The sequence below is a fragment of the Cibotium barometz genome, chromosome 56 (assembly GCF_041138505.1).
Source record: "Cibotium barometz isolate CiBa-2024 chromosome 56, ASM4113850v1, whole genome shotgun sequence".
Taxonomy (NCBI): domain Eukaryota; kingdom Viridiplantae; phylum Streptophyta; class Polypodiopsida; order Cyatheales; family Cibotiaceae; genus Cibotium; species Cibotium barometz.
In genome coordinates, this window is record NC_141101.1 from 21,229,202 (window position 1) to 21,301,290 (window position 72,089).

Sequence of the window (72,089 nt, forward strand, 5' to 3'; positions counted from 1 at the left end):
CCTTGTGCACCCTTACACTTTCCATGTGTCTACTTTCTGACCATTGACTCCCTTTTACATTCATCCATTCACATCCTCTACTAAACTTAGCCTTCATCCATTCTAATTCCATGCCATCCTAAGCTCCATCTTCCTTGCTTCCACATACATGTGCCCTATACATGACATGACGGGCACCATATTGTAAGACCCCCCCTTGGTACCCAAATGGGTCTCATCCCAAGAAGGTAATGTGACATAAATAGACATGACATTTGCCTCCCATTAAATGACATTTCCCCCCTCTTAATGGATACACACACATACATCACTTAGCCTACATCATCGATTGGCTAGAGGTTATTACATCAACATGATATGACTTTATGGACATGAACATAGACATCATCACATCCACATACATATGCGCACATCTTCACCAAGGTTTGCCCAATCCCCAGGTTGACATCGACATAAGATATGACATAAAACATCATCACACCTAGAAAAGGTGCTCTTTTGGAGCGTCCTCACGAGTTGCTTCCACCATTAAGTTACTTTTTTGCTTCTCCTTTTACCAACAATTCTTCTCAAGGTGGCCTACCTTGCCACATGCATCACATACAAGCTTGGGCTTGTTTCGATGACGACATTGGGCCATTACATGCTCATCCTTCCAAAATGATTACATTTGATGTTTTATTTGTTAAAGAATGCAGTCTCCTTGCTGCTTGTTGAGCTTTATTGTGGACCTTTTAGTTTCTTATCTTCTTCAAACGAAGAGGATTCAACACTTTCAAGAGTAAGATTTGGAAGATTAGCAAGAGTTGTTACCACTGAGGAAAACTCTCGAGGCATGCTCTTGATTAAGATTACAATTGCAGCTTTCTCATCCATGGGTACCTTGATACCTGCAAGCTGCATCATAATGCTCTTCATCTCTCCTACATGCTCAACAAATGAGTCTTTGAACTCCATATCAAGCTCGTAGAACTGTATTTTCAGATTTATTTCTAATGCTTCTTTGGCATGCTCCTTGTTTTGTTGATATGATGAATGATGTTATCCCCAAGACTTGACCCAATGATGGCCATGGCTTTTCTATCCTTTTTTATCCATGCCTTGACTTCATCATCACTCCCTTCATCAAGCTCATCTCCATTTACTACCCCCCCAGTTCCTTTTGCATGAGTAGATACATGACCTTTTTTTGCCATGCATGAAATCCTTCACCACTAAAATTGTTCACTAAGGTTTGAGTGGCCATGGCTCAATGAGGAAATTCTTACCGAGATTTTAATTGAATCTCAGCAGTGTCTAATCCTCTTACACTTTGGCAATGTGTGTGCATAGTGCATTAACTTGTAGTACATGGGAAATGAAATACTTGCACTAAATTGAGCTCATAACCAATTAAAGGAGTGCTTGTGGATGTTTAACATTTGGAATGTGCAAATTCTATATACTAGGCACATGAGTGCACTAGTAATGATGCTTGTAATATGCTTGAAGTATAAGTAGTTACTTGAGTGTTTAAAAAGATGTAACTGAAATAATGGGTAATGGTATGATTATGCACTTTAAAACACATTCAAGGAGCTCCCTTAAAGATCTAGATTAGGGATTAATGACAAGATTGAGTTTGTTAAATCTAAAATCCAATATACCTTGAAGAGGCTCCTTGTTGGATTGCGTACCCAGCCCTGGTTCAATGGCAATTGCACACAATAGGAGCATCCATTTGGGACAAACTATTGGGAGCTTGTGGGAGACTTAGGGGCGTAGGTTTTTAGTTGGTGAATTATCCCAGAGAGGCCTCAGACGATGCACGCTAGTCGGAATAGCAGAGAAACATGCAATTCTACAGAGGTGGTCGTTTTCAAGATCGATGGCGTATTCTGTTCCTAGAAATAATGGGTAATGGTATGATTATGCACTTTAAAACACATTCAAGGAGCTCCCTTAAAGATCTAGATTAGGGATTAATGACAAGATTGAGTTTGTTAAATCTAAAATCCAATATACCTTGAAGAGGCTCCTTGCTGGATTGTGTACCCAGCCCTGGTTCAATGGCAATGGCACACAATAGGAGTATCCATTTGGGACAAACTATTGGGAGCTTGTGGGAGACTTAGGGGCATAGGTTTTCAGTTGGTGAATTAGCCCAAAGAGGCCTCAGGCGATGCACGCTAGTCGGAATAGCAGAGAAACATGCAATAGCAGAGAAACATGAATTAGCCCAGAGAGGCCTCAGGCGATGCACGCTAGTCGGAATAGCAGAGAAACATTCTATAGAGGTGGTCATTTTCAAGATCGATGGAGTATTCTGTTCCTAGAAATAATGGGTAATGGTATGATTATACACTTTAAAACACATTCAAGGAGCTCCCTTAAAGATCTAGATTAGGGATTAATGACAAGATTGAGTTTGTTAAATCTAAAATCCAATATACCTTGAAGAGGCTCCTTGCTGGATTGTGTACCTAGCCCTGGTCAATGGCAATGACACACAATAAGAGCATCCATTTGGGACAAACTATTGGGAGCTTGTGGGAGACTTAGGGGCGTAGGTTTTCAGTTGGTGAATTAGCCCAGAGAGGCCTCAGGCGATGCACGCTAGTCGGAATAGCAGAGAAACATGCAATTCTATAGAGGCAATCGTTTTCAAGATCGATTGCGTATTTTGTTCCCAAAAATGTTAAGCCCAGTGTTGGGGATTTTGAATCCTTCTTCTTTAGCTTTAATTTTAATCAAATTTCAAGTCATTTGGTGCACTGTAGCTCCCGTGAGAGAGGCAGATAAACAGAGCATGGTCCAGGAGCTTCTTCATAGCTTCAATGATGAATGGTATTAGTGATTAATGGCATGCCTAATCTAGCTTGGGATGAATGAGTGATAATGAGGGAGGCCTAGGATCTTGTGGGGTTCTGATACCATGTTAATTGAGATGGATTTGAGGAGAATATGAGTGCATAACTAAGAAATCTGAGAGCTATGGTGGATGAAAGATGGAAGAAGACATGCTTAGAGCATAGTGCTGATACTAATGAAGATAAACAAGATATGGATTAGGGCTAATCACATACTCGCATTAAGAAAACAAGCTTAATATATCCATTTATAGTTATCATAGAGCTCTTATCCACATGCTCCATGCACCCTTGTGCTATCCATGTGTGCATAAATGCCCACATGCCTTATGCACCCTTGCACTTTCCATGTGCCTCCTTTTTGACCATTGACTCCCTTTTACATTCATTCATTAACATCCTCTACTTACCTTAGCCTTCATCCATTCTAATTTCATGACATCCTAAGCTCCATCTTCCTTTCTTCCACATACATGTGCCCCATACACAACATGACGGGCACAATATTTCAACACTAATCCACCTTAGCAAAGAAAGAAGCTTTGGAACATTGAAATGAGCTAACTAAACGCACGTGTGACTGGAGGAACAAGAGAACTCATTGAGGAACAAGAGATGAGCCATGGTCCTTTGAGCCGCCCTAGATTCACCAAACTGACTCTATAAACATAGCCATCAAGTTTGTGAAAACTTTATTAAAGTACCCTACCTATGGGAAAAAGTGTAGGAATGAGAATAGGACAAAGAACCTTAAGATTTTCTCCTGTAGCCAATGACATCTACTCTTATGACATGTAAGTGATCAACCTTGTAAAGTGGAGATGGAATCTTTATTTTTTACTTAACCTTTGTAACTTTGTTCTCTTCTCCATCTAAAACATTTAGTGTTGACTCCATCACATTGTTATATTATTAGAAAATGTCTCATTAAGTTAAATTTTTTGCTTTTGATTGGTATGTATACTAGCCTTGACTTCACAAAGATGTCCATGAATGGTGCAAAAGTTGTGAAATGTGCCAAGTGTATGGGTGCCGATAGTTGGTTCCCGGGCCCTTGAATCCTATTCCAGCATATGGTCCATTTGAAATGTGGGGATTGGATTTTGTGGGTCCACTCCCTCATTCATAAGGGAAGTATTATATTCTTGTGGCTCTACAGATTATTGAGCTAGGTTAGTTGAAGCAAAGGCTATAGTCAACAATAAGGTGGCATCATTTCTCATGGAATGTATATGTGCCTATTTTGGGTGTCCACTATAAATCCTTATAGATGAAGGAAGATCTTTCAGGAATGAATTGATTGAATCTTTGCTACGACGATTAAAAGTTAATCATTCTATGTCAACTCCTTACTATCCCCAATAAAATGGGTTAGTGGAAAGACTAATGGTTTTCTTTGTGCATCTTTAGCTAAGCTAAATTATATAAATAACTCAAACTATTATGTGTTTAAAAATACACATGTAAAAAAAAGACTTGTATATTACCTTAGACATTTTGTTTGCATATTTTTGCTAGATTTCTTTGGGTGCTTTCTTCTTTTTATCAAATCTAGCCATTGCATCCATGGTCTCCAAAATTTGGGCCAACTTAGCATTCACTTCTGATTGATTTTCAACCTAAAAGAGAGAAATGTTTTAAAAAAGAGCCTTGACACAATGGTAATATTGTCTACATTAAAAACAAACTTGTGAACCCATTCCCTTTGTTGTACCTAGTATACCAACTTAGCTAAATCATCTCATGTTAATGGATACCATGTGTTAGTTGTCAGAGTCAAACTAGAGTTTTTACCTTATCTGAAGGAAGATCTCTAAGGTATGATTCCATATCACACTTGAAAATGTTGGAAGCATTCACCAACACATCCTTGAGATTTGATAGGATCCCACCATGCTCATTAAGGCTTTCCAATAAGAATTTTCCAATAAGAAAAGACAAGATATAAGCATCTTAATCATACATGAAAACATAATTAGAAGACTAAACAACACTAGAATTAATCATTTATTCTCGGCAAGCCGGCTAAAAATGAAATTTCACTAACTTGCCTAGGATTAATCATGGTGCACACCACCTTGATATGCATGCTCTTGGTTTCTCTATAGTAGTCAGAGATCACCGACATCTAAGACATAGTACAATGATTTTCTTCCCATACATTAAACATGTGATTTTTCATGAAACCATAAGATGGGCTTCTACAAATCTCTTCTTCAAACTCCCTACCTATCTCAAGCCAACATGCATCTCATTTTGACATCATATCATCTTTGCTAGGAAGCTACTTACCATCATGTGAGAACACACTAAGACAATGAATGTTCCTTTCTCAGGAACATATCCCTCATATTGAAATGAGATCTTCAATGCAAACATATTCTCCCGAAAACCTCTCACCAAAATGATAAAGTTGGCATAGTTGTATACAAGGGCATGTGGTAGGATCAAAGACTGCACCTAAAGATTGCATCTCCACCTTTGACCATATCTATGTCCTTGTCAGTCTCTGAACTAGCTCAATAGGAACTATTGCCACCTCTCCCTTTGGCACAACATCCAAAGACCTCTTTGTAGTAGTTTTTGTGGGGTAGGGTTAACTGAGCATCTTTTGTTGTATTCTTTTTTGGGTACCATTTTGATTTGTGCATAAATGCAAAACAAGTATTGACAAGTTACACAATGATAGCTACATATAACCCACCTACATTTTGATAAAAAATACAAAGTAGATAAAAAGAAAAAAAAATCATGATGGGTAGGTAAAAAAGAGGAAAGAAGGGGGACGTGCCACTGGTGCAACCCACCCAAGCCTTTTATGTACCTCAACCTCAAGGGGTTAATTATGTATCATGGGTAGTGTTGATTCAAGTTGTGAAGCACATGTTGATGATGAAAGGAATCCTCACACTGCTTAGACCAATGGACATATTCCCAATCAAGTGAAGGTATAATGTTCTCATATGTTCATGGGAAGGCCCTTAACTTACTCTTACTCTTAGAGGAAGCCTTATAAAATAACTTTATATTACATAAACACTTTGGCAAGAAATTATTATGCTAAGGTTTAACATTCTACTTCTTACAAGAGGAGGTATACTGTGCTCATATGTTCTCATATGTTCATGAGAAGGCCCTTAGAGGAAGTTATTATAAATGCTGTGCTAATACAAGACTTGCAGAATCTAACTAGGGAGGATTATAAAGCATATTAGTCATTATAAAACTGTAATTAAATAACAGACATAATAGCATAACAAAGCTATGGTGATAAAGCAAAGAGACTCGACACATTTCTATTAAACATTGAGCCTATAATGGCAAGCCCATAATCATGGCCTTGTTTGAAGGAAAAGCGGTGGAGAGAAACTAGGACGGTGGAGATGATTTTGGCAAGTACAAGATGTGCCTCTTGTATCCTTTAATAAGGATAAAAGGCTAAAGTAAAAGTATGTCTCATCATTTGACTCTTAATGAGATAATGTGAAAATAACCTTAGGAGACCAAACACATGTTTGGAGCATTATTTCTAACACCCTCCCATGAACCAAATATGGGAAAAGACAAAAAAAAAAAGGCTAAGATGACCTAGACTTGAATGTCCTCCCACAATCAAAGGTAGCTACAAAGCTTGAGATACAATGGTTATGATGACCAAGGTGAGGACCACAAACAAAAGTGGTTGTCTCACAAAGAAAGATGTCCATGTGAAAGATGGTACATCAAAGCAAAACCTTGATTTACAATGCCATAAAAAAAGTACCTAAGCATAAACAAATAAAAAGATGTGAGAGTAGAATGGGCCAAGTCCATCAAAAGGCATAATGCTCATGGGTGGCCTTCAATGGAGAGTCTTCTTCTTTATTCTCTTCTGCAAGATAGGCTTTTTGGGCCTTCTTCTTTGCATAACAAAACTCCTCAAGATGTCCTAGTTTGCCGCAAAAAGTGCAATTGAAGATTTTCTTGGTTTGCGGAGTGGCTTTCAAGGATGAGGATTGCCCTTTGACAAAATAATCACCATCAACATGGTACTCACTCTTCTTTAGAATCCTCTTCTCTTCTTCCAAGAGAGAAGCTTCAATGTCGATGAGGGATGGAGTTGGAAGATTTAAAAGAGTTGTTACAAGGGTTGAATATTCATCAAGATGTGACACAATCTTAATCAACACAATAATTTTATCATCATCTTCTATTTCCTTCTTATTTCCTATGAGTTGTGTTAAGAGGCTTTTAAAATCATTGATGTGGGCAAGCATAGTAGTTGTGGGGTTCTTTTGAAGCCCAAAGAATTTCACTTAGGAGACTAATCTTGGAGTGTTTACATGTAGCACCAAATAGTTTGTCTCTAGAGTTTCCCATGCATCTTGAGCTGTATCACAAGTGTAAATGTGATGTACAAAAGTGTCATCCAATTTTTCCCCTATATTTCCTATTGCCTTATCATTCTTTAAATCCCATTGTGCACTACTCTCTCTAGTAGTAAGTCTTTCCTCTTTCCCTTGCACAATGTTCCACAAGTCCTTTTTTATGAGATTAAATTTCACCTTGGTTTGCCAAGTGTGAAAGTTCTCCCCTCTAAACTTTTATGTCATCTCAATAGGAGCCATAGCAAGGTCTTACCACTTGTAAGAGAAAGGGCAGTGTCATCTCACTAGGAGCCATAGCAAGGTCTTACCACTTGTAAGAGAAAGGGAAGTGTCTCTAATGCTTCACAAGCTCAATTAAGCTGACAGAAAAAAAAAGACGCAAGTGAAAAATAATTCCCGCAAGAAAGTTAATAACCCGTGTCTTCTTTTATATTCCCTATCCCATACAAATGAAGGTTTGATGCAAGATAAGGACCCAGTCCTATTTTAATGGCTTCTTTATAGTACCAGGGTTTCTTTGGATTCCTCAGCTTTCTAGGTGCCTTATTAATGCTTCTTCAACAGCAGGTAGCTTCTCTCTCCTAGAGGTTACTTCATGTGAAGATTTGGAGGGTTGGTTGACCGAAGAAAATGATGAGTATTCACTCTCAAAAGATGGAAATTTGAAGACTTCAACCACACTCTTGCTAGTGGACATAGCTACAAGTCATGAAGCTATAAGAAAGAGTTATGTACTTTAGGAAGAAGAGTTTTACTCACAGAACTAGATGCTAGATAAAAAATTTCAAGATTGTAAAGCTGGTGATGTTTCTAATGTAGCACATCATGAAGAAATGAAGCCCAAAATTGCCCTGATGTGATGATTTTTGCCTCCAGGTGAACAGCCCCCACAGTGTAGGACTCATTTAAACCAATTATAATGAAAAGAGACTCATTTAAACCAATTATAATGAAAAGAGACTCTCACGACTGCTGAGGAGAGGTGTACTCCGTGGCTGCTGACTACACGCTCAGATGGGTGGTGGTTAGTGCAAAAGAGGTATAGCATGGAATGAAGATGTCTTGGCACCTTGATTCCCAACCAAAGATGCTAACTAGCTCTGATATCATATTATAAAAACTGTGCTAATACAAGACTTGTAGAATCTGACTAGGGAGGATTATAAAGCATATTAGCCATTATAAAACTTTAATTAAATAACAGACAGAATAGCATAACAAAGCTATGGTGATGAAGCAAAGAGACTCCACACATTTCCATTAAACTTGAGCCTATTTATAGGTTTGAGGTACAATGGCAAGCCCACAATCATGGCCTTGTTTGAAGGAAAAGCGATGGAGAGAAACTAGGATGGTGGAGATGATTTTGGCAAGTACAAGATGTGCCTCTTGTATCCTTTAATAAGGATAAAAGGCTGAAGTAAAAGTATGTCTCATCATTTGACTCTTAATGAGATAATGTGAAAATAACCTTAGGATACCAAACACATGTTTGGAGCATTATTTCTAACAAAAGTCTTATAATAACTTTATATTAAATAAACACTTTGGCAAGTGATTATTATGCTAAGGCTTTATAAGTCTTACAATAACTTTATATTAAATAAACAATTTGGTGGCAAGTTAAAAAAATAAATATATGGACAAATTCGACTCATAGTCAAATTTAAGCTTTATTAACTCAAACTCATACACTAAGCTTCATGCACTCATACTAAGAAAATTCTAAACCCTTTTGTACCATCTTAAGTTTTTTTTATAAAAAAAATAACTCGGCATTTACAGTGAGATTGAGCAATTTTACTGAGAGCTTCATAGGTTCACTTGCTTAATGGAGTTGCGTTACATGGAGGTGATCACATTAAAAAATCTTGAGCGAAATGAAGAATGCACTATAAACATTCTAAGTAAATTCTGCCTCTAAATGACTTGCTCTCTTGGTTTCTCTTTTCTCATGTGGTAAGCGGTCCACCTCATCAAGCCCATCATCTAGCCTCCAAACCCAAAAGCAATGACAATCACCCTAGGCCAAAAAAATCAATAGTTTTTTCTCCTCACCTCTAGGCCTTATCATCACCTCTATCTACTCCTCTAGGGGCCATGTTAAAATGAAAGAAGCCATGCTCACAGTCTCACAGAGATACACAATCATGAAAAATTACACATAGCGAGAACAAATATCACGAAAGAAGACAAGTGGAGTACTTTTACCAAAGGAGTTATCGTGTTAAGGCATGCATTGAGCAAAGAGAATGCCCCCAAGTCACATGTTGAAAGTACCCAAAAAGCTTAAGCTCAGAGAGGGTATAGAGTGTCTTGTTTGGAGTCATGTAGCCTCATAGATGTGAAAATATTTCACAAAGATGCAAACAACCTTCATAGTAGATACAAAAACATTCTTAGGAGTTTAGGGTGGATAAACCCTAGCAATAATGCTATTACCTTTTTGTCTTCCCTCTTGTGCTTTCTCTCTCACTGTCCTCTCTCTTCCACTCCTTGTTTGTCTTGCTCTCTTTTCTCATCTAACTCTCTCTAACTATTATTGTGAGCATGGCTACTAGTTTTGAAGTGTATATTAAATATAGTACTATGCAGTGAATGTTATTATTTAATAGCATAATATATAATACGAATCATGATTATAAGTACTTTATTTCATATAAATTATATAAAATTACTTTCATATCCAGTTTATATATTAGTTTCATTATAAAATTACTTATATTATACCTAAATAATTTTAACCTTATTTTTACCATTATTAAAAGATTCTATTAGATAATAAAATAAGCTTAAATATATAATCTATTGAAATTAGTATGTATAGTTTACGTTTTACTTTATTAAAAGGTGGTCTTACTACCTGAAAATCATTTTCAAATCGTGGCAGAAATTCTAAATTGATTACATTATTAATTGAAATACTCATCAAGTTGGATATGTAGTAATAAGCTTTTACTTATTTGGTCATTTCATTTTCTCTCTTGTTTCTGTTGCCTTTGTCTATGTAGATGCCTTCCTTTCTTGAGATAACTTATGTAGGGACTTAAAAGTCTTTGGTTATATGTTATAACTTCATGCATTGTTAAGTCACAGTTCTTGAGTTGTTTGCAAGAATACTTTGGTTTACCATCCGTAGATTTCAATCTCATGCAAGTTCGTGTGAGGAAGGTGTCTCTGTATTGACACCTTGGGTAAGTATAGAGGATGATTGTAATGGGAACAAGCTAGATGGTGGTGGGCGCCAAAGTAAATATCAAATAGTATTTGGCAAACATAATAAAAGTCCATGAACATCATCCAAGTTTGGGGATACAGAAAAGAAGCAGGAAAGTATCTTGGCTATGGTTAGACATCTCCCAATTTACACACACTCTATTGTTGGCATTTATAAGGGATTCTGAAATCCATAAGGTCCAAGAATTGCCTAAACATTATGATGGGGATGTGATTTTTGAACTCTCTAGTGCTTCTGATGGGAGTGCATTGGTAGGTATGGAGCAAAGGTATGATGGTCATGCTTGGATAGAGTATGATACATGTACAAAGGAATTTTTGTTTGGTGTCATCAATAGGAGAAGCAAGTGTGGTGGCCATTTTGAGTACAATAATTTAGAGTGTCAATTCTTAGAGAGAACTGGTTTGACCAATCAAAAACAATGGAAAAGAAAATTGAAGAGGGTTCCGTCTATTAGAATGCTTGAGGATATTGATGTAACGCTTGCATGTAAACATTGTGGTGAAAATGTTGAGAGATATAGTGCCATGGACCACCAAGAACATAGGGAGTGAGTGTAAGTCTACCAAGCTCCCAGTTCAGCAAATAGAAATTGTCCCATATGAACTAACAAAGCCAAGATGTACCCACCTCATATAAAAGGGATCACTTTCAAGAAATCAAATCAAGCAAGCTCTCATCCTTCTATAAGTACAAGTCTCAATCTTGTAACCTAACTAAACTTAAGTCTAAAGCTTAATTAGTTTAGTTTTTCTCATTATTTGTATACTTAGGTAGCTTCATTAGTTTGGTTTTTCATCATTATGCTAAGGTAGCATCCACCTTAGCTTAGGGTTTTGCATCACCTCTTTAGCCCACAAACTTCCATAGCCATAGCTTGATGTGCTATTTTTTTAAACATGGTATCATAGCCACCCCTCTCTTCATGAGTCTCTCCATTTTTAGCTTAGATCATTTATTTAAATTTCATTAGCAATAATCTCTTCATCAAGGTCATTAATCTCAACTTAATCTAATCTTATCTTCTCATTCCTTGTGTGTGGCCAAAATTTATGGAGCTTCATTCTCCCTATCCTTACAACCATTAGCTAAGCCCTCTTACCCACTTGTTCTACACCTATACGAAACTAATCCCACCAAAGGGAAATCACCAATTTTTGTAATGTAGGAAATTATGTATGGAGTCACTTACAATTGGCACTTATGATTGCATGCCCATTCACTCTATCACATTACAAGAGTCTAATTCCTGTGAAGAGGCTCGCAAGGGTTCACTCCAAGTTAGTATCCAAGAAAAACAACCATAGGCTATATCCTCATTGCATCATAGTCTTCAATCATTACCACCAAGCATGGAACAACATGTGCTCTCATCCATTGCATAAGGAAAGCATAAACCACTTGCATTGGAAATCACCAATTATAAGCTATGCCATTGTCCATAGTATCCATAAGCATCATTTCCAATCACTTTGCTTCTTACCAAGGTTCAAAGACATCGAATAATGCATTCAACCTCTTTAATTCCATTTCTTGGAAAAAAGAAAGGGTTAATGTACATACTCAAGAAGGCATAGAGTCCCTTGCACCATGCATTGACACTATTAATCCATATTGGCCTCAATGCACTCATCAAGCATGAATGAAAATTATCATCCATTGCATAAGGATTTCAATAACCTTGTTATGCCCACACTTACAATGATAGGAGAAAACCACCAAAATTTTTGAATGATTGTGATCAAAACTATTAAATGCAAAGGAGCATTAAGCCTTGCTACTAATGATCACTAGCATTAAGCCTTGCTACTAATGATCACTAGCATCATTGTTAACACTTGGATTATTGGTAAGAAACCTTGATTTTTTAATGGAAACCCTAATATGCAAGAGAGGGAAGATATTGAAAATTGCAAGCATTGAAACATAGTTGAAGTTGCTTCCACGTAAAAGAGTAATTTTTCAACCAATGTGTGGATTATGGCCTTCAATTCATCATGGAATTATGCATAGCAGAAAGAGCTTCAAAGATGAATTCGCGTAGAAATCTACAGCCATTGGAGCTTGAAACCAAATTATTATGCTATTTACAACATGTTCCAAGTCTTAGACGAGCCTTACATGTGAATCACAAGCTCCATCTCTTCCAAGAAGAAACGTGCAACATTCTGTTGGCTCACGACAGAAATTCACCTCAAAGAAAACCACCAATGCTAAGCTTAAGATGAACCTTATGCTTGATTAGCACCATCCAAAGCTTAGCCAAGCATCTATGTGAGATTTTAGCTTTTAAAGACTCCATATTAATATGCGTAGGGCGCCCTCATAGGCAAAAAGGACCACAAAATTCATCATGGGAAGGCTCTTTGTGAAGCTTTTGACATACCAAATGAAAACCCTAAGCTATGGCCAAAGCTTAAGACAAGGATTGAAGCACCTAACACTCCAAAATCAAGTAGGAAGAGGAAGAAAGAGCAAAACATTTTGGATCAGTAAAAATGTAAACATGATTAGTGAAATTCATGACTTTTTTCCCCCAATTTGGTCTTGTAATTTGAATTTTGGTGCAGCCCCCCAAAATTAAGTCCACAACAACCCATGGCCCCCCCAAAAGCTTAGAAAATTAACCAAGAAAAGGAAACTTTAACCAATCAAGGTCTCCGTAACCCATCTTCTTGATCAAGAAAATTCAAGAAAATTAGATCAAAACAAGAGCTACGATACCAGTGCAAGAAGGAGGCCCACTCATTACATGGAGTAGACAACATGAGTGGTGGTCACCATCCTAGATCTCATATGGGAGAAGCTCACCATGGATTCTTGAGTCATAGGCATGAAGGTAATGTATATTCATAAAAGATATCAAAAAGGTGTACAAACTATCCCATAAGTGATTCATATAGAATAGTCACTTACTCTTAGGACCTTTCACACGATGTTATTTGTGCATCTACATAAGAGGGTTTCCATTTGATTTTGGCGAGCTCAGCTAATTATATAGGATCATGAACTTTTGGCACTTACTATGGTCTATGAGTCCACATGTTGTGGGTTGGTATTGGTTTGTTTTTTGCAATGATTTTGAGTAGCAGGGGATGGTTTGTAATGTAGGAAATTATGTGCACATGTAGGATGAGGGCCTAAGCACATGTTATGGGGCATATGACTTGGGTTTATGGGAGGCCCATGTGTGAAAGGTCCTAGGAGTAAGTGACTATATAAGTCACTTATGGGATAGTTTATACACCTTTTTGATATCTTTCATGAATATACATTACCTTGATATCTATGTCTCAAGAATCCATGGTGAGCTTCTCCCATATAAGATCTAGGATGGTGACCGATACTCATGTTGTCTACTCCATGTAATGAGTGGGCCTTCTTCTTGCAATTTTGTGCTTTATGTAGTAAATTTGATGTACGGCACCACCGAGTGTTCTTGTGAGCCATTCATTGCTTACACACTGATGAATTGGTCTGAGCTCTTTTAGATGTGCCTATAGCATGTTATAAGGAGCCCATGAGGGGAGGCAAAATTGAAAAAACCAATCAGCACAAAGCTGCCTAGTTTTAGGTTGCTTGAGTTGAATCCTTCTACATAGGACACTTGTCCTCATCAAGAACAACATTGCTATAAGAAAATCCCCTTCAAAAACTTCATTGGTGAGCTCAATTTGATTCTCCAACTTTTAGCCCTACTAATCACCTTACTAAGTACTTAATCACTATCATTAATAGTCAATTAATAATAATTAGTAAAAATTGAGCTAATAACTCATCAATTAGGGTTGTCTTAGTTTTGGGGAACCATCATTTGCACTTAAAATCACTCCCAAATCCTTGCATTTCACATATCTCATTTGTATTGTTACCAAATCTTGTAAGAGGCATAGACATTTCCGAGAGTAGTACTCTAGTAAGACCACCTTAAAATGGCAACAAACACAAGTCGTCATGTTGAGAAGTTCACTGGGGAAGGGTTTCATAGCTGGGCCACACAAATGTACATGTTAATGCACAAAAAGCTATGGGAAGATGCACCTAATAACTTGGTGTTTGGAGCTAAACAATGGGAAGAGTTAAACTCGATGTTTGGATCTAAAGCAAAAAATCAAGAAATTCATCTCAAAATTGAATTTTATGGGCTAGAAATAAATTTCAGTGAGTCACTAGTATAATTTGTTAGCAAGATGAAAAGCATAATTTTACAACTAGATGACATAGATACCAAGATAGGATATAACGATGATTAGCCATTCTCTTAAAAAGCATGCCAAAGGAGTACAATGCATTGGTGAGACTACAGTAAAAACTTTGTCAGAACTAACCTTTGAAGGATGTGTCTCCTCTCTTCTTGAAGAAGAAAAAGAGCTAAAGCAAGGAACCACAACCATGCAACACTCACTCTTCAACAAAACAACAAATAAATGCTTTCACTATGGAAGGATGGAACATTACCAAAGAGGATATAGACTCAAGCATAAGCCAAAATGTGACCATTGAAAAACGTTGGGACACAAAGAAGAGGAATGTAGATAACTAAGAAGCTAACTACATGGAGTTTTTATCGACAAATATGAGATTCCCAATGATAGAATCTTCTAAGAGCTACATCAACAAACCTCACTACCCAAGCCTATTTTATCAGCCTACATGTTGTAAAAAGGGTCATTACATGAGTAGACACCCATCTCATCTGATTTCTATTATTTCCAACACACCTTACCACCTTAAGTAGCTTGTTGGCTCTAAGGGGGGGGTGATGACAAGTTGTAACCTTACCACCTGAGAGTAAGCAAGCAGAAATTATCCCACATGAGCAAACAAAGCCAAGATGTACGCACCTTATATAAAAGGGGTCGCTTTTTCAAGTAATCAAATCAAGCAAGCTCTTAAGTCTTTCTATGATTACAAGTCTCAATCTTGTAACCTAACCGAACTTGAGTCTAAAGATTAATTAGTTTAGTTTTTCATCATTATGTGTGTACTTTGGCAACATCCACCTTAGCTTAGGTTTTTACATCACCTCTTTAGCTCACAAGCCTCCATTAGCCATAGCTTGATGTGCTATGTTTTTCAACAAAAAAACCCAAATGTATCACTTATGTTGGGATTATACACCAAATATCTCTAGTCTTTATGTGTGTAAGGGTCATATGGTCTAAGGTTATTTCCTTGTATTAATTTATTATTGTAAAAGTAACTTTGTAATTGATGAATCCCTACATTTGCAAGCGGCTAGGTAGATGCCAATCAGCCCACACCTACATCTAGGATGCTAGAATCATGAGGAGAGAATCGGGGACCTAGAATCTTAGAGAGTGAATAGTGGAGTGTGGAGATATTCTAGGAGAGAATGTAGCAGTTAATTGAGGAGATGCCTTTGGCTCCATGTGATTGTACTTTGCTTATATATTTGGGCACATCTTTTGAATAAGCATAATATCTCTCACTTTCTCCTCATGATTCTATCATTCACCCTAATCTCATATGATTAACTTAATCTCAATTTACTTGCTTAATGTTGCCTTCACCATGGAGTCAATCACTTATATGAGCCATCATGAAATCAAACATGGTATTAGAGCTTACATCCACAGTTTTTATGCCCAAAACAAGCTCTTTAATCAACCTTAGCCAATCTTGATTAGTGATTAATTATTTCTTATCTTTTTTTCACATTGTGGTCATCTCCCTCTCCTACCCATAGCCATTGGAGATTTTATTGCTCTTCACATAAGCAACCAAAGCTCAAGCCACTTATATCATGTTGTTCCCAGCTCAAAGTGCCTATTCTTAATAGAGGAATTGAGGAAACATGCAACATATTGCCGGCTACAACCCTATTTATTAGTCGCTTTTAGATTTAGGGAAACCCTAAAATTGAACACATAAGGGCATAACTCTTTGATTCCCCATAGCCTTGGGGAGTTTTGGGCATTACAAATCTAGTTGCAACATCAAATTGAGCTAAAAATAATGCTACGAGCTGCTGCCAGCATTCTGTAAATAGGGACCTTTTCTGGTAAGAACACTTCAGAACATGCCTTCTACTCAAATTCAGGTAGAGATAGAGGTCACGATCGAGGCTAAGGTGGTGGCCATTTTGAAAATCAGAATTATGGATAGCAGTAGTCTAATGATTTGCAGTAGCACGGCAACAACAAACACACATATGTGAAAGAGGCTAGTCTCAAGGCAGGGGGAGCCAGAGAGGCCAAGGCAATTGGTAATGCATTATGTCCTTTTTACATTGAAGCACTGACATTCTCCAAGCATAGTTGGTTACCATAAATCAACGTGGTTGAAGGACCCAACAAAATATATCCCCCACTTTTTAAATGATTGTTTCACAATTATGGGGTTTAGGGGCATTATAAGCACTGACATTCTCCAAGAATATTTGGCCATCATAAATCAGCTTTCTAAGCACAATAAAGCTTCCTAAGCTTTCTAAGAATATTCTAAATGATTGTTTCACAATTATGGGGGTTAGAGGCGTTCTAAGCAGCACTGGCATTCTCTAAGAATATTTGGCCATCATAAATCATCTTGTAAGATTTTGTGAGGTGTCACTTCACCAACCAAATGTGCTCTTGCAAGTTTGTAATGTGCTTCTTGTAGAACAGAGAGGAACTCATCTTCCCTTATAAAATGCCTTAGCACATAATCTTTACCTAGTTTATACCAGCTAGGGGCTGTGTCAACTTAATAAATCATCACATTCTATCCTTGTTTAGGGCCTTATCAATTAGGAATCTATAAGTGAGGTACTTAGAAATTTCTCTGCTCCATTCGAGCCACCAAGTTCAGTTTGAATAAAATTACATTTGGTAATTCATCATCAACTCCTATCGTAGGTTCTCCATTGGGGATCCTTGACAAAACATGTTGTTTCCCCTTCCTAAGAGTGAGACAATAAAATTAGATTCCATCAATAAAAGTAACCATCTCATTATTTTCCCAATTGTGCATAGTTTATTGACGAGGTATAAAAAGTCTTGGTGATCTACAAAGAACACAAATTTATTGGCAAGCAAGTAATGCATGTACTTCTTAACCGCATAAACTATTGCTAATCCCTCTCACTCTATAATGGTGTAGTTCATTTTCACCTTGTTTAATTGTACTCACAAAGCACACTAGGTAATCCACCTTAAATTCACCTCATTGTGCCAACACACGCACCAATACACAACCAATTTGGCAAAATTAGAGGCATCGATGTGGACATGAAAGTTCCAATTAGGTGGTTTCAAAATAGGTGCACTTGCCAATGCCTTTTCCAATTCATCATATGTATGTTGACACTACTTGGTCTGTTCAATGATTGAGAGTAATCTATATAGTGGATACACTTGTCAATGCCTTTTCTAATTCATCATATGCATGTTGACACTCCTTGGTCAATTCAAATATTAAGAGCAATATATATTTATAGAGTGGATGCACTATCTTGGTGTCAAATACGATGAATTCTTCTCCATTGTCCGAACAGACTTGTCAAACCTTCTGTGTGGTCACAGTCTTGGGACCAAAGCCATCCACACTCTTGAAAGCAGGAGAAAGTCTAAGATTTTTCTTCCAAGAGATACATCCAAATTTTACCTGAGAAATCATCATAATAAGTGTGAAGTACTTGGCACCACCTTGGGTAGTAGTCTGCATGGGACCACACAAGTCCATATGGATAACCTCTAGGATGTGAGAAGCCTAATGAGTATCCTCATGAGGAAAAGGCTCTCTATGTTGCTTACCATACAAACAATCCACACAAGTGAAGTGGAAGGGTTTTAGCTGGTGGGGAAGACCCTCGACCATCTGTTGAGAAGATAGCTACCCTACTGAAGAGAAGCACAATGCCTGTGTGACCATGTCATAATGCTATATCTTCTTGAGAGAGCTACCAAGGCACAATAGCTTTGAAGAAGTTGTAGCAAATGAGATAGTGATTTATTCAAAGAGCCACCAAAATCCTTTAACTTGTAAATACCACCTTCTTGTACACCTTTGGCAACAATATGCAAGGTGCTAGTGTTAATGATTTCAAGAGCTGAACCATCAAATTAGACACCATAGCCTTTTTTTGCAATCTGAAACACTGAGAGAAGATTGCTAGAGAGATTGGGAACATAAAGCATGTCTTAGATAGTAGAAGGCTGGCCAAGAGAAGAGTTAAGTTGCACATTACCCACACAAGAGGCCTCAAGGTTAGAAGCATTGCCAATGGACACGTTCAAAGAGCTAGGCTGAATATAATGCAGAATGGACTTGTCATGAGTCATGTGAGTAGTGCACCCACTATCAACCACCCAATCCATAAGACGTGAGGTGGTAGGAATAGGTGAGTCTGTAGGAAGCTCCTTAATGCCAATTAAGATAGTCTCCTTGTTGGTGGAAGAGGAACTCTAGGATTGGTTGGTATATAGAGAGGTTTTATTGGTGGGCTTCTTTGCAGAATCAACTTCTCTCTTTTTCTTGCAATAGTCAAGATGAATGTGACCTTTGTGACCATAATAAAGGTAAGTAAGATCCTTATGAGTAGGATTCTTAGTAGGTTTAGAGTCAACTTTGTTTATTGGTCGAACCCTTAGATTGCTATTTGCCTTTGCCCTTGTGAGCGAGTAGAGGGAAGAAGTGAAATAGGCAATTTGGTGAGGAGCCAATGAACAAAGTCTTCATTAGTAGTCTTTCTCCCCAAAGAGACCAATTGCTTCTAGATGGTAACAAACTCCGTGATGGAATCCATGATGTACCAATTCAACGGAACCATGGGGTCTACAACACTGAGAAAAGCTCGGTCATGGTAACCTCTCCATCCACTCCCAGAATGATCAAAGGGATCATGGGGTCTACATTGAGAAAATATCGATCATGGTAATCTCTCCAATGACTCCCAAAAATTATCAACACTCAAGCCCACCAATGACAGAACAATGGGCTCCTGTGAACCTCTTAAAGGCACAAGGCTATTATAAAGGGAATAAATAAAGAAGAGATCCCTAGATCATAAAAAGAATTATCAACAAAACTGGTGATCATAATGGGAAAAGAAAGTGACAAGAAAAATGGGTACCTAAAGTTATTCTAACAACACATGGATGCTACAAGGGATGCACAAAGATCTAATTACCCATGAGGGCCTAAAAGCTAGAAAAAGTAAGGTAAAGAACACAAGTAGCAAAAAGAAGGAACATGCACATCAAAGAGAATGTGACCATAGATAGGACAAAGACTCATGTGGAAGAAGAAATCGCAAGTGCCACATTTCTCGACTGATAAAAATGAAGCAGCAAAGACTCAAGTGCCACATTTCTCGACTGATAAAAATGAAGCAGCGAGACTCAAGTGCCACATTACTCGATTTGATAAAAATGAAGGAATAGACTAGAAGGGGCCTAAAGAACCAAAGACATCAAGGATAAGCTCCATGAATGACAAAGGAAAAAGAAAGGTGGAGGAAGAACATAAACTGACCTTGCCATAGATCTGACAACAAGTTTCATCCATTAACTGGAAGAACCTAAAATTGACCTTGCCATGGATCCAACAAATTTCATCCAATGAATGGAATAGGAGATGCAGAAGAACCAGAGCATCTCTGTCAACAGCATCCTTCGAGAGGGAACAAGAAGAAAGTGGGTATTGGGACTTGAAGATATATAGAAGGGGAAACAAGACTTAAGAGAAGGGAAACAAAAGAGGTTCCCTATAGTCCTGAAGCTAATCATGAACAAATAGGTGGGAGTGTTCACACATGACTTTTCACAAATATTAATGCCATGAAAACTCAAATTTTTCATGCCCAAAATAGTTTCTCCAAAAGGGCCAAAAATCATGACTCACAAATGTTAGTATCTTGAGTTTTTTAAAGTAAAAAAGTAGTAGTAAAAATTATACTTAGAATATCTTTCAATGTGAAAAACTAGTGGAAGCTCATAGCTCTGTAAGTATCTTGAGTTTTCACGTCCAAAAAAGGTGGTCCAAAGTAGCTCTCAAAGTAGAGCCATGCGGAGTTTGGGATCCCAAGTCCCAAGACAGCTAGTGTAAGGAAGGCTACTAAAGTAGTCAAAAGGACACCAAGGACAGATCCAAGACCACACAAGTCAGGTAGGGTCAAAAACCTTGTTCAAAGATTGACACATGATGTTATGCAGCTCACCATTATGCATACATGGCAAAGGTTGTGTAGGAGGTCAAACCCGCACGTTTTAAGGATGTTGTTGGGCATGTACACATTGGGAGAAAGCCACGGATGAAGAAATGGATGCATTGGATGTAAATAAGACATGGGAATTGGTGCCTTTACTTGAGGGTAAAAAGGTTATTAGATATAAGTGGGTCTACAAAGTAAAGCACAACTCAGATGGAAGCATTATTAGGTACAAGGCAAGATTGGTTGCTAAAGTTTATGCTCATACCTATGACATTGATTATGAGGAGATATTCAACTCCATTTGCTAAGATGGCAATGGGTTATGAGGGCTATTATTATAGTGGTTGTGTTAAAAGGTTGGGTTTCGCATCATATGGATGTAAAAAAATGCATTCTTGCATGTTGAAATTCAAGAAGAAGTATATTTAGAACAACCACTTGGTTATATGAGGATTTGACTAGTTCAAATTATCTGTGCTGCCTGCTATGTCGAGGGTATAACTACAGCTCTTTACTGGCAGTATATATGAGTAAATCTAAGACCTTGAAATTATAAGCAAAAATGCTATCCAGATGATGAATTCGAATGTGGTTGATATGATTTTAAAATTCTGGTTGAGAACTGATGAGTTGATTTGGATTCTGATTGAAAAATGATGATTCATGAATTTTGGTTGAAAAGCGATAAGCTGAGCAAAACCACAATGAGGATGAATGGGACGAGTCCCTGTGATGATGTTCATAACTAGAATGATGTTAATGACTTCAACAAATCACTATGAGATTAGTGGATTGTGCTGACAGATTGCTACTGTTAACACTTGATCCAGTGGATCAAGTTAAAGGATGACAAATTAAAAACCTGTATAATTGAAATTTCCCTTGGAGGAATGTTCAGATGGAAATTTCAGTCTAATGGACCATATTTGTGTTAAGGATATGAATGATATGATCTGAATGAATTGTTATCTAATGATGAGTTCTATATAAGGGATCTTTATCCCAAGATTCTGTTGGGTTCACCAGACTACAACCAACCCCAGAATCAGTTGGATCTTAAGGGAAAGAGTTGTCCTCTAGTTTGCGAGATGAGGACATCTCACGTTTTTTAAGTGGGGTAGGATGTAAGATTCCTCCCTCCAGCTTTTGAGGTGTGCAGGTGTAAGAACCTCCCCTTCTGATCTTATAATTATTTCCCTCTCTGAAATAAAAGAAAGATCCTGTTTTACCCTGATTTGGCCTAGAGAGAGAAAATATCTAGAGAGAGTTAATTTAAAATTGAGATATTTTTGGATGTAAAAATCCTCCTAGTGTCTAAAATGGTTTCCCCTGAAACATAAATTCAAAAAGAACTTTCCAAAAAATTGAGATATTTTTTTGGATATAAAAATCCTCCTAGTGTCTAAAATGGTTTCCCCTGAAACAAAAATTCAAAAAGAACTTTCCAATGTGCAATTGGAATTAATTGAAAATAGGTATAAAGGACCTTAGCCTAAGGGTCCAGATTTTTAAAAAATTTTGGATTATGGTCCAATTAAGGTTCCTATGGACCAATAAGATTAATCCAAATTTAGGGAGGAGATAAATTGAAGAATAAAAGAAAAACCCCCAAAAAATGAGTAAATTCTCACATAAGATGAAGAGTGGACTAAGGACCAAAGAAAACAATTAAAAAACTGAATTTTGACACCTCAGAGTGGGGATCTCCTCTCATGAAGGAGGTGCCTTTTTCTCATCATTACCCCCAATTTTTAATCAATAAAATGAGATATTTCATGTCTCCTCTCTCCTATTTCGAAACTAGATCCAAAAAGTAAGCTGAACTGACCCAAAAATGGTCAAAAATTGACCAAACTGATCTGGAAAATTCTAGAATCATTTTGCTTGGTTAGAGGCTCACTTTTTCCTATAAATAGAAGCATCCCCCTTTGTAAAAGCTTAATGGTGTTTATGCACTGTCACTCTGCTCCTGTCCTCCCTTAGCCATTTACATTGAATTTTTTAATAATTCAATTGTTTTTTGCCTAATCCTCTCCAAAGTGAATTGGTGGCCACTCTTGCTTCAAACAAGAGTAGAACCCTCAATCCCTCAAGCCAAAGGCTCTATGTAAGTTAATTTTCTTACTTGTTTAATTTTAAATCTATGGTTTTCTTGATTTTCATGTTTTACAATTGATTGAATTAAATTCAAATGCTATGCCTTTGAGGAAAAGGCCACCCCCTTCCCTTCTTTACATTCCAGCCTTTCTTAACCCTAGAAAGATTAACTAAGGGACTAATTAAACTCTTCTTATTATTTACTCTCTTGAATTTACAAAATTGTGTAGATTAGAGTTCTATGAATCTAATTTGGGTTAATTTAAGTTAAAAATAGAATGATAAAAATGAGAAATGGTCAGCCATACAAAGGAGGTTATGGTAAAATTTTTCAAAATTTTATGGAAAAGAAAGTTTATTTTTTTATGTTATTCCAAAAGAGTAATTCCCACCATTTTTGCATCTAAAAGAAATATTCTAATTACTCCATGTACATACTCACCTATGAATATGCATGGATATCACTGACATTAATTATTAAATTTGATTTTTATGCATAGAAAGATGCATAAAGGAATTATTTTTATTTCAAAAGTGTTATTCTCATTAAATTTGATTCTTATGCATAGAAAGATGCATAAAGGAATTATTTTTATTTCAAAAGTGTTATTCTCATTAAATTTGATTCTTATGCATAGAAAGATGCATAAAGGATTTATTTTTATTTCAAAAGTGTTATTCTCATTAAATTTGATTCTTATGCATAGAAAGATGCATTAAGGATTTATTTTTATTTCAAAAGTGTTATTCTCATTAAATTTGATTCTTATGCATAGAAAGATGCATAAAGGATTTATTTTTATTTCAAAAGTATTATTCTCATTAAATTGATTTTTATGCATAGAAATATGCATAAAGGAATTATTTTTATTTCAAAAGTGTTATTCTCATTAAAGTTGATTTTTGTGCATAGAAAAATGCATAAAGGAATTATTTTTATTTCAAAAGTGTTATTCTCATTAAAGTTGATTTTTGTGCATAGAAAGATGCATAAAGGATTTATTTTTATTTCAAAAGTATTATTCTCATTACATTTGATTTTTATGCATAGAAAGATGCATAAAGGATTTTTTTAATTATAAAAGTGTTATTCTTATAAAAATTGATTTTTATGCATAAATAGATGCATAAAGAAATTCTTTTTATTTTAAAAGTGTTATTCCTATTAAATTTGATTTTATGCATAAATAGATGCATAAAAGGATTTTTTTTATAAAAGTGTTATTCCCATTGAAGTTGATTTTTATGCATAAATAGATGCATAAAGAATTTTTATATCAAAATTAGAATTCTCTTAAATTCTATGTTTAAATTCCATGTTGAGTATTTGATAAATGAATAATTAAATGCTCTAAGAGAGAAATTTCTGTCATTTTATATTCACACGGATTGTAAAAAGAGAATTCAAGAAATCTATCGAGATCGAAATATTCAGATAAATGATTAATCTATTCCTCATTGGAATTCGTAACTAATTTAGAAATCAGTTAAGTGAATATTCAAAGAAAGAAATTCAATAAAATAGATAGTTCAGGAAAAATCTTATTTGACCCGAACCTTGAATCAGACTATGACCAAGACCAAACTCTTTTGTCAGTTTTGAGAAAAGAAGGAGTGACCAGTTTAGAAAAATACACTCAAAACTCTCACCAAATCTGAAACTAAGTTTGAGACCCTTCAAATTGATATGTGGATCAAGGTTATAGAATTTGAGGAATTCTGGTATGAAATTCAGAATTCTGATTAAGAAGTTTTGGGGATATTGATTCAAGAAATACTTCTTATATTCAAAAGAAAACCAAACTGAAAACTTGCATAGAAATGAGATGTGATGTGAATAGATGTGATGAGATGCGATGTGAATCAGATAGATGTGAATGAATGGATGGATATAATGTGATGTGAATAGATGTGATGAGATGTGATATGAATAGATGTGATGAGATGTGATGTGAATAGATGTGATGAGATGTGATGTGAATCAGATAGATGTGAATGAATGGATGGATGTGAATGTGTATGTGAAGAATGGATGTGGATGTGCATGTGAAGAATGGATGTGGATGTGTATGTGAAGAATGGATGTGGATGCATGTGAAAGAATGGATGTGTATGTGTATGTGAAAGAATGCGATGTGACATGAAAATATGTGGATGTGAAGTAATAAATATGAATGTATGAATAGATGTGAGTAGTCATACTACATGTGAACGATTGGATGGATGTCGATGAATGAGATGAGATCTGTATGAATGAGATATGATGTGGATAGAAGTGATGGGATGGTGATGAGAATGAATGTGATCTGGATAGAAGTGATGTGATATAATGTGGATAGAATGTATGTGATGGGATGGTGATGAGAATGAATGTGATGGATATGAATGAATGAATGAATGCGATGGATATGAATGAATGAATGAATGCGATGGATATGAATGAATAAGATGTGATGTCATGTGAATCGGGATGTGAATGAATGAGATGTGATGTAAATTGGGATAGATGTGAATGGATGATATGTGATGTGAATGAATATGATGTGATGAGATGTGGATATGAGTAGATGCGAGTGGATGAGATCTGATGCGGATAAATGAGGAAAGATGTGATGAGATAGAAAATGATGTGATGAGTAGATGCGAGTGGATGAGATATGAATAGATGTGAGTGGATGAGATCTGATGCGGATAAATGAGGAAAGATATGATGAGATAGAAAATAATGTGATGAGAATACGAATATATATGAAATAAATGAGGATTGATGTGGAACAATGTGGAAAGACGAGAGTTCGTTATAGAAACTATATTTATGACCTGTTTTTAAATGATTGTTTTATGTCAAAAATGCTGGGGAAGCAATTTGTAGGCATCTGAGTTTGTAGACATGAGCCTACATACATGAACCTAGACATCTGAGTTTGTAGACATGAGCCTACATACATGAACCTAGACATGTGAGCATATGGATGTGAGTTTGAAAGCATGAACTTGGACACATGATTTTGTTGACATGAGCCTAGAAAAAAAAGTGTCTGCATCACACATGGGCACATTGGGCAACAGGTGGGACCGTGTAGAAGCTCCTTCTGGTGAAAACTCCAATCTACTACTTTCTTTAACACTTTTAATATTGCTTTCTTTGACTCTTTTTTGCATGCATCTTGTGTGTGATACCCTTGAACAAGATTTTGTACCAATGTGTGACCAAAAAGAATGTGGAAGGTAGTAGAGAGTGTAGCCTGGCATGGGGTGAGGCTTACCAACCTACATTGGTACCACCGCTAGTCTCATAGAAAGATGTGATAAAGGGATTGTGGGGGGAAAGCCATCGACCCCACCCAAAAGTGACCACTTTGTGGTGATGGAAGTATTTGACCATGCCATAAAGGTCCATTTACTGATAGAATTTGGGACCTTCATTGAGACCAGTTGCTCTTTGCTGTGGTTCTTGGGCATGCCCTTAAGGATAAGCATGACAAGTTGGAAGAACCAACATGTGGCAAACTAACAACAACAGGGTTAGGGACCTTGGTGTAGTAGAGGTTATTAAAGTTCTTTATTTTTAAACTTCATCTCCATGGTGATGAGGGGTGTGGGACCATCAATGTATGGAAAGTTATAGGCTTCTATGTACTCGAACTTGCACCAGGACTAGGATCACCATTTGATTGGCATGATGTACTTAGGGCTAATGTATTCTTATTTGGGTGCCCCACCATTTATTCTAGCCATATTTGGTGATCATTGAGGAGATAGGGCATGTGCCACTTGAGATGGACTCTTATGTGACCTACAAATGGGTAGTTCTTAGGATCAACAAACTACCAACCTCCTATGGTGTGATACAAGTGGTCAATCTTCCATTGGGTAAATAGGTGATCCATGAATTGATTCACCAAAAACATTTTGGCCATGTCAAAGGGTGTATCTAGATGTTTATGGAAGTTTCCTTGAAATGTGAGATCCCATAGGGTTGGTGGGTATGTGAGTTCTTGTTCATTGTGAGACCCTCGCCCCCTCCACGGTGCCCCCTTTGAGGGCGCTGGCGGCAGAAGCAGTGTCAGCCTCTCACATGGGGCAAGGATCCACACTCGGGGCCTTGCCCACGGATGTCCAGACAAGAGACTAGTCCGGTGGCTCCTTCGAAACCGAGCTCGGAAAAACTTCCCTCGCCCAGAAGGCACAGGCGATTCCTCCAGGGAAAATCTTCGAAACGGGAGAATTAATCTAACGAGTCAAAGTCTTAACTATTCAAACTGATCCGACCGAACTTGAAGTCACATGGTTAGATCAAACAAGAGACTTACACTTGGTCCATAGAATCACTGCTTTTTTCCTCCTTTAACGAGGCACAGCCCGGCCGCTGATTCCCTCCCATAGAACAAGGGTCTTCTGAGGACTTAATCTAACTAACGCAATTATTTCTATCTTAATGGTATCATAGGGAATCCTCCGATCTAGCCCAACCGACCCATGGGTTTAGCCAACCACCCGATCACTGTATTGGTGGGATTCCTTTATAAAGATTTGGTTATATTTTGCCCGGGTAAGAGTTCCCAGGCCCCCTAGCCGGCGTTTTATGCAAAAATTAAGATAGGCATTCCACACACACCTAATATGAAATTGCCCTTTATAATAGATTCAGTTGTCTTTAAAACAATCCTTCAATAGAAATCATAATATTACTGATCATCATACACACCTAATATAAAATTGCCATTTATATTCGGTTGTCTTTAAAACAATCCTTCAATAGAAATCATAATATTACTGATCATCATCCTCCAAAATTCAAAGTCCATTGTGTTACAAAATATGTCATCTGGACTCTTCGTTGAAGACCAGCTTACCAACAAATGAGATCCAATATCAAAACTAGATTCATAAAGATCTTTCTTTTTAGTCCATCCGAATCTTCCTCGATGCACGCATGGGTGTCCTAGCAACCGCGAGCCCGTGCATCACCTGGTCAGAACCCTCTAGGATCCTACTTAGGTATCCTAGAACTTTACTCAGGGACCGCTTCGTCTCAGTCCTCGCCCATTGTATCAGAAGCGCACCATTTTAACCGTATCGAGGCTGGTCAAGACCTCGGTAGGCTTTGTCGCGAGCAACATCCCTCGATGACTTCTCGCCGGCTATTGCAACAACGAACCTCCGCTTAGTAAAACACATGCCAAATGCTTCCTCCAGCATTCTGGCATAAAACACTCCTTTAAATGAAAACAGAGATTCTATGCACGTAAAATTTTCAGTTTGAGATTGGTTCCACAAAACCCCTTTTTCCTTAATTCCCAATTTCATAATGAGAATCCTTGATCTCTCATCAGGGTAATCTACCCATCATTATTTGATTGATTGTCCAACTAGATTCTTGGTGATTTCAGTCAAAAGAAAACTAGTTTAATTCAACGGTAGTCTATTCTCTGTATTTAGGAACTGGAATTGGTCCACGAAGTTTTTGCTTGATTTGGATCGAGAGATGGACAAGTAGGTTTACTGTCCGTCCCTCTCGTAGTCTAACCAAAATCATTCAGTTTAATTCTAACAAGGATTTTCTCAGATAAACAACTAATGAACTTCTAATCGTAAGGAAATTTCAACTTTGTGAATTTCATTCTTTCTTTTCCATTATAGATTAAGAAATGGTTTTATTGGAGAATATTGGGTTTTAATGAAAATACTCTTCTTCCATTTAATCTATTTTGGGTAAATACCAATTTGGTGATTTAACCACATAAAATATCTAAAGATATTCTTTCTACCATTTAATTTCTCAACCTTAATTCCCTAGGTGGAATTATGGTGAAAATTCCTCTTTTGTCATTAAAAATTCATTCAAATCTTTCTCTACTTAAATATCATAAAAATTCTTCTTTTGATTAAATACAATTATCTATTTTTTTAAAATAATCTTAAAATTCCTCTTTTCCTCATTTAAGGATTAGGTTCCAATTGTCATCGGAATTCCTCTTTTATCATAAAACGAGTTTATCTAAAATTCCTCTTCAAATTAAATAAAAATATGCATTATTCGAAATATACCAAGAATTCATCTTTTTCCATTTAAATGATTGAATTCCAAATATGATGGGAATTCCTCTTTCATCACTTAAATTTATTCATGCATAAAATAATTTTCACTAAAATTTCTCTTAAAAATTAAATAAAAATATCCATTAATTTAAATATGACAAGAATTCCACTTTTTCCATTTAAATGATTGAATTCCAAATATGATGGGAATTCCTCTTTCATCATTTAAATGGGAGGCATATTTTGACTGCGAGGAGGATGGTCTCTCCAACTGCATCGGAGCATTGGTGGCTACAGGGACTCTCACAAGAGTTCCTCGAGGATTTTTGGACCAGGCTCTGGGCTAGCCGACAGGACGCAAGATCTCGACTTTCCAGTGGGGCTGGTTGCCCACAAGGGCTCTACAGTTGGCACCTGGCTTGTCTACAGTGGCCTTCCGCCGACCTGCGTACGATGCGGCCACCCATTGGAGACAGAGAGACATTGCCTATGGGACTGTCCACAGGCGCAGTAGATTTGGCTGAGGATGCTGCGTATTTTGGCCCCCCTCTCTACAGAGGGCATGTATACGTGGGGAGCCGCTTCTTGGTCGACTTCATTAGGGCCTGCTTTAGGATACGAGATGGAGCAGGATAGCCATGCCATCAGATTCATTTCATTAAGGGCCAGCCTCGCCTTGTTCCTTCACCGGATTTCTCGTCTGTCGCCTGGACACAGGAGAGGGATTTACGATGGGAGCTTCTCAGCAGCCTCACCATATGGTTCACCTGGAGAGCCCGTTGTTTTAGGGCCTTTGAGGGGAGACTGGAGCCACCAAAAATGACTTATGTATTAATTTATAGAAATTTTGCCATAGCTCCGCTACTATTACTGATAATTTTCAATAATTTTGAAAAGAATAAAACTTAGTAATACAATTATGATAGATTAACTATCAATAGATCTAAATCCAATTTGTGGATCTAAATCATAAGTCATAATTTATGTAACATAAAAGCATTAAAAAGTAATTTCTTTAGCCTCTAGCTTAACTAGCATAGAGTTTGATTTTAGAATTAAGAATTGCTCCATGAGAAGCATCATTTGAATAGAGAATTGGTCATAGGAATGACCATTCTTTGGGGGAGAGAGAGATATACTTAAAAAACATCCTAAATTAAGCATAAATATAATCTTTTTGTGATTAATCATTTGAATTCATTCGAGAGCTTCATTTGCATTGAAAAACCATTCATTTGAATACTTCTCAAGCTTGAGAGGGGTTGAGAAGTGAAAACATTTAGAATATTAGAGAAAAAACCATAAAATCACATCTTACCTCTTGATTTGCTTGCTTGTCTATTCTTAGAGAAGCCCCAAACCAATCAATTGGTTATTATGTTGAGAGGAAAGCTCCAAGGAAGGTTGAAGAGAGAGAGAAGCTCCAATCTCTCCAAAATGTAGAGGATTTTTAAAGGATAATAGAAAATATACTTATTTTAATATAATAATGGCATGGTCTAGTTCACAGATGAGAATACAAAAGAATGAGGGTCTATTTATAAGTGAGGGAGGCCACTAACTGAGTCCAACTAAGTTCTAGAATTTTCCAGCTTCAGTTTGGACAAGATTTGGACCAGTTTAGCTCCCATTTTGATCTAGTTTGATTCAGGAGAGAGAAGAGATAAAAATATCTTAATATTTTGGAATTGAAAACTCATTCACATGTGTGAAATAGGCGCCTCCTTAAAGTCTCCCCCTCTGCTTACCAAGGTGTCAAAAATGTATCATTATACCAAAATATCTCATTTGTTTAGTAATATCTCATAGTTTTTAACTAATAAACCTTGTACTCAGTCAACTCTTCATCTTATGTGAGCATTTACTCATTTTTGGGTATTTTATTTTATTCATTGGATTTATCTCATCTCAACACTTGGATTAATCTTATTGGCCCATAGGAACCTTAATTGGACCATAATCCAAAAATTTCAAAAAATCTTGACCCTTAGGCTAAGGTCTTTTAAATCATTTTTAATTGATTCCTAATGCACCTTGGAAAATTTATTTTAAATTTTTGTTTAAGGAAAATATATTTTTGATCTTAGTGTGAAAGCTAGTCATTTGTATATGTCATTTTTGACATTAAGCAATACACATTTATTCCCTTGCAATAGAATACTTGCAATACACATTTATTCCTATGCAATAGAATAGTTGTCAGGTTTCCCTTTTCTCTATTCTTGCTTGCTTGTGTTCTATTGGATTCTCGCATACTTTAATAGGTTTTCTTGGCTTCTCCCTCTCATTAGCTTCTTCTCCATCCACTTTTTGTGAGAGAGAACCACTGTGAATTCAGGCCATTCTCTTCTTGCCTCCATCTATGCAGAGCTCTTTCTTCACCTCTCCATAAACATGGAGCATTCCGATGTGAAAACAGAGTGAGAATGCAACAAATGAGCTAGTGCCCCTTGAGTTGCATTTGTGGCTTGAGACCTAATGACACATGATTCGACAAGGCTAAGGTAAGCTCTTGACTTGAAAATATTTAGTACTACTGAGACGGGGCTACCTTAGGACTTTTCATTCTTTCGTCCATTCCAAGCTATTGGGATCACCCAATATTGTTCGGTGTTAATTAGAAGGTCATACTCCAAAAAAATATAGTTTTGGAGATTTAGATGGGATATTTGTTGTTTTAATTTTGTTTTGAAGCTTGTTTACATTCTAGTTTCACAGGAAGACCTTGATTTCTTTGATTTGCATGATTTTGAACTCTAAAAGGCTTTTATTTTGTTGCATTGATAGCTTAGCATTTTTGATTTGTATTGTAGTCAACTTCGAAAACACTCCAATCAGTATGACAAGTAGAGTGAAAAAGTTAATTTTTAATCATGCATTTTATAACTTTTCATGCATTGTTGAAATTGGTAGCTTTTAGAAGCATCTAAAATCAATAAGAAATAATAAAAAGCACTTCATCACATGAACATGTTGAAATATGGTGCTCATCATGTCATATGTATGGGACACATGTATGTGGGAATAAGGTAGAAGTAGATTAGGATGCTGTAGAAGTAGATTAGGATGCTATGAAATTAGAATGGATGCAAGCTAAGGTTATTAGAGGATGTGAATGGATGAATGTAAAAGGTGGTCAATGGTCAAAAGGTAGGCACATGGAAGGTGCAAGGGTGCACAATGCATGTGAGCATTTATGAACACATGGATGGCAATAGTGTGGATAGAAAATATGGATGAGAGCTACATATGGATGTAACAAGCTCATTCTCATAATGAAAAATGTGAGCCCTTGATTAGTGTTGGTGTTTATTTTTAATATTTATGATTAAGTTAACTATATGCCCTAAACTATGCCTTATCTCACATTCCATTCACCATAGCTCTCTTGTGCAATCTTCTCATAGCTCTCATATCAACATTATCATTAGTGCCAATCATAATTATTAGGAATGTTATCTTCTTTTTTAAAAATAGATAGCCAGTTGAAGGCTTGGCATTGTCAACACACCATACCATTGTCCATGATCTTACGAGGGCCATCAGCACTCCAAGGTGCGACCACAAATCAGAGGAATTGATGAGGTTTGCTTATAGTTGTGCAAAATCATTGATTGAAGGCAACGCTTAAAATTTGGGAAAATACGAAATTCCTTCTCTCCGCATCAAATTAGCTTGAAAGGAGTCATACTCGAGAGTTTTGCATGTTGAGAATCCATTAGAAGCATCAGAAATAGCCGCTGGAGAAATGTATGTGGAGATCTAGGCATGCATCTCATTTTTCATTAAGATTTTGTTAAGTCTACTAATCCTTGATTATAGGTTGATAAATCCCAAGTATCAATACCTTAACATTATCTTCATTCATTGCTATTTCACTCTCTGAAAGCATTTAGCTCAAATGCGAGTATAACTATCTCAATTGATCACTCAAAGCTACCTATATTTTTTCCTTGGCATTAGTGTGAGTGATTAGTGATCTCAATTTTGTTTAGCATCCAAATTTGAGCTCAATTTGATCAAATCATTGTAAGAGGATTAGACGTTGCTGAGATACAGTTGACATCTCGGTAAGACTTCCTCATTGAGCCATGGTTACACAAATCCTAGCTCAATTTGTTTTGTTGTGTACCTTTTTAATTTCTTATCTTCTTCAAACAAGGAAGATTCAACACCTTCAAGGGTAAGATTTGGAAGATTAGTAAAAGTTCTTACCATCAAAGAAAACTCTTGCGGTATGCTTTTTATTAAGACCGCAATCGCATCTGTCTCATCCACAGGTGCCTTAATACCTACAAGTTGTATCATAATGCTCTTCAGCTTACCTACATGAAAAATTAGCCTTTGAACTCCATATCAAGCCCATATAAGTGTAATTTCATATTTAATTCTGAATTTTTTACCCTAGCTCTGAATATTTTCTCTAGCTCATCCTAGGTTTCTTTGGCATGCTCTCTGATGTTATGAATGATATTATCCCCAAGGCTTAATCCACTGATGGCCATGGCTTTTCTATCTTTATTTATCCAAACTACCTCCCAAAGCTCCTTTTACATGAGTAGATACATGAATTTTGTTTACCGTGCATGGAATCCTTCACCACTAAATTTATCCACTAGGATTTGGGTAGCCATGGCTCAATGAGGAAGGTCTTACCGGCCGAGATGTCAACTGTATCTCAGCAGTGTCTAATTCTCTTACAATTATATGAACAAATATCCCCAAGACTTAACCCAATGATGGCCATGGCTTTTCTATCTTTATTTATCCAAACTACCTCCCAAAGCTCCTTTTGCATAAGTAGATACATGACTTTCGTTTGCCATGTATGGAATCCTTCACCACTAAATTTATCCACTAGGATTTGGGTAACCATGGCTCAATGAGGAATTCTTACTGAGATGTCAAGTGTCTCTCAGCAGCATCTAATCCTCTTACAATGATTTGATCAAATTGAGCTAGGATTTGGAAGATTGCATTCTTTAATAAATCCAATATCAAATGTAACCATTGTGGAAAAATGGGGCAAGTAATGGCCCAATGTCGTCACTCAATCAATCAGAAGCAAGTCCAAGCTTGTATGTGATGCATGTGGCAAGGTAGGCCACATTGAGAAGAATTGCTGATCAAAGGAGAAGCAACAAAGAAACTTGATGGTGGAAGCAACTCATCAGGATGCTCCACAAGAACACCTTTTCTAGATGTAATGATATACAAGATGATGTTTTATGTTATGTCCATGGCAATATCTATGTCAATCTTGCAATTGGGCACAACCCTTGGTCAAGATGTGCCTATATATAAGTGGATGTGAAGCTATTTGTGTTCATGTCCATGATGTCATGTCATGTTAGCCACCGATGATTTAGGCTAAGTGATGTATGTGTGTGTCTCCATCAAGGGGGGCAAATGCCATGTCTTATGTATGTCACACTACCTTCTTGGGATGAGATCCATTTGGGCACCAAGGGGGGGTGTTGAAAGATGGTGCATGTTATGTTAGTATGGGGCACATATATATGGGAATAAGGTAGAAGAAGATTAGTATGCTATGAAATTAGAACGGATGCAAGCTAAGGTTATTAAAGGATGTGAATGGATGAATGTAAAAGGTGGTCAATGGTCAAAAGGTAGGCACATGGAAGGTGCAAGAGTGCACAATGCATGTGAGAATTTATGAACACGTGGATGGCAATAGTGCACATAGAAAATATGGATGAGATCTCTATGATAGCTACATATGGATGTAACAAGCTCATTCTCATAATGAAAAATGTGAGCCCTTGATTAGTGTTGGTTTTATTTTTAATATTTGTGATTAAGGTAACTCTATGTCCTAAACTATGCCTTATCTCACATTCCATCCACCATAGCTCCTTTGTGCAATCTTCTCATAGCTCAGTTCACTCCTTTTCATGAATTTTATAAAAAAAAGTACCATTTATTAGAATTAGGAACCTTAATCACCCTTATCAAGTCTAAAAACTCAAAATCTTGGGTGGCCAAACTATCTCTTAGGTTTGGAGACGTGAATCTAGAGTTCCTTGAAAAATAAACTTAGGCTAGCAGATGTGAGTCGAGATGTGAGCTATGAGTCTAGAGATATAAACTATGAGTTTGGAGATGTAATTTTGGAAATGTGAGCCTAGACACGTGAGTCTAAAGACACGATCTAGAGGCATGAGTTTGCAGACATGAGCCTAGAGACATGAGTGTGAGTCTACAAATGTGAGCCTAGAGATGTGTGTCTAGAGATAGGTATACATAATATTATACTGGCCAATTAAGACTTCTTAAGACAAACCTACTCATGTCTTATATAGATTTTCTAATCATACAAGGAAAATTATTATCCTTTGTAATTATTGGAGCATTAAGTTCAACTAATCCTGTCAAAGGTGTGTAGCTCCATGTACTATTTGGAATCTGTACTTAAGTATGCCTATTTCATAAAAATAAAAAGCCGAGAGTCATAAAAAAATATGTGAACTCACAAGGTATGAGTCCACAAGATGTGAGACTACATGCCTGAACTTAGAGACAAGCTCATAAGATGTGATCCTACTAGGGATGACATGAGTCTCTAGGTCACCAAACCTGCATAAGTCTTTTTTATATATAAAAAGGCAAGTTCACCAAATGTGAGTCTATAGGCATGAGCCTACAGACATGAGCTCATAGATGCCCATAGACATGAACCCATAGACGTGAGCCTACATACGTGAGCCTAAAGAGCCAACCTCAAACCTAAGGGTTCTATAAGAGAAATCATATAATGTGTCCTTGATCATGCCATAAGTCTACATTCTCAAAGCCAAGATGGCATAGAACAAGACCATTTGAAAACCACACATATGCCAACCCCATGGAGCAAGAAACTCCAAACCCTAAAACAAAGGGTTTTGCATAATCTTTTCCTTACATTCCATGGATGGTGTTCTAAATGGGAAGGGGGGTTACCATAAATATAGCACCTAGAGGCTCAAAGTTGGGCAAAACAAAGCCAATCCAAATTTCAAGGATGATGACCAAGTTTGATGGAATTGGAGATCCCTTTCAATACCTAGAGAAGTTTGCTCAAGTTTACAAAGCCATGGGAAGGATTGGTGTGATCCCACCATGATATGTTTATTCATATTTTTCCCCTTGAAGGAAAAGCAGGCCAGTGAATTAGGGCACTAAATTCACTTGAAAAGGCCAGTTTTTTTCATAAGGGCTTGAGACACACCTTCACTGTGGAATTCTCACCCAGTGGAGCTAGATGGAGCACTAAATTCACTTGAAAAGGCTGGTTATTTTTCATAAGGGCTTGAGACACACCTTCACTATGGAATTCTCACCCAGTGGAGCACTAAATTCACTTGAAAAGGCTGGTTATTTTTCATAAGGGCTTGAGACACACCTTCACTATGGAATTCTCACCCAGTGGAGCTAGATGGAGCTCAATTGTACAAATTTACATCCTCACGCAAGAGGATGGATAGACCATGCAAGACTACATTGCTAGGACCAAGTATCTCCCACAATATTAGATGTTCCTCACAAAAGACTAGATGATTTATTGCTCAAGAGGAAGAGGCTTCATTACCATCTCTACATGTCCAGACACTACATCTTTGATGAGTGCTGCTACGAGGCCATAGACCTAGTAGACAATCTACAAGATAGGGATGTAGAAATCATCCACCGAAACCAAGAGATAAGGGATACAGTATTTAAAGCCGCTAAGGGTGTTCGATCAGCACCACCAAGATTCCTAGTTAAGGATACGAGCATGGATAAGTTGGCAAAAAATCTACTCAACAAAATATGCCAATACTGCCAGGGCACCCCAAAAGGGAAACCTACTAGTTCCTTGAGCTGGACACCCACACTTATTTCCACGAAGAGATATGGTTTGATGTGTAATTTGTCATATACAAATATGAAGTGTTTGTTTACTAAGGACTAGACAATAATAATATTATGCTTATTGGCTATAGCGCCATGGGAACCATGATACAACTCATTATTGGTACCAAGCAAAGCAAAGTCTCGCACCATGATAGATGCTCCCTGCGCTAAGGCAGGCCATTAGCCTTGCTCACCCCACCAGTCCTCAATCAACACAAGCGCCAGTCCTTGCGTACAAAAACCCCTTACCAAGAGGTATGCATAGACCCCCACAGCTTTCTCCCCATGCTAAGGCAGGCCATTAGCCTTGCTAGCCCTGTTGAGATATCGAGCTCATCTAGTAAGGCGGTGGACACTGATGAGGCCCCACACTTACACCACTGGCATGGTTGGTGAGATCATGGGTGATATGCGGCCAGTGGGATGACAGGCTGTGTGACAGCCATTCTAGAGACTGGCATAGTTATAGCGCAGGGACAAGTAGGTTTACTGTCCGTCCCTCTCGTAGTCTAACCAAAATCATTCAGTTTAATTCTAACAAGGATTTTCTCAGATAAACAACTAATGAACTTCTAATCGTAAGGAAATTTCAACTTTGTGAATTTCATTCTTTCTTTTCCATTATAGATTAAGAAATGGTTTTATTGGAGAATATTAGGTTTTAATGAAAATACTCTTCTTCCATTTAATCTATTTTGGGTAAATACCAATTTGGTGATTTAACCACATAAAATATCTAAAGATATTCTTTCTACCATTTAATTTCTCAACCTTAATTCCCTAGGTGGAATTATGGTGAAAATTCCTCTTTTGTCATTAAAAATTCATTCAAATCTTTCTCTACTTAAATATCATAAAAATTCTTCTTTTGATTAAATACAATTATCTATTTTTTTTAAAATAATCTTAAAATTCCTCTTTTCCTCATTTAAGGATTAGGTTCCAATTGTCATCGGAATTCCTCTTTTATCATAAAATGAGTTTATCTAAAATTCCTCTTCAAATTAAATAAAAATATGCATTATTCGAAATATACCAAGAATTCATCTTTTTCCATTTAAATGATTGAATTCCAAATATGATGGGAATTCCTCTTTCATCACTTAAATTTATTCATGCATAAAATAATTTTCACTAAAATTTCTCTTAAAAATTAAATAAAAATATCCATTAATTTAAATATGACAAGAATTCCACTTTTTCCATTTAAATGATTGAATTCCAAATATGATGGGAATTCCTCTTTCATCATTTAAATGGGAGGCATATTTTGACTGCGAGGAGGATGGTCTCTCCAACTGCATCGGAGCATTGGTGGCTACAGGGACTCTCACAAGAGTTCCTGGAGGATTTTTGGACCAGGCTCTGGGCTAGCCGACAGGACGCAAGATCTCAACTTTCCAGTGGGGCTGGTTGCCCACAAGGGCTCTACAGTTGGCACCTGGCTTGTCTACAGTGGCCTTCCGCCGACTTGCGTACGATGCGGCCACCCATTGGAGACAGAGAGACATTGCCTATGGGACTGTCCACAGGCGCAGTAGATTTGGCTGAGGATGCTGCGTATTTTGGCCCCCCTCTCTACAGAGGGCATGTATACGTGGGGAGCCGCTTCTTGGTCGACTTCATTAGGGCCTGCTTTAGGATACGAGATGGAGCAGGATAGCCAGGCCATCAGATTCATTTCATTAAGGGCCAGCCTCGCCTTGTTCCTTCACCGGATTTCTCGTCTGTCGCCTGGACACAGGAGAGGGATTTACGATGGGAGCTTCTCAGCAGCCTCACCATATGGTTCACCTGGAGAGCCCGTTGTTTTAGGGCCTTTGAGGGGAGACTGGAGCCACCAAAAATGACTTATGTATTAATTTATAGAAATTTTGCCATAGCTCCGCTACTATTACTGATAATTTTCAATAATTTTGAAAAGAATAAAACTTAGTAATACAATTATGATAGATTAACTATCAATAGATCTAAATCCAATTTGTGGATCTAAATCATAAGTCATAATTTATGTAACATAAAAGCATTAAAAAGTAATTTCTTTAGCCTCTAGCTTAACTAGCATAGAGTTTGATTTTAGAATTAAGAATTGCTCCATGAGAAGCATCATTTGAATAGAGAATTGGTCATAGGAATGACCATTCTTTGGGGGAGAGAGAGATATACTTAAAAAACATCCTAAATTAAGCATAAATATAATCTTTTTGTGATTAATCATTTGAATTCATTCGAGAGCTTCATTTGCATTGAAAAACCATTCATTTGAATACTTCTCAAGCTTGAGAGGGGTTGAGAAGTGAAAACATTTAGAATATTAGAGAAAAAACCATAAAATCACATCTTACCTCTTGATTTGCTTGCTTGTCTATTCTTAGAGAAGCCCCAAACCAATCAATTGGTTATTATGTTGAGAGGAAAGCTCCAAGGAAGGTTGAAGAGAGAGAGAAGCTCCAATCTCTCCAAAATGTAGAGGATTTTTAAAGGATAATAGAAAATATACTTATTTTAATATAATAATGGCATGGTCTAGTTCACAGATGAGAATACAAAAGAATGAGGGTCTATTTATAAGTGAGGGAGGCCACTAACTGAGTCCAACTAAGTTCTAGAATTTTCCAGCTTCAGTTTGGACAAGATTTGGACCAGTTTAGCTCCCATTTTGATCTAGTTTGATTCAGGAGAGAGAAGAGATAAAAATATCTTAATATTTTGGAATTGAAAACTCATTCACATGTGTGAAATAGGCGCCTCCTTAAAGTCTCCCCCTCTGCTTACCAAGGTGTCAAAAATGTATCATTATACCAAAATATCTCATTTGTTTAGTAATATCTCATAGTTTTTAACTAATAAACCTTGTACTCAGTCAACTCTTCATCTTATGTGAGCATTTACTCATTTTTGGGTATTTTATTTTATTCATTGGATTTATCTCATCTCAACACTTGGATTAATCTTATTGGCCCATAGGAACCTTAATTGGACCATAATCCAAAAATTTCAAAAAATCTTGACCCTTAGGCTAAGGTCTTTTAAATCATTTTTAATTGATTCCTAATGCACCTTGGAAAATTTATTTTAAATTTTTGTTTAAGGAAAATATATTTTTGATCTTAGTGTGAAAGCTAGTCATTTGTATATGTCATTTTTGACATTAAGCAATACACATTTATTCCCTTGCAATAGAATACTTGCAATACACATTTATTCCTATGCAATAGAATAGTTGTCAGGTTTCCCTTTTCTCTATTCTTGCTTGCTTGTGTTCTATTGGATTCTCGCATACTTTAATAGGTTTTCTTGGCTTCTCCCTCTCATTAGCTTCTTCTCCATCCACTTTTTGTGAGAGAGAACCACTGTGAATTCAGGCCATTCTCTTCTTGCCTCCATCTATGCAGAGCTCTTTCTTCACCTCTCCATAAACATGGAGCATTCCGATGTGAAAACAGAGTGAGAATGCAACAAATGAGCTAGTGCCCCTTGAGTTGCATTTGTGGCTTGAGACCTAATGACACATGATTCGACAAGGCTAAGGTAAGCTCTTGACTTGAAAATATTTAGTACTACTGAGACGGGGCTACCTTAGGACTTTTCATTCTTTCGTCCATTCCAAGCTATTGGGATCACCCAATATTGTTCGGTGTTAATTCGAAGGTCATACTCCAAAAAAATATAGTTTTGGAGATTTAGATGGGATATTTGTTGTTTTAATTTTGTTTTGAAGCTTGTTTACATTCTAGTTTCACAGGAAGACCTTGATTTCTTTGATTTGCATGATTTTGAACTCTAAAAGGCTTTTATTTTGTTGCATTGATAGCTTAGCATTTTTGATTTGTATTGTAGTCAACTTCGAAAACACTCCAATCAGTATGACAAGTAGAGTGAAAAAGTTAATTTTTAATCATGCATTTTATAACTTTTCATGCATTGTTGAAATTGGTAGCTTTTAGAAGTATCTAAAATCAATAAGAAATAATAAAAAGCACTTCATCACATGAACATGTTGAAATATGGTGCTCATCATGTCATATGTATGGGACACATGTATGTGGGAATAAGGTAGAAGTAGATTAGGATGCTGTAGAAGTAGATTAGGATGCTATGAAATTAGAATGGATGCAAGCTAAGGTTATTAGGAGCATTTATGAACACATGGATGGCAATAGTGTGGATAGAAAATATGGATGAGAGCTACATATGGATGTAACAAGCTCATTCTCATAATGAAAAATGTGAGCCCTTGATTAGTGTTGGTTTTATTTTTAATATTTGTGATTAAGTTAACTATATGCCCTAAACTATGCCTTATCTCACATTCCATTCACCATAGCTCTCTTGTGCAATCTTCTCATAGCTCTCATATCAACATTATCATTAGTGCCAATCATAATTATTAGGAATGTTATCTTCTTTTTTAAAAATAGATAGCCAGTTGAAGGCTTGGCATTGTCAACACACCATACCATTGTCCATGATCTTACGAAGGCCATCAGCACTCCAAGGTGCGACCACAAATCAGAGGAATTGATGAGGTTTGCTTATAGTTGTGCAAAATCATTGATTGAAGGCAACGCTTAAAATTTGGGAAAATACGAAATTCCTTCTCTCCGCATCAAATTAGCTTGAAAGGAGTCATACTCGAGAGTTTTGCATGTTGAGAATCCATTAGAAGCATCAGAAATAGCCGCTGGAGAAATGTATGTGGAGATCTAGGCATGCATCTCATTTTTCATTAAGATTTTGTTAAGTCTACTAATCCTTGATTATAGGTTGATAAATCCCAAGTATCAATACCTTAACATTATCTTCATTCATTGCTATTTCACTCTCTGAAAGCATTTAGCTCAAATGCGAGTATAACTATCTCAATTGATCACTCAAAGCTACCTATATTTTTTCCTTGGCATTAGTGTGAGTGATTAGTGATCTCAATTTTGTTTAGCATCCAAATTTGAGCTCAATTTGATCAAATCATTGTAAGAGGATTAGACGTTGCTGAGATACAGTTGACATCTCGGTAAGACTTCCTCATTGAGCCATGGTTACACAAATCCTAGCTCAATTTGTTTTGTTGTGTACCTTTTTAATTTCTTATCTTCTTCAAACAAGGAAGATTCAACACCTTCAAGGGTAAGATTTGGAAGATTAGTAAAAGTTCTTACCATCAAAGAAAACTCTTGCGGTATGCTTTTTATTAAGACTGCAATCGCATCTGTCTCATCCACAGGTGCCTTAATACCTACAAGTTGTATCATAATGCTCTTCAGCTTACCTACATGAAAAATTAGCCTTTGAACTCCATATCAAGCCCATATAAGTGTAATTTCATATTTAATTCTGAATTTTTTACCCTAGCTCTGAATATTTTCTCTAGCTCATCCTAGGTTTCTTTGGCATGCTCTCTGATGTTATGAATGATATTATCCCCAAGGCTTAATCCACTGATGGCCATGGCTTTTCTATCTTTATTTATCCAAACTACCTCCCAAAGCTCCTTTTACATGAGTAGATACATGAATTTTGTTTACCGTGCATGGAATCCTTCACCACTAAATTTATCCACTAGGATTTGGGTAGCCATGGCTCAATGAGGAAGGTCTTACCGGCCGAGATGTCAACTGTATCTCAGCAGTGTCTAATTCTCTTACAATTATATGAACAAATATCCCCAAGACTTAACCCAATGATGGCCATGGCTTTTCTATCTTTATTTATCCAAACTACCTCCCAAAGCTCCTTTTGCATAAGTAGATACATGACTTTCGTTTGCCATGTATGGAATCCTTCACCACTAAATTTATCCACTAGGATTTGGGTAACCATGGCTCAATGAGGAATTCTTACTGAGATGTCAAGTGTCTCTCAGCAGCATCTAATCCTCTTACAATGATTTGATCAAATTGAGCTAGGATTTGGAAGATTGCATTCTTTAATAAATCCAATATCAAATGTAACCATTGTGGAAAAATGGGGCAAGTAATGGCCCAATGTCGTCACTCAATCAATCAGAAGCAAGTCCAAGCTTGTATGTGATGCATGTGGCAAGGTAGGCCACATTGAGAAGAATTGCTGATCAAAGGAGAAGCAACAAAGAAACTTGATGGTGGAAGCAACTCATCAGGATGCTCCACAAGAACACCTTTTCTAGATGTAATGATATACAAGATGATGTTTTATGTTATGTCCATGGCAATATCTATGTCAATCTTGCAATTGGGCACAACCCTTGGTCAAGATGTGCCTATATATAAGTGGATGTGAAGCTATTTGTGTTCATGTCCATGATGTCATGTCATGTTAGCCACCGATGATTTAGGCTAAGTGATGTATGTGTGTGTCTCCATCAAGGGGGGCAAATGCCATGTCTTATGTATGTCACACTACCTTCTTGGGATGAGATCCATTTGGGCACCAAGGGGGGGTGTTGAAAGATGGTGCATGTTATGTTAGTATGGGGCACATATATATGGGAATAAGGTAGAAGAAGATTAGTATGCTATGAAATTAGAACGGATGCAAGTAAGGTTATTAAAGGATGTGAGTGGATGAATGTAAAAGGTGGTCAATGGTCAAAAGGTAGGCACATGGAAGGTGCAAGAGTGCACAATACATGTGAGAATTTATGAACACGTGGATGGCAATAGTGCACATAGAAAATATGGATGAGATCTCTATGATAGCTACATATGGATGTAACAAGCTCATTCTCATAATGAAAAATGTGAGCCCTTCATTAGTGTTGGTTTTATTTTTAATATTTGTGATTAAGGTAACTCTATGTCCTAAACTATGCCTTATCTCACATTCCATCCACCATAGCTCCTTTGTGCAATCTTCTCATAGCTCAGTTCACTCCTTTTCATGAATTTTATAAAAAAAAAGTACCATTTATTAGAATTAGGAACCTTAATCACCCTTATCAAGTCTAAAAACTCAAAATCTTGGGTGGCCAAACTATCTCTTAGGTTTGGAGACGTGAATCTAGAGTTCCTTGAAAAATAAACTTAGGCTAGCAGATGTGAGTCGAGATGTGAGCTATGAGTCTAGAGATATAAACTATGAGTTTGGAGATGTAATTTTGGAAATGTGAGCCTAGACACGTGAGTCTAAAGACACGATCTAGAGGCATGAGTTTGCAGACATGAGCCTAGAGACATGAGTGTGAGTCTACAAATGTGAGCCTAGAGATGTGTGTCTAGAGATAGGTATACATAATATTATACTGGCCAATTAAGACTTCTTAAGACAAACCTACTCATGTCTTATATAGATTTTCTAATCATACAAGGAAAATTATTATCCTTTGTAATTATTGGAGCATTAAGTTCAACTAATCCTGTCAAAGGTGTGTAGCTCCATGTACTATTTGGAATCTGTACTTAAGTATGCCTATTTCATAAAAATAAAAAGCCGAGAGTCATAAAAAAATATGTGAACTCACAAGGTATGAGTCCACAAGATGTGAGACTACATGCCTGAACTTAGAGACAAGCTCATAAGATGTGATCCTACTAGGGATGACATGAGTCTCTAGGTCACCAAACCTGCATAAGTCTTTTTTATATATAAAAAGGCAAGTTCACCAAATGTGAGTCTATAGGCATGAGCCTACAGACGTGAGCTCATAGATGCCCATAGACATGAACCCATAGACGTGAGCCTACATACGTGAGCCTAAAGAGCCAACCTCAAACCTAAGGGTTCTATAAGAGAAATCATATAATGTGTCCTTGATCATGCCATAAGTCTACATTCTCAAAGCCAAGATGGCATAGAACAAGACCATTTGAAAACCACACATATGCCAACCCCATGGAGCAAGAAACTCCAAACCCTAAAACAAAGGGTTTTGCATAATCTTTTCCTTACATTCCATGGATGGTGTTCTAAATGGGAAGGGGGGTTACCATAAATATAGCACCTAGAGGCTCAAAGTTGGGCAAAACAAAGCCAATCCAAATTTCAAGGATGATGACCAAGTTTGATGGAATTGGAGATCCCTTTCAATACCTAGAGAAGTTTGCTCAAGTTTACAAAGCCATGGGAAGGATTGGTGTGATCCCACCATGATATGTTTATTCATATTTTTCCCCTTGAAGGAAAAGCAGGCCAGTGAATTAGGGCATAAATTCACTTGAAAAGGCCAGTTTTTTTCATAAGGGCTTGAGACACACCTTCACTGTGGAATTCTCACCCAGTGGAGCTAGATGGAGCACTAAATTCACTTGAAAAGGCTGGTTATTTTTCATAAGGGCTTGAGACACACCTTCACTATGGAATTCTCACCCAGTGGAGCACTAAATTCACTTGAAAAGGCTGGTTATTTTTCATAAGGGCTTGAGACACACCTTCACTATGGAATTCTCACCCAGTGGAGCTAGATGGAGCTCAATTGTACAAATTTACATCCTCACGCAAGAGGATGGATAGACCATGCAAGACTACATTGCTAGGACCAAGTATCTCCCACAATATTAGATGTTCCTCACAAAAGACTAGATGATTTATTGCTCAAGAGGAAGAGGCTTCATTACCATCTCTACATGTCCAGACACTACATCTTTGATGAGTGCTGCTACGAGGCCATAGACCTAGTAGACAATCTACAAGATAGGGATGTAGAAATCATCCACCGAAACCAAGAGATAAGGGATACATTATTTAAAGCCGCTAAGGGTGTCCGATCAGCACCACCAAGATTCCTAGTTAAGGATACGAGCATGGATAAGTTGGCAAAAAATCTACTCAACAAAATATGCCAATACTGCCAGGGCACCCCAAGGGAAACCTACTAGTTCCTTGAGCTGGACACCCACACTTATTTCCACGAAGAGATATGGTTTGATGTGTAATTTGTCATATACAAATATGAAGTGTTTGTTTACTAAGGACTAGACAATAATAATATTATGCTTATTGGCTATAGCGCCATGGGAACCATGATACAACTCATTATTGGTACCAAGCAAAGCAAAGTCTCGCACCATGATAGATGCTCCCTGCGCTAAGGCAGGCCATTAGCCTTGCTCACCCCACCAGTCCCCTCAATCAACACAAGCGCCAGTCCTTGCGTACAAAAACCCCTTACCAAGAGGTATGCATAGACCCCCACAGCTTTCTCCCCATGCTAAGGCAGGCCATTAGCCTTGCTAGCCCTGTTGAGATATCGAGCTCATCTAGTAAGGCGGTGGACACTGATGAGGCCCCACACTTACACCACTGGCATGGTTGGTGAGATCATGGGTGATATGCGGCCAGTGGGATGACAGGCTGTGTGACAGCCATTCTAGAGACTGGCATAGTTATAGCGCCAGCTCATTTAGTTGGGTTCACACTATAGAGAACCCGTGTATGTATTGGTTGAGTACCTTTCATATTGTGTGTACTCTTATCTTGTATATGGTGTGTTGAGTGTTGAGTGAAGAAGAAGAAGATTTTTAGCCTCTCACCTTGTGTTCTCTATTAGGGTTTTGTGAGTGTATGTGTACTTGCAAGAGCTCAAGCTCTCTTCCCCCCTGCATCTTTTCATGGTATCAGAGCCTGGTTCGTGCTAAGGACTAAGCTGTAAGCAAGAAAACCATAGGAAGTGGTATAAGGGTAAGAGCTTCAACTACTCTTCCCTATTTGTGTTGGTGACTACACCCTTGTCGGGAGCTCTACGGGAGGCACCGGCAAACGATCTTTGATTGAGGAGCTTTCTTAGCAGGAGTAAACTATAGGGCAACTATACTGTCCTATTATCGGACTTAATTTCCAGGCCGAAAACGCGTTTCGGGTGCGTCTGGACCTCCGTTTTTCAGAAAGCAGGCGATTTCGAGCACTGCGGGTAAGTCATCAATTCTCTGCAGAACTCTGTTTTAAGAACTGCAGGAAGACAGATTGGTTGTGCAGACACAGTGTGTGCTGCAAAGAGGTCAATAGTTGCCATTGGGTGTATGTATGCACATTGAGGTCACTGGGGTTGTGACATTTGAGAGTACTACAGTACCGTTGCAGGACAAACCAGAGTGCTGTATATCTGGTAAAATTGTGTGTTTGGCAAGATGTCAAATGATGGGATAACCCAGATTGTGGCTGAGAAGCTTGATAAGCATAACTTCCATGCTTGGAGGTTCAGGTTGACGAATTCCCTGATGGGAAAGGGCTATTGGGACTACATAGAAGGTGACCATGAAGAGGCACCAGAGATACTGGACATAAATCCGACTGCTCTGCAGATGTGAAAGAGTTTAAAGACTGGAACCAAGGAGCCATGAAAGTTATGTATTGGCTCTCCATTAGTATACAGGACACCATGATTGGGCACATTCAGGATGCCAAGTCCCCCAAGGAGGCGTGGGACACCTTGGTAAAACTCTATGAAACAAATACCAAGGCACGTAAGATACAGTTGAAGAATGAACTTCATACTGTGGAGAAAAAGAGCATGTCTGTGAATGACTATGCATTGAAGATAAAGGGTATTGTGGAATCCCTTGCATCTATTGGTATGTCAGTAGATGATGATGATAAGGTGGAAGTCTGTCTACGTGGTCTCGGGCCACAATACAAGGCGTTCAAGACGTCTATTCAGACTCGGGAAAACATTCCCAACTTTACAGATTTGGTGTCTATGCTGATTATAGAAGAGAAGAGCTTGGGTGAAGACCAACAGTCTTCACAAAACAAAAACAGTTCAGAGCAACAGGCCTTCTACACAAGTTCAGGTAGAGGACGAGGTAGAGGATGCCATGGACGCGGTCAAGGAGGTGGCCGAACAGGTAATCAGAATTATGGCCAGCAGCAGCAACAACAACAGTCCCAGAATACACAACAACAACATCAACAACACATAGGTGGAAGAGGCAAATTCAGAGGAAGGGGGAATCAAAGAGGACATGGAAATTGGCAAAGGCAATATAATGATGCACGTGAATGCTTTTATTGTGGTAAGCTTGGACATGTGTAGGCAAAGTGTTATAAGAAGCAGGCTGACATGCAAAATGGGAAATTACAGCAAAACAACTATGCATCCTCAAGCAGAAATAATGAGGATAATGAAAGGTTGTTTGTTATGCAGCATGTCGTGAATGCCATGTCTGAAAATGTTGAAGCAGCACAAAAAGATGATGTATGGTATGTGGATTTAGGTGCTTCGAACCCCATGACAAGTCATGGGTGTTGGAAATCATGGATCTAGGACTAGGCTAGCCTATGGAGGCTCAAACATAATGCTAAACATGATTATAAACAAATGACAAAAGCAATACAAAGCAACACAAGATGCACTTACTTGACCAAGAGATTGTGTACTTGAGAATGAGTTGTTGTGTTACATTACATTGAAATGACCCTTTATATAGGTCCAAGTACCATATGGGCTTTGCCTTTGCATGTGGGATAACTCCTAGCCTTCACCACATTCATCCACATCCCTTTGACCTTGTCTATGATATGACATAGATCACTTTTTCTAACACCCTTCCTTGATCATGGCATATCATAATGCCCTTCCTTGCTTCTAACATTACATGAAAGAAAAAGCTTAACTCATAAGGAGTATAGCTCTACAGTACATAAAAGAAATTAGCATCGCTCATAGGGAGCATAGCTTCTACATGACATGAAAAACATTCCTACATGAAAACATTCCTCTCCCATACCCCATCATCATCATAGCATCATCATCATCATATCCATGAACATTGTGCCTCATGTGCACCATCATGTGTCTCTCCAATACTCCATATCCATGAACATTGTGCCTCATGTGCACCATCATGTGTTGAGCATGGAAACCCAACTCCCATCAATCCCCCCTTGTGGGCTACATGGCCAACGTAGGAGAACTGTGAGCATACATCATATCACATGACCTACATCATCGGTGGTCAGAGGTGAACATACATCTTGAGTAAAGGAGTGCATCATCATGGCTTTAGAAAGCCCATTCATCATCAGGTACCTCTTCATCATCATAAGAGGTGGTTATATGATTACATTGTTCGGTGGTAGTAGTGTCCATACATAAACATTTGGGTAAGAGAGGGCATAAATCATTCGTCATTATGACATGTGAGCCATGACATAATAATCAGCATCTTGTTCATCTTCATTGACATCTTCGTCTTTGTGTTCATTCATTTTTGCATCTCTGTCTGCATCTTCATCTGCATCTTCATTCTGCATAGCATCTTCTTCGTCTTGACATTGCTCATAGACTGTGCGTGCATTCCCATCCTTGAGGCATCTTCATAATGCATGGAATTTTCCAAAAAAGAGGTAAAAGAACATCCTACCTTAAGTGCCATAGGAACAACCTCTTAAATTACTTTAAGGTTTTTAAAAACCTTAGTCTCATTAAATAGAGAATAAATCCTTTATTTTCAAATGCAAACGGCAGATTTGATTCCACCGGCGGTCCCGTTTATTGCTGCGCTGATTCCGGATCTGTCCACGCTGCGCTCTCTGATCTGGTCAACTGCATCGCCTGCTTCTTTTCAAGCACTTCCTCTGTTTGTGTCCTCACTAGGAGCTGTGCAACCCAGTCCTCACGTCTGCTGCGGCTCTCTGATCTCACACCTGCGGCGGCTGCTGCCACCTTCTCTGTGCCTGCTGTGCAGATCACCCCCGACGTCTCCCTGCAGAACCTCAGCAAGCCGGTCCCTTCTTCGAAGCAACTCTTTTCACCTCCTCGCTGCCGTCAGCTTCTCCCGTTGTTGTCTACGCTGCTATCTGCTGAAGCTTCTCCTTCTCTTTTGTGTTTTCCACTCTATTTGCTCATGCACACTCGTTGACTACTTCTACTCGTAGGCGCTGATGCACCCTCTCTCTCTCTTCGCCAAGCTGAGCTGCTATTACCTCAACCAATGGACTGTTGCTCCTCTTGTTCTCGGTGAAGCTTTGCTTCTCTTATGCGGTGGATGAGGGTCACTATCTTGAATAGAGAAAAGATGCTCTCTACTAATGCAAGAGGAAAACAATGGAAACCCTAAATGAAGACTAATGCAATCTTGTTAAGTAACGCTTCACTTATGGGCATCACTTCACAAGAGAAATAACCCTAATGCAAATCTCTAAAACTAAGTAAGGTCTTAATCACCTCGTAATTCTAGACCCACCATTAATCTAAACACTAACCTAAGCTCTGATACCATGTTGGAAATCATGGATCTAGGACTAGGCTAGCCTATGGAGGCTCAAACATAATGCTAAACATGATTATAAACAAATGACAAAAGCAATACAAAGCAACACAAGATGCACTTACTTGACCAAGAGATTGTGTACTTGAGAATGAGTTGTTGTGTTACATTACATTGAAATGACCCTTTATATAGGTCCAAGTACCATATGGGCTTTGCCTTTGCATGTGGGATAACTCCTAGCCTTCACCACATTCATCCACATCCCTTTGACCTTGTCTATGATATGACATAGATCACTTTTTCTAACAATGGGGAGTGGTTCAAGGAGATGAAAAACCCGAAAAGACCACGTTTTGTGAAAACAGGGGATGACACTGCTCATCCAATTGCTCATGTTGGAGATGTGCTATTATCTATGCAGGATGGCAAAGTGAAGTACCTTGTAGATGTACTTCACATTTCGAACATAACAAAGAATCTGGTTTCAGTTGGCCAGATGATTGAGCAGGGTTTGCAAGTTCGGTTTAACCCTGATGGTTGTTATATTGAAGACTTTAAAGACAAGTGCAGGTTGGTTCCAAAAGGCAACAAAGTGGGCAGAATGTTTACGTTGAATGTAGACATGCTTGAAATGAGTGCTGCGATATTTGCAAATGGTTCAGAAATTGTTGCAGACACAGACATTTGGCATAAAATAATTGGACATGTGAATGTGCAGCGAATGAAGTCTATACAGACTAAAGGAATTGTGACAGGGCTGCCAAAGTTTAAAGTGGAAGGTATGCAGAGAATATGTGAAGCATGCCAATTTAGAAAGGAAACAAAGCATGTATTTCCACATAACAGATATGTGAGCAGAAATGCACTAGATGTTGTGCATTCAGATGTATGGGGTCCTACGAAGACAATGTCTATGGGAGGCTGCAGGTATTATGTGACATTCATTGATGACCATACAAGGAAAGTGTGGGTATATTTCATGAAGGAGAAGAGTGAGGTGTTCACTCACTTTCAGAATTTCAGAGTTTTGGTTGAAAAGCAAGGTTGAAAAGCAAACAGGGAAATATGTTAAGTGCCTAAGGTCAGATGGAGGGGGAGAGTACTTCTCCAATGAATTCTTTGAATTTTGGAAGAAGAATGGTATTCGGAGACAGTTTACATGCAGATACACTCCGCAGCAAAATGGAGTTGGTGAGCGGAAAAACAGGCACATTGCTGAGATTGCGCGAGCATTAATGGAAGAGAAGAATATGCCACATAGCTTGGGCTGAGGCTATTTCTAAGCAGTATACATCATGAACAGGACTCCAACTGCAGCCATACATGATGTAACTCCAGAGGAGAGGTTTACTGGCAGAAAACCTGATTTGTCTCATCTGAAAGTTTCTGGATGCATTGCATATGTGCATGTGCCAAATGAGCTGAGAACTAAGCTGGATCCAAAAGCTGAAAATGTGTGTTTATTGCAGCCATACACGATGTAACTCCAGAGGAGAGGTTTACTGGCAGAAAACCTGATTTGTCTCATCTGAAAGTTTTTGGATGCATTGCATATGTGCATGTGCCAAATGAGCTGAGAACTAAGCTGGATCCAAAAGTTGAAAATGTGTGTTTATTGGATATTCCCTTGAGCAAAAGGGATACAGGTGTTATAACCCTGCTACACGTGAGTTGAGGGTAAGCAGGGATGTTGTCTTTGATGAGATGAGCAGCTGGTATGCTGCTGAAAAAGAAGCTATTGGGACTGATGTGAGTGGAAGTGTGGTTGCACAGAATGCAGGTCAGCAATCATAGTCTTTGAGTGGACCAGGAGAGTCCTCATCTAGTGGGTCTGTTGATAGACCATGGAGTGGCAGGCTACGTCATAATACCAGTCCTGCAAATGTGATTAGTACATCACGTAAAGGAAAAGAGAAAGTGGTTGAGCCCCTTGGTATGCCTGACATTTCTGCAGGGCATTCTCATGTTGATGGAGAGTCTAGTGGCTCAGATATGAGCCTTGATGAGGAGCTTGGGATCCTAGCTATGAGAACACCTGGTGTAAAGAAGGCTATGGAAGCCATGAATAAAAAGTTGCAAAGATCTGGGAGAGTGAAAAATCCTGTGCAGAGATTCACCTATGATGGTTATGTGGCACATCACTATGCATATATGGCAAAGGTTGTGCAGGTTGTTGAGCCCACATGCATTGATGAGGCTATTGGAAATGTGTGTTGGGAGAAAGCTATGGATGAGGAGATGAATGCACTATATGGAAATGAAACTTGGGACTTAGTGCAATTGCCTGAAGGCAAGAAAGCCATTGGATACAAGTGGGTGTACAAAGTAAAACATAACAGTGATTGAAGCATAAACAGGTACAAGGCTAGATTGGTAGCCAAAGGATATGCGCAGATATATGGCATTGATTATGAGGAAACTTTCAGCCCAGTTTCCAAGATGGCAACAGTGAGAGTTGTGATAGTAGTGGCTGCATCAAAGCAATGGTCTTTACATCAGATGGATGTAAAGAATGCATTCTTGCATGGGGATTTGCAAGAAGAGGTGTATATGTTGCAGCCACCTGGTTATGAGGATGTGAGTCACCCCGAGCATGTTTGCAGGTTGAAGAAAGCCTTGTATGGCTTAAAACAAGCACCAAGAGCATGGTCTGACAAGATTTCTGAATATCTTGTCACTATTGGCTTTCATGTAGCTAATGCAGATTTCTCGCTGTATGTGAGACATGGTGATAGAGGGGTTATGCTTGTTGTCATCTATGTAGATGACTTGATCATTACGGGAGACCATGATGCAGAGATCTTTGATGTAAAGATCTTGCTTAGACAGAAGTTCGAGATGAAGGATCTGGGGGGGAGCTCAGATATTTCTTGGGCATTGAGGTGATTAGGTCACTACATGGTATTGGATTACTGCAGAGACAGTATGGCTTGGACATGTGGTCCAAGTATGGTATGACAGACTGTAAGCCTATTTTCGTGCCATTGGATCAGAATGGCAAGTTGAGTGTAGATTCAGGAGAGATCTTGGAGGATCCTACTATGTATAGATGCATAGTAGGAAGTTTGATCTACATGACGAATCACCAGACCAGATTTGAGCTATGCTGTTGGGTTGGTGAGTCAATTTATGCAGGTTCCACGGAAACCGCATTTGGATGCATTGAGACGCATACTGAGGTATGTGAGGTCTACTTTGCATTGTGGACTATTTTATGAGACTAAGACAGAGATATGTGTACATGGGTACACAGATGCTGATTGGGCTGGTAGTATCTCAGATAGAAGATCTACTAGTGGCTTCATGTTTTCTTTGGGGAGTGCTGCTGTGACTTGGAGCAGCAAGAAGCAGCCTACGGTTGCTCTATCCAGTACAGAGGGCGAGTACAGAGGAGCTACTATGGCAGCATGTGAGGTAGCTTGGTTGAGAAAGCTACTTGCAGATTTGGGTCTATCAGTGGATAGACAAGTTGTCATTTTCTGTGACAACATTAGCAGTATACAGTTGGCCAGGAACCCAATTTTTCATGCTCGCACGAAGCATATAGAGATCCACTACCATTTCGTCAGAGAGAAGGTCTTGGCAGGAGACCTTGACCTTGTTTATGTCAGCACAGAGGATCAGGTATCTGACATCTTCACCAAAGCATTGGGTACAGAGAAGCTCCGCAGATTCAGGGCTTCACTTGGTGTACATGAGATGGAGTTGAGCTCGAGGGGGAGTGTTAAGATATCGAGCTTGTCTAGTGAGACGGTGGACACTGACCCACCTGGGGGATAGGCCCCACACTTACACCACTGGCATGGTTGGAGATCATGGGTGATATGCGGCCAGTGGGATGACAGGCTGTGTGACAGCCATTCTAGAGAGGCTGGCATAGTTATAGCGCCAGCTCATTTAATTGGGTTCACACTATAGAGAACCCGTGTATGTATTGGTTGAGTACCTTTCATATTGTGTGTACTCTTATCTTGTATATGGTGTGTTGAGTGTTGAGTGAAGAAGAGGAAGATTTTCAGCCTCTCACCTTGTGTGTTCTCTATTAGGGTTTTGTGAGTGTGTGTGTGCTTGCAAGAGCTCAAGCTCTCTTCCCCCCCTGTATCTTTTCAAGCCCCACTATCCCTCAACCAACACAAGCTCTAGTGCTTGCCTACCAAAACCCCTTATCGAGAGGTATGTATACATCCCTACAATTTGCATATTCACCTCTCATATTACCACCTCAATTGGTTTCTCCAAGAACCACACCAATACACAACAATACTTGGTGACTCTATGTGCAGAGAGAGGAACCCATGAACAAGAGAGCTCTGAGTCTTATGAACAACAAGACCCATACAAGCACGTATATAGCTACAACTTTGACAGGCGCCGGTGTGATAGAGTTTTAATGGCAATTCCCGCTTCAAGAGTGTGTGATAGCAAGTTAGGATGAAGTCCTAAGTGATGTACTTTATGGATATATTATGAGAGTAGCCATTGTAATAGCATTAGGCCTCTTATGAGCCTAAAGTGCCTGGACAGCGAATGGATTTTCCTGATTACGTCTTCCATGAGACTAGTGGCTTATTGATACTAATGTAGGTTGGTAAATCTCACACCATGCTGGGCCCTACTACTTTTCATAATCTTTTTGGGCCCACTCTTGGTATAAAACCCTTGCCTAAGGGTACCACACATAAGCTACATGCAAAAGAGAGTTGAAAAAAGAATAATGAGAAGTGTCAAAGCAAGAAGTGTGCTGGAGTTTCACTAGAAACATGGCATCTACATGGGCCCACATTTTGTCCATGCACTCCACCTATAATATATACATAGGCTCTACATATGTCATAGATACATAAGCCCCACTATTTCCTAAGCATGCCTTCAGCCTCATCATGATAGTCATCCACGTTCATCTCTAGATGGAGGGACCATAGTGGGCACCATGGTATGTACGACCCATCACTTAGACCTTCCTCTAATCAACAAGAACCTTTTATGGCCTCGTCTTTGACCACACCACTGTTATGGCTCACCCTAATCCTCCTTGAAACACATCCAAAAAGAGATTACCTGGTGAACCGCCGCAACTGTCATGTGAGGATCTTTCCAATGGCCGAGCTCGTAACCCTAGTTTAAGTGAGTGTGAACACTTATGGCCATGTATATAAGTAAATTTCTCTCATAATACAACATACTCTTCCATTGTGCAATTGAGTCTTGCTCTTGCTAATCCTCTTGATAATCTCTCTCCCTAATGCATGCTAGTGACTGTGTGTGAGAGTGAAGTGAGGTGAGAGGAGGGATGAGGACCCGTAGTGCAATGCGGCGGTGTGACAACGCTCACGGGAAGCGCGGTGGTGGAATTGCTTCTCAAGGAGTTGTAGAGCTTGGAGACCCCAAATCGGTGCATGATCTTTAACATGTCTTTAAATGTGATGACTTTATGGCCATGGAAGTATTTGGCCATGCTAAAAAGGCCTAACTGCTATTGACAGAATTTGGGACCTTCATTGACATTAAAGACCAACTACTACTCTTTGCTTGCCCTCATTGGTTCTTGGGAACCTCCTCAAAGATGAGGATGCTGACTTGGCATGTGGTGATGACACGGATCTAAATTTCTAGGGAGATAGAATTCAAATAAATTTGCAAGAATTTATTTAAATTCAAACAATTCCTCAAACATCACATGATCATGACCAAAATATTCAAAAACAAATAAAATACTTAGCTCACAAAGATTCGACTCCAAGATTGGGTGCAATCATCTCCCCTCATGTGTGTATGGTCTATTTTCCCCCACATGAGTATTTACGAGATACTTTTTTCCAATTTAGGCCATAGCCTTCTAAAATACAAAAAGGGTGCTTTTCTTGCACGACACTCTATTATCTTAAAAAATAGAGTGCCCATAAATTGAGGCTTGGGTTTAAAAGATATCACTCTTTACCAAATATTAATAAGCTAACATGAAATGAATTATGAATATGCCAATGAGAAGGTAATTCAAGTTTATATGAAACATCATTAATTTTGTGGATCACTTTAAAAGGTCCATAAAATCTTAGTGCAACCTTAACAACTGGGAATTTTTCAACACTTTTAAGTCGACGTTTTTCAATTTTCAAAAGTACATAGTCTCCAAGTTCAAAAGATATAGCTTTATGTTTACGATTTGCTTGCTTACATACTTTTCTTGAGCATGAGCAATGGAATGTTTTATGTGATTCAAATGGTCGTAAAATCAATAGTGAATTGATAAGCAGCTTCGATTTTGTGAGAAAGTCTAGTTGCCAGAATAGGCAAAAGTTTTCCATACACAGTTTCAAAAGGTGCTCAACCAGTAGTAGCTGAATGAGGAGTATTATTGTAAGCAAATTAGAGAAGATGAATGTACTTATCCCATGAGTTAGGTTGTTGGGCAACATAAGCTCTGAGTAGATCTAAGATATTGTTATTAGGAACCTCAGTTTGTCCATTTGTTTTGCGATGGAGAAATTTACTTTAGTGCCCAAGTTGGAGAATAATGTGATCCAAAACTTACTACAAAATCTTGAATCTCTATCAGAAACAATGACTTTTGGCAAGCCGTGATGTACAAGGGAAGAAGTACGCTTGCTTACTCAAACGGTTAATTATTGTCCAAATCATATCGTTTATGACTCGATGTAGTAGGTAAACCTGTGATGAAGTCCATGGATATTTGTTCCCAAGTATCATTAGGAATTTGTAGGGGGATTAATGGTTGACTTTGAATAATAGAAATATTATGTCTACTTAAAGCATGCGCCACAACATTTTCTTTCCTAGTTACTATTGAATCATGGGTTGGAAACTTTGGATAAATGAAGCCCATTTGATATGTCGATCAGAGATCAATGGTCGGGTCAACAAATGATGAATGCTTTGTTGGTCTGTCTTAAATAAGAATTCGTATCCCATTAAATAATGTTTCCAAAGTCTTAAAGCATGGACAACTACTGCTAGTTCCTTGTCATATGTATTATAATTTCTTTCTGGTGGTTTAAGCTCACGACTTTCATAAAAGCAATTGGATGTCCATCTTGCATAAGAACAGCACCAAAGCCTTGTCCACCAACATTAGTAACTACAACGAAGAACAGTCGTTGAAAATCTAGTAATGTAAGAACTGGTGCATGGGTCAATGCTTTCTTAAGTTCAACGAAAGAGTGATCATGTCGACTAGTCCAATCAAAATGTCTAGCTTTCTTAAGAAGTTTAGTCAAGGGATGCACAATATATGCAAAATTTCTAACGAACTTCCTGTAGTAGCTACATAATCCAAGAAAAGATCAAAGTTTGTGAATATCACGTGGTCTAGGCCAATTAGTAATGCTTTCGATCTTTTTAGGATCTACTCTAATACCATTTGCAGAGACAATGTGTCCTAGATATTCAATTTCTTCTTGGAAGAATTTGCTCTTTTCAGGATTGACATAGAGTTGATTCTCTTGAAGAAGTGAGAATACTTTTTCTAAATGTTGTTCATGCTCTTGACGATTCTTACTGAAAACTAAGATATCATCGAAAAACACTACAACAAAATTTTGATATTTCTCAAGAATATTCTGAAAGTAGCTGGAGCATTAGTCAAACCGAATGGCATAACTAAAAAATTCATAATGACCAGTTTGGGTCCTAAAGGTAGTTTTGTAGATATCTCCTTTGTTGTCCATTCGAATTTGATGATAACCAAACTTTAGGTAGATCTTGCTAAAAAATCGGGCTCCTTTAAGTTTATCTAGCAAGTCATCCACTCGAGGTATTGGATATCGATTCTTAATAGTAATTTTATTTAGTGCAAAATAATCGATACACAATCAATATGTACCATTCTTCTTTTTACGAGAAGAACTGGAACACCAAATGGAGAACTAATGGGTCGAATCAATTCTTTATCTAATAGTTCTTTGACTTGCCTTTGAATCTCCTTCTGCTCAAGCATATATTAACTCTGTAAGGAGCTTTACATGGCAGTGAGCTACTAGGAATTATTTCAATTTTATGGTCTTCTAGACGAGGTCTTGGTAAGCCAAGTGGTAGGTCATCTATGAAGCAATTAGAGAATTTAGAGACGAAAGGGTCATGAGACATATTTGATTTGGAGTCATCCTAGGTAGTAAGATGGTTGACAAAAATAAAAAATATATTCTCCTTCTTCCGTACATCTCTTTTTGCTTGAGTATGAGTAAAAAATGGGCCTAATTCACCTTTGTTTTGGCATTGAAGATAAGTTTCTTGGTCATCGTTTATTAACCATATGGTATGGGTGTCATAGTCAATATGGGGGTTATGCTTATGTCTCCATGGCATACCTAAGATGACATCCACACCTTGTAAAGGTGCCACTAAGAATGTTCTCTTTTCTTTTAGTGAACCCAATTGTAATTCTAAATCTTTAACTTCCTTGGTGCAGTTGTACTTAGTACCTTGAAATGCAGCTTTTACTTTGTAACTAGAGTACGATGCATCTAGGTTAAGTGCTTTCAATGCTTTCTCAGAAATAAAATCATGCGAACTACCATCATTATGCAATATAGAAATTCATTTTCTTTTTATTTTCCCTTTAATTTTCAATAAAGCATGAATTGAAAACTTACCTTGATTTGAATACTCGGGATCAGAGTTACTCTCTTGCTTGAAAGAATCTTTATCGTCTTCTTTAATAACATTGAGTCGAGTCATCGATGTGGAATTCTTCTTTTTGTCAAGGCAATCCTACGTGAGGTGTCCTTCCTTATGACAATTGTAGCATCTGAAGATTCGATTCTTTGGTTGTCCATTTGAAGTTTGCTGTTGTTGTCCTTTCGAATATCTCCTTTAGCCATATCTTTACCCTTTTGCATCCTAGATTTATCAAAAGTACTAGAAGGGAAAGAAGATTTAGTAGATTTTGCAAAAGATTTATCCATTCTCTTTATCAATCTGGTGTAGAGTATCCCATCATTGACGTGCTTTAGCTTTGTATTGCGATGGTAGAAAAATATTTCTTTAAGAGTTTTTGAAACTCTTTCCATGTTGAAGGTCGATGTTTACCTTGCTTAATCATGTTCCACCACATAAAGCTGCACTTTCGATCAAATGATTACAAGCACATTTAATTTTATCTTTTTCGGAGAACTTCTTGCCAGAGAAATTGTCATCTAGTTGGCTAATCCAAGCAATGAGAACTCGTGCATCCTTCTTGTTTGCCATCATAATTTTGGAAAGTGAATGCCTTTCGACTGATTCGTGAGTCTCTTAGAATTTTGAGCATGCAATGTAGCTTTAATAGTGTGTCTAACATGATCATTTTCCTCCTCATCTGAGTTAGAAGAATTAGAAGCATCGTGTTTGCATTTGGTACGCTTGACTTGATGCTCTAATTTTCATCAAAGTTCTCGTTCACTCTAGCAATTTGTTCTTAAAGTGCTAAGATTTGTTCTTATACTATGGGCGGAATGGGTAAAGTAGCCATTGCAACTAAATTAAGATGGAGAGTTTAGCTTATGAATTAGTCACGAAATGATTGGTTTGATTCCCTCCTCTAAAAGATTTGAGATTTCTGAATTTTTTCTAAATTGGGGAGCGATGAGTTCTCTTGAAATGTTTTTTTTAAAGGATAGGCTTTATAGATTTTTAAAGCCTATTTGGCAAGTTTAATTGAACTTGTAAAAGAATATCCCAAAATTTCTTGTTATAAGCTTGGACATTCTCTTTATCAATCTGGTGTAGAGTATCCCATCATTGACGTGCTTTAGCTTTGTATTGCAATGGTAGAAAATATTTCTTTAAGAGTTTCTGAAACTCTTTCCATGTTGAAGGTCGATGTTTACCTTGCTTAATCACGTTCCACCATAAAGGTGCACTTTCGATCAAATGATTACAAGCACATTTTATTTTATCTTTTTTGGAGAACTTCTCGCGAGAGAAATTGTCACCTAGTTAGCTAATCCAAGCAATGAGAACTCGTGCATCCTTCTTGCCATCATAATTTTGAAAAGTGAATGCCTTTTGATTGATTTGTGAGCCTTTCTTAGAATTTTGAGCATGCAATGTAGCTTTAATAGTGTGTCTAACATGATCATTTTCCTCCTCATCTGAGTTAGAAGAATTAGAAGCATCGTGTTTGCATTTGGTACGCTTGACTTGACGCTCTAATTTGCATCAGAGTTCTCGTTCACTAGCAATTTGTTCTTAAAGTGTTAAGATTTGTTCTTATACTATGGGCAGAATGGGTAAAGTAGCCATCGCAACTAAATTGAGATGGAGAGTTTAGCTTTTGAATTAGTCATGAAATGATTGGTTTGATTCCGTCCTCTAAAAGATTTGAGATTTTTGAGTTTTTTCTAAATTGGGGAGTGATGAGTTCTCTTGAAATGTTCTTTTTGTAAAAGGATATGCTTTATAGATTTTTAAAGCCTATTGGCAAGTTTAATTAAACTTGTAAAAGAATATCCCAAAATTTGTTGTTATAAGCTTGGGCATTCTCTTTATCAATCTGGTGTAGAGTATCTCATCATTGACGTGCTTTAGCTTTGTATTGCGATGGTAGAAAATATTTCTTTAAGAGTTTCTGAAACTCTTTCCATGTTGAAGGTCGATGTTTACCTTGCTTAATCATGTTCCACCATAAAGCTGCAATTTCAATCAAATGATTACAAGCACATTTAATTTTATCTTTTTCAGAGAACTTCTCGCCAAAGAAATTGTCATCTAGTTGGCTAATCCAAGCAATGAGAACTCATTCATCCTTCTTGCCACCATCATAATTTTGGAAAGTGAATGCCTTTTGATCGATTCATGTGTCTTTCTTAGAATTTTGAGCATGCAATGTAGCTTTAATAGTGTGTCTAACATGATCATTTTCCTCCTCATCTGAGTTAGAAGAATTAGAAGCATCGTGTTTGCATTTTGGTACGCTCGACTTGACGCTCTAATTTGCATCAGAGTTCTCATTCACTAGCAATTTGTTCTTAAAGTGCTAAGATTTATTCTTATACTATGGGCAGAATGGGTAAAGTAGCCATTGCAACTAAATTAAGATGGAAAGTTTAGCTTATGAATTAGTCACGAAATGATTGGTTTGATTCCGTCCTCTAAAAGATTTGAGATTTTTGAATTTTTTCTAACTTGGGGAGTGATGAGTTCTCTTGAAATGTTCTTTTTTTTAAAGGATAGGCTTTAAAGATTTTTAAAGCCTATTGGCAAGTTTAATTGAACTTGTAAAAGAAAATCCAAAAATTTGTTGTTATAAGCTTGAACATTCTCTTTATCAAGAGTATCCCATCATTGACGTGCTTTAGCTTTGTATTGCGATGGTAGAAAATATTTTTTTTAAGAGTTTCTAAAACTCTTTCCATGTTGAAGGTCGATGTTTACCTTCCTTAATCACGTTCCACCATAAAGGTGCACTTTCGATCAAATGATTATGAGCACATTTAATTTTATCTTTTTCGGAGAGCTTCTCGCCAGAGAAATTGTCATCTAGTTTGCTAATCCAAGCAATGAGAGCTCGTACATCCTTCTTGCCATTATAATTTTGGAAAGTGAATGCCTTTCGACTGATTTGTGAGTCTTTCTTAGAATTTTGAGCACGCAATGTAGCTCTAATAGTGTGTCTAACATGATCATTTTCCTCCTCATCCGAGTTAGAAGAATTAGAAGCATCGTGTTTGCATTTGGTACACTTGACTTGACGCTCTAATTTGCATCAGAGTTCTCGTTCACTAGCAATTTGTTATTAAAGTGCTAAGATTTGTTCCTATACTATGGGCGGAATGGGTAAAGTAGCCATTGTAACTAACATGATCATTTTCCTCCTCATCCGAGTTAGAAGAATTAGAAGCATCGTGTTTGCATTTGGTACACTTGACTTGACGCTCTAATTTGCATCAGAGTTCTCGTTCACTAGCAATTTGTTATTAAAGTGCTAAGATTTGTTCCTATACTATGGGCGGAATGGGTAAAGTAGCCATTGCAACTAAATTAAGATGGAGAGTTTAGCTTATGAATTAGTCACGAAATGATTGGTTGATTCCGTCCTAAAAAGATTTGAGATTTCTGAATTTTTTCTAAATTGGGGAGTGATGAGTTCTCTTGAAATGTTCTTTTTTTAAAAGGATAGGCTTTATATATTTTTAAATCCTATTGGCAAGTTTAATTGAACTTGTAAAAGAATATCCCAAAATTTGGACATTCTCTTTATCAATCTGGTGTAGAGTATCCCATCATTGACATGCTTTAGCTTTGTATTGCGATGGTAGAAAATATTTTTTTAAGAGTTTCTGAAACTCTTTCCATGTTGAAGGTCGATGTTTACCTTGCTTAATCACGTTCCACCATAAAGGTGCACTTTCGATCAAATGATTACAAGCACATTTTATTTTATCTTTTTTGGAGAACTTCTCGTGAGAGAAATTGTCACCTAGTTAGCTAATCCAAGCAATGAGAACTCGTGCATCCTTCTTGCCATCATAATTTTGAAAAGTGAATGCCTTTTGATTGATTTGTGAGCCTTTATTAGAATTTTGAGCATACAATGTAGCTTTAATAGTGTGTCTAACATGATCATTTTCCTCCTTATCTGAGTTAGAAGAATTAGAAGCATCGTGTTTGCATTTGGTACACTTGACTTGTGACGCTCTAATTTGCATCAGAGTTCTCGTTCACTAGCAATTTGTTCTTAAAGTGCTAAGATTTGTTCTTATACTATGGGCGGAATGGGTAAAGTAGCCATTGCAACTAAATTAAGATGGAGAGTTTAGCTTATGAATTAGTCACATGAAATGACTGGTTGGATTCCGTCCTCTAAAAGATTTGAGATTTCTGAATTTTTTCTAATTTGGGGAGTGATGAGTTCTCTTGAAATGTTCTTTTTTTAAAGGATAGGCTTTATAGATTTTTAAAGCCTATTTGGCAAGTTTAATTGAACTTGTAAAAGAATATCCCAAAATTTGTTGTTATAAGCTTGGACATTCTCTTTATCAATCTGGTGTAGAGTATCCCATCATTGACGTGCTTTAGCTTTGTATTGCGATGGTAGAAAATATTTCTTTAAGAGTTTCTGAAACTCTTTCCATGTTGAAGGTCTGATGTTTACCTTGCTTAATCACGTTCCACCATAAAGGTGCCCTTTCGATCAAATGATTACAAGCACATTTTATTTTATCTTTTTTGGAGAACTCGCTAGAGAAATTGTCATCTAGTTGGCTAATCCAAGCAATGAGGACTCGTGCATCCTTCTTGCCATCATAATTTTGGAAAATGAATGCCTTTCGACTGATTCTTGAGTCTTTCTTAGAATTTTGAGCACGCAATGTAACTTTAATAGTGTGTCTAACATGATCATTTTCCTCCTCATTTGAGTTAGAAGAATTAGAAGCATCGTGTTTGCATTTGGTACGCTTGTCTTGACGCTCTAATTTGCATCAGAGTTCTCGTTGACTAGCAATTTGTTCTTAAAGTGTTAAGATTTGTTCTTATACTATGGGCGGAATGGGTAAAGTAGCCATTGCAACTAAATTAAGATGGAGAGTTTAGCTTATGAATTAGTCACAAAATGATTGGTTTGATTTCGTCCTCTAAAAGATTTGAGATTTCTGAATTTTTTCTAAATTGGGGAGTGATGAGTTCTCTTGAAATGTTTTTTTTAATAAGGATAGGCTTTATAGATTTTTAAAGCCTATTGGCAAATTGCAAAACTTGTTTTAAGCAAAACTATGGAGTTTCTCTCCTTGAATTTGGCCGCATGAATGCGCTTAAAAGAAGAGTAGATGGGATTATATATATATATATATATATCTCTTGTTTTATAAAGCTTATTAAAGCTTTATTATTAAAAAGCTTAGCAAAGCTTTGGGTTGATTAATCCGTGCAGCTCAGCCCCCTCCTCCTCCTTGGAATGACTCGTGCAGCACTGCCCAACAAAAAGGAAAACCAGACAGGTCGCTGTGGATAGAAGGAAAGGAAGAAAGAAGAAGAAAAAAGAACTCTAATCAACTAATCTTCTTTTTCTAAAAACCTTCCAACCTGTATATTATCACACAAATTAACTTATGGAGACACACACATCGTCCATTATAGATTTCTCCCTCTCCAGGACTTGTTTAGCAATCCAAAAGCTAAGCCGGATTTGCTCTCAATTATAGATTTCATCCATACATATGGATCAGGATGAGGTTAAGAATCTAGCAAAATCGCTTTTCAAATATAAAGTGGTTTCATGGTTTTTTGAAAGTGGTTTTCCACCCTCCTCTCTTAACCTTTGGTTTTGCCATGTGGTTAATAGAAGCAATCCTTCAAAAACCTTTGAATTTAGCTTTTTACCCACTCAATTCATATCCCCTTCTCCCTAGGTCTAGCTCTGATACCACTGACACGGATCTAAATTTCTAGGGAGATAGAATTCAAATAAATTTGCAAGAATTGATTTAAATTCAAACAATTCATCAAACATCACATGATCATGACCAAAATATTTAAAAAATAATAAGATACTTAGCTCACAAAGATTTGACTCTAGGATTGGGTGTAATCATCCCCCCTCGTGTGTATGGCCTATTTTCCCCCACACACGAGTATTTAGGCCATATTACGAGATACTTTTTTCCAATTTAGGCCATAGCCTCCAAAAATACAAAACGACACTCTCTTATCTTCAAAAATAGAGTGTCCATAAATTAAGTCTTAGGTTTAAAGCATATCATGCTTTACCAAATATTAAAGATCAAGTCCATGCTTGATAAACTATGGCTTTTTCAAAATAAAGCAAAATGTGCACAAGCTAGCACATGTATATACAAAGCTTGTTTACAAAAATGGTGTGTCAAGTAATAAATTTGTGCGACTTCTCTTCAATCCTCAGAATCCTCTTCACCTATAAAATAACCAACAATAAATTGGTGAAATAAATATTCCAACTCGGTTCTGAGTACAGGTTTACCAGACTTTGATGAGTTGGTTTCACTCTTGCTTGTTGAGGAAATCAAATTCAGTGACTCCTTTCATGATGCATCTACTAGCCATGATGATAATGGCAGAAATCAGTCTTTCTATTCACAAAGAGGATTTAGAGGCAGGGGGAGATTTGCATCACGTGGCCGTGGTAATGGTCGTGGATGGCAGGACAGGTCAAAATTTTCAGCCTACATATGGTGCTCGAGGTGGTCGTGGATATACCCCTCAGAGAGGCAGAGGTAATCCTCGTGGTAGAGGATGTTGGCAAGGCCAACAAACATCTATGCAAAATGTGGAATGTCATTATTGTGGGAAATTTGGTCATATGGCACGTGATTGTTTCTGCAAACAAAATGATTTGAGAGGAGGGAGTAGAGCACAACATGGTGGACATTATGCACAACATGGTGGAAATTATGCATCAAGCAGTAATGATGGCAGTGCAAATCACTTGTTTGCCATGAAACATGTTATGGGATCTATGATGTCGAATGGTGAAAATGATGACACTTGGTATATGGACTCTGGAGCATCAAACCATATGACTTGTCATGGTGAATGGTTTGAGCATATGAAGCCTATGGTGGATGTGAAAGGCTATGTAGAGACAGGAGATGATACCCAACATGCCATTACACATGTTGGAAGTGTACCATTGGTTATGCACAATGGTGAAACAAAATCTATGGAAAATGTCTTGTATGTGCCTTCTATTACAAAAAGTTTGGCCTTAGTTGGTCAAATGGTGGAACAGGGTTTACAGGTTCGTTTCAACGAGCATGGTTGCTTCGTTGAGGATTTCAAAAATGGATGTAGAGTCATTGCCAAAGGCAAGAAAGAAGGCAAGTTATTTAAGCTGGATGCTAGGATTCCTGAGTTGAAATCAGCCATGTTCTCTAAAAGCCAAAATGTGGTACAAGACATTGACATGTGGCATAAAAGGATTGGACATGTGAACATACAAAGGTTAAAGAACATGCAGACAAGAGGCATTGTCAGTGGGCTGCCTAGATTCAAGTATGATGGGAATATGCATGTTTGTGATGCCTGTCAGTTTGGAAAGAAGGTGAGGTTGCCATTTTCTAGAGAAGACAACATGAGTAGCAGTTGAAATAGTTCATAGCAATGTATGGGGTCCTGCACAAAACCCATCCATTAAAGGCAGCTTATATTATGTGACATTCATTGATGATTTCAGCAGAATGACTTGGATTTACTTTCTCAGAGAGAAAAGTGAAGTGTTGGGAAAGTTTATGGATTTCAAAGCTTTTGCAGAGAAGAAATATGGCTCTTGGATAAAATGTTTGAGGACAAATGGAGGTGGTGAATACACCTCGCATGCTTTTGAGCATTTCTTGAGAGAAAGCATGGCATAAGAAGGCAATTAACTTGCAGGTACACACCTCAACAAAATGGTGTTGCTGCTGAGAGAAAGAATATAGTCATTTGTGAAGTGGCCAGGGCGATGCTCAATGAAAAGAGCATGCCATACTATTATTGGGCAGAAGCATGTGCCATCGTAGTGTATATACTTAATAAGATACCCACAACAGCCATACATGGAAGTACACCAGAGATGCGGCTTACAGGTTTTGGGCTAGACATTGGACACCTCAAATGTTTGGTTGCATAGCTTATGTACATGATGTGCCTGACGAGAGAAGGAGGAAGTTGGATCCTAAGATAGAGAAGTGTGTGTTTATTGGATATGCACAGGATCGCAAGGCATATAAATGTTACAATCCACAAACTAGGCAAGTGGTTATCTCACGAGATGTGGTGTTTGATGAACTTGCTAGTTGGTACAAAGCAAAGAATGAGGGTGTCATTGATTCTCTTGATGCTGATGTGCATGTGAACTTGCCACAAGCAAGTTCTATCTCTATGTTTGGGCTAGCAGAGTCTGAGAGTAGCACTATACGTCCATGGTCAGGATGCTTGAGACATGAGAGTGTGAGCACTGGGAGTAGTGCTATGGATAAAGAAAAAAAGAAGGTTGAAGGAATTGGTATTACAGGTTATGAGTCGTCAAGTTTAGAGAGTTTGGATGAGGAACTTGGCATACCAATTTTACGCACACCTGCTGGTGCAAGGCAGGATAGATATGTGCCACCACATGCTAGAGTGATAGGTGTTCAAAGTGACCCGCATGCATTGCGGAGATCCCAAAGAGTCAGGTATCCAGTTGACAGGTTGACATATCGTGATTTTGCTATGCATTACGCATATATGACCTCTTTGGTGAAGCATGTGGAACCTACATGCTATACAGAAGCTATTGAGAAGCATGTATGGGAGAAGGCAATGGATGTTGAGATGGACGCTTTGGTTCATAATGAAACATGGGATTTGGTTGCATTACCACAAAACAAAAATGTCATTGGTTGCAAATGGGTTTACAAAGTGAAATGCAAGTCAAATGGTTCCATTGAATGCCATAAAGCGAGATTGGTAGCTAAGGGTTATGCACAAACCCAATGCTTGGACTATGATGAAACATTTAGTCCAGTTACAAAGATGGGAAGAGTGAGAGCAGTCATTGCTATGGCTGCAGCAAATGGTTGGGAAATGCATCAAATGGATGTGAAAAATGCATTTCTAAATGGTGATCTACAAGAGGAAGTTTATATGGCACAGCCAGAAGGATATGTACACCCAAGGTATCCCACTCATGTATGTAGATTAAAGAAAGCATTATATGGTTTGAAGCAAGCACCTCATGCTTGGAGTGATAAGATGATCCGATATCTTATCTCCCTTGGATTCCAGGTTTCTACAGTAGATTCTTCACTCTATGTGAAGAAAACAGATCATGGGATTGTCTTACTTGTCATCTATGTGGATGACTTGATTGTCACAGGAGATCATGCTATAGATGTTATGCATGTCAAGAAGGCATTGAGTGGGCAGTTTGACATGAAAGACTTGGCTGAATTGAGATATTTTCTTGGAATTGAAGTGATCAAAGATCATGCAGGTACATGGTTAGTGCAACACCAATATGCATTGGATATGTTGGCAAAATATGGGATGACAGGGTGTAAGCCAATGAGTACACCTTTGGAGCAGAATGTGAAGTTGCAGGCTGATTTTGGTGAAGAGTTGGATGATTCATATATGTATAGAAAGATGGTTGGAAGCCTTATTTACATGACTATCACATGCCCGGATCTCAGTTATGTTGTGGGACTAGTAAGCCAATTTATGCAGAGTCCCAGAAAACCTCATTTGGATGTAGTGAGATGCATTATGGGATATGTAAAGACCACTGCACATTATGGTCTTCTTTATGAGCAAGGTAAAGGCTTGGATATACATGGCTACACAGACGCAGATTGGGCAGGTAGCTCGTATGACAGGAGGTCTACTAGCGGTTATGCCTTTACATTTGGAAGTGCAGTGGTGAGTTGGAGTAGCAAGAAGCAACCTACTATTGCTTTATCTAGTACAGAGGCTGAATACAGGGGTGCAGCCACCATTGCTACATGTGAAGGAGTATGGTTAAAGAGTCTCTTGGCTGATTTGGGTGAGCCTATTGATGGCAAGGTTGTCATTCATTGTGACAACCTAAGCCTATTGATGGCAAGGTTGTCATTCATTGTGACAACATGAGCAGCATACAGTTGGCCAAGAATCCAGTTTTTCATGCGCGGACCAAACTCATAGAGGTCCACTATCACTTTGTCAGAGAGAAAGTTCTGGATGGTACAGTGGATTTATAGTATGTGAAGACTGAAGAGCACTGACATCTTTACAAAGCCACTTAGCAGGGAGAAGTTTGAGTACTTCCGTACTATGTGTTGGGAGTACGTGGGATGAGCTTGAGGAGGAGTGTTGAGAGCTTTGATAGCCCAAGCTCATCTACATCTTCATCTATGGCAGTACATCATGAGCTTGAGAGGGGCTGTTAAGATTCAAGCTCGATGTCAACGTGTACCAGCTGCACTATGTGCTGGCATGTTAGGTAGGAACATGTGTGAGACATAAATGACCGCGTCTAGCTGGTCATAGTGTGTGGACATTAGCTAGTGTTAGCTGTGTGTGTGGACATAGTGTGTGGACATTAGCTAGGGTTAGCTGTGTGTGTGGACACAACACATAGTGTGTGTTGTGTATTATGGATTATGGCTTTATGCATTGTGTGAGAAGGGAGATGGCTTCCCTCTATGGTTAGGGTTTGCAATATACATTAGGGTTTGCTCTTGTGTGTGTGTCTCCTCTCCCTCTACCTGTTTTTCATCAATTGCTCCCCCCTTCCTAGACCTCATCCCCTTCCTGTATTGGCTCTTCTAGGTATTTCTGGTCCATGGGATGGTCTAACCGCTGTACCTTGGAGTGACTCCCCATTAGTCACCTCTATACGTCTTTTGCTGAATCAGGAGTTCCATGTCTTGTAGGAACGTAGGGTGATTGAGCATCTACTCATTATCCTTTTTGGTGTATAGACGGTCCTCTACTTCACCCGCCATGCTTGCTAGGTTACCCTCCTCTTCTATGGTTACCCTCCTCTTCTATGGTTGTAAACCCTTCCTCCGTTCTGGATTCCTCATTTATGGGTTCCAAGTTTAGAATTTCTCCCTCACTTCTACCCATAACCATTTCTGGTTCCTTCCCTCACTTCTACCCATAACTATTTCTGGTTCCTTCCCTCGTGACTGGAGTGGGTTAAAACTTCCCATTTCCTTTTGCTCTGCTCTCGTCCTTTGAGTATCGAGCTCTTGTTTCCTTAAGCTCAATTCTCATAATTGTCGTTCCACCTCACTTTGAGGTCTAACTCTACTTCCTCGGTGGTGGGGAAGCATATTTGACCCATCCTGGCTGCACTTTCTATGTCTCATCTTATTCGGGGGATTTGACAACCTAGAATTCGACGTTTGGATAAGCAAGTCTTGTCATGGACCGAGTCCAGCGCTGGTTGACAGACCCATGCCCGTAGATTGCGCTTCTTCATCATGACTGGTTTGGAGACCAAAAAATCCCCAGGCGATATCAATGATACAACTAGACCTAGTTGGGGAGGGTGGTTTCTCCTCTTCCCCAAACCCAACGTATCTCAGCCCTTCTTCCATGGACTCTTCCCTACTAGTTTCAGCGGTGGTGGTCAGATTTCTTAAAACGCTCAAGTGTGTGCTTGCGGAATGTCCTAATCCCACACTTCTTTGATAGGAAGATCCTGGGTGATTCGATGTAGTATCGTCAGGCGTAGGATCATCTCCGATGAGTTTTCTAGATCTTAAGTGTATGTATGTACGATTTGATAAGCTATTTATCAACCCAATTTGATTTTGCTTCCGATTCTATCGCTTTGTTTTAGAAACCGTGAAACTACAGAGAATGGTTTATGGTGTGAAAAGTCAAAAAAGGTTCACGACGGCGTGAACGTTATTTTGCACTTTCACGTGCTCAAAAATTTTGCCTTTCGAGTCAGATCCCCTCTTTTTGATATAGGCTGCCCTCCTTTACCGACCTTTGTGGCCTGGTCTGACTATTTGTTGGATTTGGCCAACCCGTGAATCTGTAGAGAAGGTTTCACGTTGTGAACAAGAAAGCGCTTCATGCTATGAACAATTTCAAAAGGTTTCACATCGTGGATGTATCAAAAGACTTATACTCCTTGCCAAGACCATGCAAGGTAATGTCTACCAAATCATCATCAGGCATGGGGGCATTGATTGTTGCCAATGCATCTGCATACTTCTTTATCTCTTGTACATAATCATGGATGCTCCTTCCTTTTTGTTTCACATTATGAATCTGTTGTCGCACAACTGAGACTTGCGACGACGAGCACTAGTGTCTATATCAAACAGCTTTACCAATGTATCCCATGCATCCTTGGGATTCTCAGCATCATGTATATGTATGAGTATAGCATCCGAGACACATATAAACAGATAATGCAAAACTTTGTATGCTCTTTCTGACCATTGCTTATGAGCTACAACCTGCTGCTATGTAGGTTGTCGGGGTAGTTCTGACTCTGGCTCTGCACCTATAATAAGATTCCAAAAACCTTTTCCCTTCAGAAAACTTTTAATCTTGTACTTCCATGATGTAGAAAATCAAACTATATGCATCCAAAATCAAACTGTATGCATCCAAAATGAACTGGCATACGCAGTCCAAGGTACCCTATTTTGACGTGCTTTCCAAGGCTCCAAATTGCAATGTAGTGGTTCAATCAAGTGTGGATAACTTGCATTGACACCTAAACAAGCTCAATGTTGCATATCAACACCAACCAAGGTGTGTACATACCAATTTTGTCAAACCCCCTTCTCTGTTTTGAGAAAAACCAAAAAAACCAGTAAAACTAGTAGTAGAATTGCTCTAATTTCTTCAATGCTTGTCCAAATTGAGAGACCAGGCATTCATCAGCTTAGCAATGATGTCCACTAACTCCATGTAAAAGGAATTAGACCAATTGTTTAAGATGAGAGAGTAATTAGCCGATTAATCACACTCTGTTTCACTAATGACAGTAGACAGCCTATTTAATCAGCTCATTTCCAGCTCCATAGATCATAATTGCTCCAACCAATCATGTAGCAACCTCCTTGAGTTTGTATTGCCTAATTGCTAAGCAAAATTTGGAATTAATCAACCACACAAGTGGAATTTGGCCTCCACTTATCAAACAGTATGAAAAAGTGCTCTATTTTCCCTGTATGAGCTGCGTCGCCTGCTGTGTGGAGGGGATTTGAGTTGATTGTTGTGTCAATTGATAGCATGTGTAGTTGCCTAACACTCCAAGGCATGTGTGTAACCCATCAATTGTCTGATTTTTGCCAAAAACTTGCTCTAATTTCATCCACCAAGTGACTCTTTTTCTTTGTTTTGTGAGAGCTTCAAAAACAGTAATTTTTAATCATTCAAATGCATCATACTTGCTCCAAATTCAGTGTAGGGCTTGCACATGAGTTGCCAATACATTAATCCTTGTCACATACATGTTTCTTTGCCAGATTGCATCTATTTTCACCATACATCACCGCTTCCAAGCTCCAATGGAAAGCTTGCAAAAAACTAAAATTTTCTTTTGCTTTGGGCAACCCTAATTTGCCTTGTTTGTGCTTGAATCACCTGCAATCCGCTCAAGGGTGTTTAGTAGTCCTTACCCGGTAGGCCAAGCTCTCAGATCTGATAGAAATCGGTGTGCTCCAAGCTTCACAGTATCAATGGCAAGCTTCACAGCTTTTCTTCATAGCTTCTTCTCCCTCTTCTCTTACTCACTCATAAACCCTAATAGAGAGCACCAGGCTCTGATACCATGATGAAAAACAGGTAGAGGGAGAGGAGACACACACACAGGAGCAAACCCTAATGTATATTGGAAACCCTAACCATAGAGGAGGGCCATCTCCCTTCTCACACAAT